The 69,308-nt window shown below is 44.8% G+C and overlaps 6 protein-coding genes across 12 annotated transcripts in view; 4 read left to right on the plus strand and 2 right to left on the minus strand.

The window, feature by feature from the left end:
* The first annotated feature begins 9,511 nt into the window (after window positions 1-9,511).
* Window positions 9,512-12,747, plus strand: mmadhca (metabolism of cobalamin associated Da). Its single transcript, XM_037460867.2, has 8 exons — window positions 9,512-9,625; window positions 10,095-10,142; window positions 10,324-10,465; window positions 10,615-10,835; window positions 10,972-11,077; window positions 11,157-11,275; window positions 11,370-11,456; window positions 11,540-12,747. Exons 2-8 carry the CDS (start codon window positions 10,131-10,133, stop codon window positions 11,756-11,758), a joined length of 906 nt encoding a protein of 301 aa, XP_037316764.1. The 5' UTR covers window positions 9,512-9,625; window positions 10,095-10,130; the 3' UTR covers window positions 11,759-12,747.
* A 1,736-nt stretch (window positions 12,748-14,483) lies between these two features.
* On the minus strand, window positions 14,484-20,616 carry lypd6 (LY6/PLAUR domain containing 6). 2 transcript variants are annotated; one of them, XM_037460896.2, is made up of 4 exons: window positions 20,559-20,616; window positions 16,309-16,467; window positions 15,118-15,216; window positions 14,484-14,996 (listed from the first exon to the last, which is right to left on the minus strand). In XM_037460896.2, exons 2-4 carry the CDS (start codon window positions 16,427-16,429, stop codon window positions 14,593-14,595), a joined length of 624 nt encoding a protein of 207 aa, XP_037316793.1. In that variant the 5' UTR covers window positions 16,430-16,467; window positions 20,559-20,616; the 3' UTR covers window positions 14,484-14,592. The 2 variants fall into 2 exon arrangements, with proteins under 2 accessions (XP_037316793.1, XP_037316785.2); XM_037460888.2 differs by lacking the exon at window positions 20,559-20,616 and having other exon boundaries at window positions 14,484-14,781; window positions 14,866-14,996; window positions 16,309-16,546.
* Window positions 20,617-21,544: 928 nt separating this feature from the next.
* pspc1 (paraspeckle component 1) lies at window positions 21,545-32,630 on the plus strand. Its single transcript, XM_037460853.2, has 12 exons — window positions 21,545-22,067; window positions 22,533-22,682; window positions 22,836-22,987; window positions 23,075-23,170; window positions 23,299-23,495; window positions 23,742-23,826; window positions 23,927-24,032; window positions 25,513-25,570; window positions 27,059-27,195; window positions 27,481-29,091; window positions 30,253-30,460; window positions 32,551-32,630. The coding sequence occupies exons 1-10, from the start codon at window positions 21,684-21,686 to the stop codon at window positions 27,760-27,762; spliced, it is 1,647 nt and encodes a 548-aa protein (XP_037316750.2). The 5' UTR covers window positions 21,545-21,683; the 3' UTR covers window positions 27,763-29,091; window positions 30,253-30,460; window positions 32,551-32,630.
* LOC119210627 (rho GTPase-activating protein 20-like) lies at window positions 32,396-40,494 on the plus strand. Its single transcript, XM_037460841.2, has 15 exons — window positions 32,396-32,636; window positions 33,767-33,940; window positions 34,046-34,195; window positions 34,285-34,326; window positions 34,420-34,504; window positions 34,588-34,665; window positions 34,950-35,016; window positions 35,197-35,373; window positions 35,466-35,638; window positions 35,712-35,876; window positions 36,272-36,384; window positions 36,551-36,743; window positions 36,905-37,019; window positions 37,108-37,898; window positions 38,955-40,494. Exons 1-15 carry the CDS (start codon window positions 32,554-32,556, stop codon window positions 39,600-39,602), a joined length of 3,054 nt encoding a protein of 1,017 aa, XP_037316738.2. The 5' UTR covers window positions 32,396-32,553; the 3' UTR covers window positions 39,603-40,494.
* A 1,745-nt stretch (window positions 40,495-42,239) lies between these two features.
* Window positions 42,240-57,694, minus strand: LOC119213516 (radixin). Of its 2 annotated transcripts, none has more exons than XM_037464743.2 (15): window positions 57,480-57,694; window positions 55,854-55,951; window positions 50,096-50,179; window positions 49,806-49,901; window positions 49,457-49,579; window positions 49,183-49,334; window positions 48,948-49,031; window positions 48,628-48,774; window positions 46,776-46,872; window positions 46,502-46,665; window positions 46,095-46,225; window positions 45,714-45,874; window positions 45,484-45,576; window positions 45,160-45,396; window positions 42,240-44,621 (listed from the first exon to the last, which is right to left on the minus strand). In XM_037464743.2, exons 2-15 carry the CDS (start codon window positions 55,863-55,865, stop codon window positions 44,457-44,459), a joined length of 1,746 nt encoding a protein of 581 aa, XP_037320640.1. In that variant the 5' UTR covers window positions 55,866-55,951; window positions 57,480-57,694; the 3' UTR covers window positions 42,240-44,456. The 2 variants fall into 2 exon arrangements, with proteins under 2 accessions (XP_037320640.1, XP_037320641.1); XM_037464744.2 differs by lacking the exon at window positions 57,480-57,694 and adding an exon at window positions 56,956-57,054.
* Window positions 57,695-59,956: 2,262 nt separating this feature from the next.
* mcf2la (mcf.2 cell line derived transforming sequence-like a) overlaps window positions 59,957-69,308 on the plus strand; it is a 31,153-nt gene continuing 21,801 nt past the window's right edge. For 3 of the 5 annotated variants that reach the window (XM_062561410.1, XM_062561413.1, XM_037464747.2), the window contains exon 1: window positions 67,117-67,346. In XM_062561410.1, the coding sequence (XP_062417394.1) occupies window positions 67,274-67,346 (73 nt within the window). In that variant the 5' untranslated portion in view covers window positions 67,117-67,273. Of the gene's footprint in view, window positions 60,215-67,116; window positions 67,347-69,308 lie in introns of those variants that run through there. The other 2 variants (XM_062561411.1, XM_062561412.1) reach the window with 2 other exon arrangements.

Genomic DNA, 69,308 nt, shown 5'->3' on the forward strand with positions numbered 1-69,308 from the left:
ACAGTAATGTGCTTTTCCCCCTAAAGTTAGGCGAGGGTATTTAACTGAAAACAGCTAATCTGGCTCTTAGGAAAGGTTACAATATTAAACAGACAAGAGATGGAGTTATGCTTTAGAGCTACTTGCAAACAGCCTTTTTTTAAAAACATCTGGACAGAGCTAGGCTAGCTGCTACCTCGGTACAGCAAGCTAAGCTAAGCTAATCGACTCCTGGCTCTAGCTTCATATGCATTGAGCTATCGATCTTTTTATCTGGGCAACAAAATGAGTGTAAAACAATTACTTTAAAGCATGCCTTTTTTACATTCCTCAAAACCATGCAACATGTAACGTTGGCATACATGTAACCCGCGAACACACGTTGTATCTGGATTACAAAGCGACCCCGAATAGCGTCTGCTCTCCTCTGTGTGCGGCGTGTCCTTCGCCGTGCTTACAAACACGCGACGCTGCCGCCCAGTCGAGCCGAGAGGCTTTGTAATGTCCTGTCAAAACCCATTTAGCTCCGCCGCGGCACCGTGAAGGCACCGTGGGGGGGGGCGCTCTCGGTCGGGCCTACTATCTGTCGCTCTGTGCACAAGATCCACAACACCATTTCTTGTTTTTGTTTTTTTCATTCTCCGGTGTTGTTGGTCAAGTGGTTGTGCCGGAGGTGATTCTGCCTCTCAGCGATCCCTCTAATCAAATTGATTTATTTGGAGTTTGACGCTGATTTCATTCCTAATGCTTCCCGGATCAGTCACGGCAGGTAGCAACACAGGCCTTATTACAGCTGTCTGGTCAATATTCTTATGTTAACGGTGGATAAAATGAACATGGTCAGTAATAGAGCATCACTGCCTTTTGCGGTTCAGATCTATTTTGTAACTTTGACCGAAATGTCACAGTTAGTCCACTCAACCCCCTCCTCACACCTTGCACACCTAGCAATGGAACCTTGATCATCTGGCTGGATACTGATCACCGTCACTTGAATCCATCACGGTTCCACTCTCCCAAAGTATTGATTTTTAACATCTTCCTCGGGCGACAGCAGGCAATTTGGACTCGGAAGCACCGCTGCCACGTGGAGGGTGGATGCTGGGTTGCATGTGGAGAGGCAGCAATGGGAAGATTAAAGAAGGTAGGACCTATTGATCAGCCGATAGTCGGCGGTAGGGGGGCCATTGATTGGGCAGACAGCCGATTTTTGACCTCAGGGTGCACTGGATGAATCGATGGTCTTAACCCAGAGGGAGACGTAAAGAATGAGAGGAATGGTACCAAAATATTCTGCAGTCCAACATTGTATGACATTATATGACACGGGGGAAAAGGATTTGGTTTAATTGATAACTTTGAGGTGGTGTCCACTGGGTAATAATTAGATTCAAGTCCTCGCCCGTCTGTCACTCAAATAACTTAAACGCATACATTTGTCTATTTAGTCAAATTCATTCATACGTGGTCCAGATGGATTATTTTGACCTTTGGAAAGTGACTGGTCAATCAATACTATAATAGATATAGTTCTTTTTTTCATAATCATGAAGGGCCGAAGAGGTGGAGCAACAGTGCCTGCATGATATTCATGTTCATTAGCCTAATGTAGTCTTCCCTTTTATTGCACATAAAACATCATTAAATGGATTTAGGGTCTAAAATAAGTATTCTGCGTTGGGTATATCAGTAGGGGGAAGGCTTGTGCACATTCTTTCACAACAAAGCATCTTTGTGTTGGTCTTCGTTAAAAGAAATTCCCATTTACCAGAGGCAACCTAAGCTATTTAGCTCCGACTGACTGAATGTTTGTCGAACCGACATGTTTACAGTGAAAATGAAAAAACAAAAACATTATCGTCCTTCTGTATGCAGCTGAATACAAAACGGCATTACAGAGAAGCCATTACACGGACCTGTGGGAGGCCTCAAACGCCGCCCTGGTTCCTCTCCACCCGTCACTGACCTAACGGCTGCAGGGAGCTCCCCCGGCGCACAGGTTTCTGAAGGTAACGCGAGCGGATCAGAGACAACCCCAATAAAATTAGGTCAGCGCCCGTCTGATCGAGTGAGGGTCGGCGCTCTCACCTTGTCTGGCGAGGCCCGCGCACGGTGCGGCTCTTGACCTGTGGCGGTGCTGCGGGTTTACGCCGTGTGAGCCAATAAAAGAGGAAAGGACGCGTTCTGACGGCCGCGAAGGCCTTTTATTTAACGATGCTGCGGAGCAAAGGTCACCGCCGCGTCCCGAAGGGCAGCAAACCGTGAAGACGCTTACGACCAAAGACACAACGTGGAGCTTTTATTATTGCCAATTGGGTGCTTGATGTTGCTCATGTAAATATTTTTATGTGAAGGGGTTACAGTGCTAATCGTACAGCGAAGCACCAATCAACCCTGGAGTTCTGGTCAGCTTTACAGAGATTGTTGAGCTGTGTTGCTCATTGTTGTGGTTCTCCAGCTGTTCTGGTTCCATCGCCACGAGCATGAATCTCGCAGAAGAACAGCCCGTTGTTAAATTACTGCTGTTTTGTGTTTTTCTTTGAGTGCTTTGTATCTGTTGAAGTCGCATAGTTGTTGCACAAACAGATGGTTGGTCCCAGTGAGGAGAGGTTCAAAATGTCACTGGTTATCAGGAGGAAGGCAGCTGGCAGTCTGCTTCGAGGCTGCAGAAATATCTAAAGGTTCTCTTTCCCCTTCAGATGGAGGTCGTTGTTTTTTGGTTCTCGGTTTCATTAACATTCTTAGCCATGTCAGCAAAGTGACTCTAGCAATGGGAGCGTTGATCTAACGGGCCACGGCTCGGATCCAGGATGAAATATCTCTAAAGCTCTTAAATGGATTGCAGAGAAATGTCATCCAGGCAATCATGGTGCCATGAGGGTGAATCCTTTTTACCACGTACTGTGAAATAATTCAACATCTGTCAGATGGATTTGCACTAAACTTGGTGCACACATTCGTCGTTCAAAGATGACTATTAGACCGTCGTGGTTATGTCCAGGTCCAGGAATGTCGGGGAGCCGTCTAACACCATGAGGTTGGCCTTTGTGTGTAATAAACCAAGACGATTGTAAACACTACACCCGGTAAAGTAAAATTAATAAATCTATGAAAACGTTTAAATCCTTTTGTAAAGAAGTTTTTCTTTCCCCTTGCATTCTCTTCGACTTACTGTGTGACATTGAATGCAAACGTGTTGAAGACTGTAAGGTCCCCTCAACTCTTGACCTTTTGAGAGATTTATACCAGCACATGTGGCCTCTCATTGCTTCTCAAAGGTGCTTTGCCCCTCGGCACGGCATCATGCTGCTCCCTGTAATCCAGGAGCTAAATCAGCCCTGAGGGGCCTGATGTGTGATGAACTCCTCTGGATCACCTCCAGCTGTCAGCTAGCATTATCCCCGACTCCTGTATAATAGCTTTGGCCATTTCTTCCGGAGGCGTATTAACACGTTTAATTGTTTTAGCGCTACCTGGTCGCTGGTGCACATGTGCTTCAACGGATGCATTGCATGCAGTCTTTCCATTCAGCTGAAGAACCTCCCTCAACAAAACAAGGAGATTTATTTCACCAGAAATAACACCAACGTCCTTCCGTCCCGCCGCAGTCCCCCCTAAACGTAGCACAGGCTCACTGTGGCCTCAAAGCCCCACGTGGACCACGCAGGCGGCTCTCGGTCGAGGAGGCGATCATCTGAGCGTGTGACGAAGCCAAAGAGACAGCGGACATGAACACATCAATACATATTAGGCTTCACACTGTGAACTTGTTTGGCTTCTCGCTCTGATGTATGTGCACCTTCTCATGGCATGATTGTCTTGGGGAAATTTTTTTCTTTTTTTTCTGGTCCCTAGAAGGAGCTCTTTCATCCTCCGACGGGTCGATAAACAGCAGCATTGTGCTCTGAGATTAGCTACATTACCTTTGGGCACCGAGTGTGAAAACCCGTCCCCTCTATCGAACCGCGTTAGAGTCAGGGGGGGGGGGGGGGCGTCGCCTCCCACATCTGACAGGGGCAATGAGCTTCTGTTGCCCTGGATGGAATCTGAAAGCACAGGTTAATGGGGCATCATGAGCCGGGGCATCGCCAACCCCCCCCCCCCCCCCCCCCCCGTCCGCACCCATCGTGCCCCACGCAGTCATCGCGATGCCGTCTCGTGTCATTCAGCCTGAAGGTGGTGGGCTAGGGCTTCTCGCATGGCGCTGGTGGGATTTTTTTTGCCATCACACTGAAACGATGCCGAATGCGCATTGCTGCACTCAGATACCTCAAAAACGTGAACCAGAACGTGCATGATCAGAAAAGAATGAAGCCATGATATGGACCAAATATGTTTTTTAATAAAATCCAAATATTTTTCTTTTTTTCAGATTTACAAAGTATCGTTTTGCAGAAGTAAGTTGCAATATTTTCGGAATAAAGTCCCAAAAATACTGAATAATTTCCATTAGGAATCCTAACGCAGCAATGAAAATGTGAGCAATGTTAAAGCGCTTCAGAGGCTCAAATTTCAGATTAGTATAAAGAAAATGTGAAACCCTGAGCATGCGGAAAATCTCTTCATTGGTATTCTAGCTGTATCATATATATACACAATTTAGAAGAAGCTGGTACTCACCCGTCCCCGAATTCATGTTGTCTATTTTCATTTTCTTTGTGTATTGGATGTGACAGAAGCTGGGTATTTTTACACACTTTTAGAGCACTTTCCCCGTCGACACCGCACACACTGCTGCTGTAATCCAAGCAGACAGTGCTGGGAGACAGTGGCAAGGTTTTACGTGCCTTCAGAAATGTCACCCTTCCTCTTGTCGCTGAGAAATGATGAGCGCAGACACACACACACACACACAGATGATGTCGAACTTTTAGTCGTACAAACATTTCCTGCGGCCTTAGCTGGTCCAGGGTCACTGGTAATCTCATTGGTTTGAGCTAAATGTCAATGAGTGGGACCGAAGCACCGCGTTCCTAACTATAAGGGAAGTTAGAGTGAGGCGTGGTTAAAAGGCAAGAGATAAAAACCAAGGAAATAAGACGCCCAGCACCGTGGCTTCAAACCGCTAACACATAATCCGTTATACATCATCCCGCTACTTCGCTTGGCTGACCTTCAGAGTTTCATCTTGCTGGAGCGGCTTCTGTGACCGAAGGCTCGGGCTGACCTTCAAAGTCCAGAGACGCGCTTCTCATTACTGAAGGAAAAATGATGTCGCTGCAATTATATGTTTTATCCACATACGTACTTTAATGAAAGTGGCTAAACTTAATGATTCAAGGTCAATGGCTAACTTTAACCTTTATAGGTCAATGTCTAAAATGAAGCATTCAAGGTCAATTTCAAACCTTAACCATTATAGATGGTTTGCCGTTGGCTCCATCTTCTCGGGCTCAAAAGTAAGGAAACCGGGCCGTGGCTATCGTTTCAACCAGAAGGCCATTGAAGCTCTTTGCTCCGTTGGCTTACATTCGTGATAAGTAAAGGTATGTAAAAATATCTTAAATGATCAGGGCGCGATCATAGAGTGTTCTTCAATGCAAACTGCACAGTAATTATCTCACTCGCAATTACTAGTCGCCTCCATTTCGACGAACCCCTCGCCGCATCAATACCCTGCTGCAGGTCTGACGTCGGCGCTTCTGAACAAAGTGAAAACTGAGCCGGAAGCGATCGGGGATCCCAGGGACTCGCCAGCGAATCAGGATCCGCCGTCAGGCTGCCAGCAGTTGCTAGGCGAGCATCAGATGGGGCCAGCGGTGCAGCTACACCCCGGGGCCCTCGAGACATCTACATAATCTTACACGCACAGTGCAACAGCAGACACACACCCGACGCTACCTCATTAGTGACTGTAGCCCTCGAGGCTCCCAACCGGGAAAAGGCCCTAATTGCACAGTTCAGCAGCACTGACAGCACTCGGAGCGTTTTTTTGGGGGGGGGGAACAGACCTTGACAAATGAGCATCAGGTGCAGGCACATACAGTAATATTCAGTGAATCCCGGTTGGTGCGGCCGCGTTGAGCTCACGGATAAGTCACTGGAACTTTTCGGGCAGCCCCGAGGGAACAAGTTGCCATGTCGGACGGATGAGGCGTCAGTCACTTGGCGGAGTGCAGGACCACTTAAATAGTTTACATTTACAAGGTTTACATTTATAAACCCATTTTGGAAGACGATGCTTGAAGAGCGCGGATGCATTATCACACTGACACAGTTTCACTTATCTAAAAATACCTTTTTCAGCTTGTATGTGTTGTGATCCTATCCAAACCATAATGTATTTTCATAACCAAGCGGACGTTTGCATCGCCCTGGCTCTACAAAAACCCAATGGGATTTCTTTTAGTGGACCTGGAATTTTAATCTTCTCGGGACATTATCATGCCTGCACCTGGTGTTTATTTGTTAAAATTCCCAAACGCTCTGAGCGTTGTCAGCAGTGCTGCGCTCTTTAACTATTTTTTTTAATATATTTAGCCTGGGGTTTACAGCCACTAACGAGGTGGTAGCCCCGCGTTTGAGCCGTTACTCTGAGTTCACATAATCACGCACGTTTCAGCAGGAGATGGTCATGCATTTTACAGCAGGGGCCACTTGGAACGTGTTCACCAAGTTTCTTCAATCAGGGAAGGAAAGAGGATGTGGGGATTAATATTTCAAAGATTAACCCCATCGATGAAGTGAGTTTAAAGGGTGAGGACCTGTGAATTGCTGTCATTTTAAATATCCCACTGTGGGGAGCAGTAGACGTGCTCTTGATGGCAGTGATGCCATGGCAGCAAAGATTTAATGAATAAGACAAATTTGCCCTTGACAGGAAAAACACACAAAACATAACCTGGTGAGGTGATTGGATAAAAATTAAGTGCCGGAAACCTAGAGAGAGAGAGAGAGAGGAAAGGTATATGGTAATTGTCTTCTGGAATTTTAGCACTTTCATTTTCTAAAGTTTCCATTCATTATATCCTTACACTATATCCTCTTATGCTACATTGAAACATGTGCATAAATACATTAATGGAGGAGTTTCACAGGTACTGTCTCTGTCTTTTTAATTTGTAAGTCTGCGTTACCACTTTGTCCAAGCTATGCTTATAATGCCATATCATAAAATATAAGTAATAAAATGCTGACAAATCTCCCTGAATGTGCTATTTTTGATGAAGCTGAAAGTGTTGCTCTTTATTCAGCGGAAGCAGCCTCCACTGGGGTGTGAGCAGGCAGTTGGTGGCCAGATGGTGATGCTCTGCAGCATCTGAGGCCCCGTGGACATGTGTCTGGCTCTTTAAATGATTAAAGATGTGACTCCTCCATAGACAAGACCCTTATTGGAACAATCCAGGCGCTAAATAAAATTGTTGTTGCAGATTCAAGAAATAATTCTACGTTTTGGGCAACGTGTTTATTTACTTTGTTCAGAATTTGAAAGATTGATACCACTCCCATGCCGGTACGCTAAATATGACGCTGCAGCCAGTGGGCGGTTAACGTAGCTTAGCACAGAGACTGGAAACAGCTTTCCTCTGTCCAAAGGTAACAAAATCCACCAAAGTCACGCTTGGTTCCGATCCCAAAGTCTTGTGATTACAGGAGGTTGCTAGGCAACCGGCGACGACCATAGAAAATTGAGAAAGCTTAAAAAATGTATATATATATATTTGACTTGAGGATTTTGTTACCTTCAGAAAGAGCTAAACTATGGATAGGAAGTCCGGTGGGGGTGGTAACAGGTGGAAAACGTGGCCAAAAACCGTCACTCCGCGATAGTGATGGATTTGTCATCCTCAACTGCTGAGAGCAGATGGGATAGAGACCATTTTTTTGTCTCTCACCATATCATTAGTTGAAGGCCGGAGCACATTAAATAAAGTGCAGACACGAGCAGGTTTTGCTCAGAAAGTAAGATGGAAATGGGGGGGGGGGGGGGAGTTTTTATTTTTTTGACAGCAGATGAAATGTTAATAGAAAAGTGCTGATTCTGGAGATGATCCGATGTGGCATGACACGGCGGCATTATGAGACCTTGAGTGACTCATGGCTCTGTCTACAGGTCTCAAGGATCCGCACTAAGGAATTCCTCTCCAGAAACCAGTCACATGCTGTCCAGGAAAAGAAAAGTTCACAGAAACAGTTGGACACTGGCTCTGCACCGTTACTCCACACTTAATACTCAGTAATGGTCAGTTCATTTTGGTAAATAGGTTGAAAAATATTTATCTATTTTTCCATTTTCCATTCATTGATATTGTACTGACTTCATTTGATTATTTTCACCTTGAACAGCAATGTAAAGAGAGACAGTGGTGGTGATTCTCTTTTGGTAGCTGCTTTGAGATCTGTTCATTTCTGAATGTGTGTGTGTGTGTGTGTGTGTGAGACTCCTTCGAGGGTGGATGCTGCATTGCTGCTAAAAATGATCCTCTGGGAGACACGCTGGCAGCCGAGCTGCGTGCCTCCTCCTCATCACACACACAAACACACACACGTTACACGGGGTAAACTCCCACTGCACATCCGGTCAGTTCAGAGAAAGCGTCAATCAACTTTTCCGAGTCAGCTATAAAGAGACGTGTCCACGCCAGCAAAATGCACTTTTGCTGTCCTCGTCCTTCACGACTTCTTAAAGCAAAAACAATTTGTTTTACTTTTTTAAAACTTCATTGATCAAGGGAGAGCATGTGTGTTTGCCCTGTGCAGTTCGCACAGGGCAAACACACATGCTCTTTGATTTCATTCAAAGTTATCAGCGTTTTAGGGACTAAAGTAAAAGAGTGAGATGAAAGCACTTTCCCAGCCCAGGATGTCATAATTTAGACATGGGCCTAAATTGTTTGCATGCTGAGCACATGGTGCTGATATACTGTATATTTATATTCTATTAAACAGGTCAGACCTGCAATATAATCAGCTGTCAACAATCTCAACCCTATCAGACCTCGATAACTCTGTGAGGGTTTGGTTCTGTCCCACTGTCACACCGCACCGCCAATTGCCAAGAGGCTCTCCAGCTGAAATTTTGAGGCCTTTAGAAACAAAGTCAGCAGTGGATGCTGACTTTTCCCAAGGGAATAACCCAAAAGTCATTGCAATGACATGACATGTACATGTGACATGTGACAGGATAGCCAGTGAAAGCTTGGAGATGTTTTCAGATTGTATAACGATTTTAAAATATATACTTATTTTTTTCATTCAAACCACTTAATTACACATTATTTAGAATGACCTCTCATCTTATGAGGACCGCATGATGCAAATTCTCACTAGTAAGCTACTTTATGAGGCCTATACGCGACGTTAAGCAGGTCTTCTGTTATCGAATCGCTGGTGGTGTTAACCGTTAACTTGCTGCCATCTTGTGGTGATACACGAGAAGACACGACCCTTTAATATCTGGTATATAGCTCTGGTTCGAAGGACGGTGTTGATTAAAAAATATCGTATCAATGTAGAAAAAGTCACGTGGGGAATAGCGCGCATCGAAAAATCTTTTTATATCCCAATTGTGACTTACGTCACAGATAAAATGGACGTTGATATTATGCAAACTGCGCACTTGTTTGTCCCTCATCGCTTGCCGTCGTTGTTTTTTTAGCGATAGCGAGAAACTCTGCTCTAGAGCTGCGGTCGTACAATTTGAAAGGTAAGAACAACATGTCATATTCACATATGTTTGTCATTTATTTATTTTCGTGGTCGTATGTTCGTGCACCGGTCATGTCAAGGTTAGGAAATGTAAAATTCTGCTTACCAGGGGAAAGTGTCAAAGTAAGCTATCAGCTGACCTATGTGTTAGCAACATTAGCTTACGTTAGCTTCTAACTAACGTTAACTGTTAGCTGTTTGGCTTGCGTTGAACCAGACTGATTTTGAGACTATTATATCCGTTGCAAGTTGAGGTTAAACGTGTTGTTACCTGTGAAGCGAGTGTTTGACGGCGTGTCATTGCTTTTAATCCTCCGTGAAAGATTGCGTCATGTCAGCTAGCATACGTGTGTTATAACTAACGTTAACTCCTGCTAGCCAACTAAAAGTTGGCTATTTTTAAATGAAAAAATACACGTGTTGACTTGTCCTTTTGCACTATAATAACCTAACTTTTTAAAATCCAGCAGGTTAAAGTTGGAGGGGGAAGTAGGCGAACCACCATGTCCAGTAGTGTAAGTGACATAACATGCCCGTTATATGTGTTATTATTATTAAGCTATTCCTAATAGTAATGAGCATATTTCCCTATAAAAACTGTGTTTTACATAATAGGCTGCTCTCCATAACCTGTTTATTAAGTGGGCATTCTTAAAATGCTTCCAGATGTTAATTAAAGTCCTTTTTCCCATACAGGTGCTGTGTAGTCGCAGCAGGTTGGTCCTGTCTAAGACTCCTGGCAATAAAGCATTGGCTGCCCTCCGTGCCGGCAGAACCAGAACCTTCTCCGCTGCTAGCTCAGATGAACCTTACATAGCCGTATCACACACAGACTCCGGTGAGTACAACGGTAAAGGTTCACCGGTTACTGGTGAATGTGAACATACTCTTAACTATTCTGATCTAGATCTGTAGGGAGCATATGACAATCAAACAGACGGCTTGTTGGAACAAAGGTAAATGTAAAGTCCTCTTTGACCCCTGCAGGGCAGAGGACCGTGTGGCCTGACGAGAACATGGGGCCGTTCGGACCGCAGGACCAGCGCTTCCAGTTACCGGGTAACGTCGGGTTCGACTGCCACCTGGAGGGCACGGAGAACCAGAAGAAGACGGCCCCGGTCCACAGGACGGTGCCGGATGTACTCACAGCCACGAGCTGCACTGAGAGGCACCAGTTCATACTGGCCCAGTTTGTTAACGAGTTCCAAGTAAGTTGTTGAATATATATATATATTCTACATGTATACCATAGACCGTATTGTAGAGCACACTGAGGTTATGTTGTTGTTTTTTAATGTATTTTTCCTCTCATTTATTTTGTGTGGTTTTTTTTTTATTCATCAGGGTAACCTGGGTGCAATAAACACAAGAGTCCATAAAGCTGAGCAGTACTTTAATCAGACAGAGACAGACTGCTCCATAAATTCTTGCCCTGAGCTGCTCAGGAAAGGTATGTTATCGTTACTTTGGATCAAATCATTTTGTGCGGTGGCACCTAGTAACGTGAAGTAACAAAATCTGTGTTTCAGATCTCGAGCTCATGTTCCCCACTGCGCCCTCCTCCTCCATCACAGTTGTGACAGTCACACAGAGTAACGGTCCGTGTGAGGAGGCAGCCGAGCCGGACAAAGACCAGCTGCTGCACAAAGTGAGACTGTTTATACATGTGTGTATATACACAGTTGAGAGACGTGATTTGATGTTGAAGCCGCTTACCGACGAGCATATTCTCCTCACTGCAGTTTGTGAGCGGCGCCAAGGAAATGTGCTTCGCTCTGTGGACCGCCGGCTACTGGGCCGACTTCATCGACCCAACAACAGGGGCAGCTGTGAGTTACTGTTGGCAGCGGGGATTTCTTGCATTAACGGTGAAGCGGCTCCATATTTACACCCCCTCTTGTTCCCCTGACAGTTCTTTGCGTCTCCATCAAGTCAAACCAAACTGCGAACGGAGGAGGAACTAAGAGACTTGGGATTCCACATCGAAGTGTCGGGCTCTTGCACAGTTATACGCCACATCCTGAGAGGAACGCCTCAGTTTGTGGGGACTGTTTTCACCAACGCACCCGCTCACAGTTCTGCCATCGCGAGACTGCAAGGACTTTCAAATGTGCTTGCGGATGAGGAATAGGCTTTTTGAGACATATATATATATATTTCCCAGAAAGGTATTCAAACAAGGCGTCTTATTTATGGTTTGAAGAAGCTTAGATGTTGTTAGCGTTGGTCAACCCGACTTACCTTGCACTACGTCGGGAAAGAAACACAAACTCCGAGGCCTTTCGACATGTAACATCTGTTGTTTGAAGAGTAGAATTTTGTAGAATAATTCAAGTGTTGAGACGGTTTTATTTGATTCACTATAGTTGTGACCGTCAGAACTACTCAGCCAATAAAGTGACTTCTCATCAGGCCGCAGTCACATTGTTTCCTGTAGCGGTGAGTGTGCTCCTTCACTGAAGTGTTTTCCAAATTGATCAACACATTCTAGTACTCAGGGAAATTAATTATCCTACTTGATATTTTACTTTTCATTAGGAAAAGTTTCCTCTACATAAAAAATATGCAACAACATAACAGTTTCTATAATGAAAAATGGACAATAAAAAGCGTTTGTGAAACGCTTAAAATATCAAAGTAAGCTTTGAACTACAAAAAGTACCAGTAGTTATGCAGGATTGCCCATGTTAGATGTGTGTACATCTCTAATGCTGTTAAAAGGTGAGGATACATTTAACTACCTTACATACGACTGCAATTCAACCTGTAATAATACATCATTTGGTTTTTGCTTTATATTTTTGTATAAATCAGAATGATTGAAGTAACTAAAAAACTAATATATATTTTGTTTTCTAATTTGTTTTTGGTTTTAAACATAACTTTCAAATATAAAAGTGAAGTTTCAGTCTGAGCATTGGAAAAAGAGAATTTAGAATTAATATTGTTCATGGCCAATTATTGTTGATGAATTCACCACTCGATCCTCTGGGTTAGAATTGTACTTCTGCTTGATGTGATTGCTGAAAGCAGCAAAGAACATCTGGTATTTCTACGTTTGGAGTCTGAAACAAATGTAGTGCTGGCCAACACATTTTCACAAGACATTTTTATTTTTCATTTTTGACAAATTATCCGAGAGCGAAATGAAAGCTGCAACAGCGCAAATTTCCTTTCTATCCAAATATCCAGTAGGGCATTTTTTTTGGTTCAGCTTGTGTGCGTGTACAGAAACCGTTGTGGTTATTTGTCTCTGCCTAGTGGTGGTTTGAAGTTACTGCAGAGAAGCTGAATCTTTTACCTTTGACTTGACAATGGTAATGATGCAGAGAAAGTTCAAGGTTACAGCACAATTAGTCTGGTGTCTCCCTGTGGTTGTGTGATCAGCGTTTGGTGTCATTGGGCCCCGCGTTTAGGCTCTTCTGGACCCCTTCTTCGACCCGTCGGTTATAACCGCCACCTCCGTATGAAAGCAACCCTGCCTCTCATGTAACAACATTCTCTATATTGTACTTGTATAATATGCAAAAATGTGTGTTGGGATGTGTATGTATGAAGGGTTTGAACTATTTTAAGTTGTTGGTCCATTTGTTTTTCAGTGATCCGGTGCATTGCTTGAAAATCAATAAAATGTGTCACAAAAAAAATGTTAACTGCACTGACTACAAATTTAAAAAACTTTAGAGTGCACATTACATGGCAACATTAAATCCTGTTACAATAAATAAACCCACAAAAACGCCTCAGCAAGGTGTAAAATAGGAGGAAGGGAAGGAAAACAAACTTGAAGGAAAGATTTTGCATCAGTGATGTTTACTTTATATCTTATTTGGTCAAGCCTAAAACCTGTTATTTGTGTTGGCCTTTTGTGATGGTTTATGAAATATCTATGTATTTATAGTAGGGCTGTCAAAAATAGCGCGTTAACGGCGTTAATTAGCTGTTTGTTGTTAATTACGTCAATTTTTTTGACGCATTTCACGCATGCGCAGTGTGACAAATTATTCAGGTCCGGAAAGAACCTCTTCTTCTAGGGAATGCACTTCATCCTATACAACACATTACTGCCACCTGCAGGCATATGTCAGGCCGTCAGGTTCAGCAAGTTGTTTGCGCCAGAGACCCGCTCCCCCCGCCCCCCCCCCCCCCCCGTTCTCGCGCAGCAGAACAGAGAAGAAGAAAAGCTCCGCCCAGCAGAGCAAGAGCAGCGCTGTTCTGAAACATGCGGAGGAAGAGAAACCAATGCGATCTAAATCCTCCCAGGTATGGGAATATTTCACACTGAAATGGGGGTGGTAGCGGATTTCTTTGCAGCGCCAGTCGTTCTAATCGCCGCGCTCGACTTCAAGGTGTAACCTTTATTATTGTTCGGTCTGAAACGGCGCGCCCAGTGACGGGTGGTGCAGCAATATTGTTGTTCGGGTGGAAATCGGGAGAAAGGTCGGTCCGGGAGATTTTCGGGGGGGGCTTTGAAACATCGGGAGGGTTGACATGTCTGGTCATGTCTGGTCATCGCAGGAGCACAAACTCGCAGCAGAGTGGGATAAACTGCAGAGGCTCGAGACCCTTCTAGAGCCATGCAGGGAAATCAGTCTGTAACTTATCAAATAACATTGATTTGATTATTTTCTGGAATGAATTAAAAAATCAAATATCAATAACATATATTTATGTAAAAAATAATAATTATGATAATAATAATGATAATTATGTATCTGTGTCCTGTTATTTATCTTTAGTATGCATTTCAGAAAGAAAAAATGGTTAGGATTCAGGTGTGATTAATCATGATTAATCCACTGAAAATTCTGATTAATTTGATTAAAATTTTTAATCATTTGACACCCCTAATTTATAGCAACTAGAATCAACTAGAATAATAAAACGATTAAATACATTTTTGCTGTTCTTCACCACCTTTTCCCAGAAAAGTGTCCTTAAGTTGGATCTGACACTGTTTCCCTCTCAAAAGTGTCCAGCTGTAAAGAATCCCATGACGACGATGATGATGATGATGATGAAGAAGTTCTGCGTTGCAGGAAGGAACCCTCTGCTGGAGCTCGACAGAGGAGACGACGAGGAGAAGACCGAGTTGCTGGCATTCCTCGGCACCAGCACGTTACAGATGTTCCCCTCGCAGCAGGACGAGCACATCTGCCGGACGAGACCGAAACCTTCGGGAGACGTACAACATTCGTACCCCTCCTCCCACGACTTGTAGAGTCGACCTCCACGTACCTGAGAGCCATCATCGGAGACGTCAGCACAGCCGGTGGACAGACAGTCCTTCAGGGCCACGCAGCGCTTGGTCACAGACACACTGTCGCCATGGTTGTCCATCACGTGACTCACGCTGCAGTACCTGGCATCTGGGCACATCGCACACCTTCACTTCAGGGGCTTTTTTTTGGCTACTTTTTTTTCCAGTGTGGAAGTAGTTTTGCACCGAGCTCGGTGTGGCTGCAAGCGAACAAGATGGTGTCGACGTACCTTTCGGACAGTAGACATCCGGCGCCCAGCGGTTGCACTCGTAGTTGTCCGCCGCGTCTTCGCACGTGAAGCACTTGAAACCTCCAGGATGAGGTGTCGCTGTGACAAACAGAGACGCACCCACTTCACTACTGTGCCGTTCGTGAGGTCTGATCCCGAACATTTAGGATTTGATCATTCAGTTAACACAAGGTTTCACCGTTTGAATAATACTAATTGGACCAAGCACTTCCCTCACATCCACCCGGGACAGAAAGTCGAGCACCGGCCCTAAAGCAAAGAGTCCGAAGGCTTTGCTGTGGGAAGTCTCGGTTAATACTGATGATTAGACTAAGAGGGCAAAGAACCACTCACGGCCTTTCCCTCAAACAGTAGCACTCGACCTGCACCACAGAAGATTTGGCGGTCGGGGGGAGAATTTTGTGATGGAGAGAACGGCTGTTGGCAGGACAGTGCTGATCCCACTCGATGACCTCTTCTCCTGCTGTCGCTGCTGTCTATTGTTTGCCTTTGTGCGTGGAATGTGCTGAAACTGTGCCGTGCTATGAGCAACCGCCGGGTCAAAAGGTCAAAGCCAAAGGGGAAGTGCCTCAAACCTGCATTCTTACTAATGGCCTTTAGGGGGCGATACCTTTTTAAAACAATATTGTGTAAATTGGAATAAGACTTGACTTATTCCCTCTGTAAACGTTGTCTTAATTGATAGTTCGAAGGCTTCTTCAATAGTAAAAAAGACTGGAGAAGAAAATATAATCACAGATAATGTAAATCATGGATGAAGCCTTGCTGGGAAAGCTAGCCAGGTAGCACTAGCGTTAGCTGCTAACTTAGCGAACCTCGTGCTTACTTGTCCAAATATGGTCAGTTTGGCTTCCAAAAAAACAGATGGCAACATTCAAAATGGCAGAATTGAGGCGTCAAAACTGTAGTCCACAAACCAATGGTTGACGTCACAGTGACTCCATTCACTTATTGTACCATTCACACATAGCGGATGTTCACTTCAAGATTGATCTTCAAGACAATATGTCTGAATAATCAACTGTTGACTAAACTGCTCCGACACAAAGATCCAACAAACACTTTTATTGGCGAGAATCACATCTGCACAGATTCTAGAATCCTAGAAAACATTTGGGTTGCCACAGATGTTTTCACATTTACAATCACATTGCAGTAAAACGCTCCTACTTGAGGGATGCAGCAGGATGATGTCCGTCAGGGAAAAGTCCCGGGACTGGACCGTCTTCAGCCAATCAGCAACGTTGGTCATGAGCAGCACCCAGGCCACTGTCGGCCAGGCCTCCATCATTGGGCCCAAAGTTCCCTCATGCACTTTGATTTGAAACCCTGTGGGAGAGACGCGGGGCTGTGAGTGGCTGAAATAGGTGAACTCTGATGTCAGAATCCCCAAAATCCCAAAAACGAGCATGTGGATGCATTTTAAATGAAAGAGAACAAGAAAAGTCTGGATGCTAATGTCTAATAATAGAAGGAATTAGTCTATGAAAGGGATCAGCTGTTTCCACTCTTGCTGTGAGCTCACTTCATTATTTAGACGTCAAGAGGAACCCCGCCGGTCAGCAGACAAACTGCAGGAGGACGACTGTCATAACCACAAACTCAACATGTGCATTGTTTTTTTACTCACACTGTTCGGGGTTTAAGTAGAAGAGCACACCTGGCGGTGGGAAGTATAGTACAGGTAGTAATGTTTAGTGTAAAATTGTGGTTTGTGTGAAGTTAGATAGTAGATCCGAGTGAGGCAAATATCTTGAGTATTGCACCACATGAAGTTTGTTAAACCCATGAAGAACTGTGACCTTATATGTTGTGTTGTAATTGAAGTGTAGTTATATGTTTCTACATAGAATGCATTGGAATCCGAGGGAGAGATACGACAGAGAGGTTTCAGGTTACTGCAGCAGAGAAGCCAAACACATTCAAATACACCCAAAAGACGGCCCCCCGGGAGTTTTTAAAGGACCAGACCGGGGGAAGAACTGTTAGAATATTCCTGCAGCCGCTTTGATAAGTCACCATTGACTTGGTCTGAGAATTCTCTACTATGCAAAATATATCACTATTCACATTGTATTTCACTTTCAAAAATTGTATTCTTAATCACTTTGTTTAGTTATTAAATACTTTCTGATTTTTAAAATTCGAGCCAGGTGACTCTTTTGATTCATCAGGGTGTGATCTCCCTCGAGGGGCCTTCAGAACCTTTCAACAAGACTCTTTTTTTTTCTTTTCTTTTTTTCTGATCCATTCAAAGCATCCGACAGCTTGTTACTTCACGGAGAACACGAGGACGCCATACCCCTCATCCTTTTTCCTTCGGCTCTCGTCAACTTTAAAGAGGCCGTGTGTGGGATTTAGTGCCGCCTAGTGGTGAGGTTCCAGATTGCATCTGAACGCCCCTCCGCTCACACTTGCCTTTCAAAGTGCTTCTGAGAACTACGGTGGCCTAAGGTAAGGCTAAAAAACAGGAAGAGTCCTTTTTGAGCCTGTGTTTGGTTTGACCTTTCTGGGTCGCCGTGGCGATATGGCCCTCGTCATGTAGATGTAAACGGTTCATTGTAAGCTAATAAAAAATTGATTCTTAGCTTCAATGATGGAAAAAAAAAGACAACATAGTTATAAATATTCCATTTCTGCCAATAAACCGCCTCAATTTCGGCACACTGTTCCTTTAGGAGGGGGAATTACTGCTTAAAAAATACGAAAACCAATATCTCAGGGACTTTTGTTTATAAAGATTTGTTTCCATGAAATAAAAGAGTCTGTTTACTGGAATATAAGAAACTATTGTACGAGCTTTGGTACATTACAATGAGATGCTGTATTTGTACATCGTGATTCCTTTTAAGGACTTCCAATAGTGTTGAATGACATTCCAAGAGGGACACTCTCTTCCAAATGCTCTTCTTAAGATTCACTGAGACGTCAGTCAGTGAATTACACACCAGATGACCTGGTTTCGCCCCTGATCTGACATCAGTAGTGAAAGATCAGCATTGAGTTCAGATGCCTCTGACTTCCTTTTGTGTGTTTTATCCTGAGGCGTATTGCTATGTGACTGTGTGGTTGTAAATGCTTGTTTTCTTAGCATTATGCATGCCCCAATAACATTGATCCCTGCCTTTGCTGCAGGCTGAACGACCATACTGTACAATGCTTTCTGGTTACTTGGTTTAAAGAAAATAATAATCAGTTCAGGCACAATGTACTATAACGACATTTCCAAAATTTTAGTAAAATCGATCTATAGTTACTGTAATGCATTATTTTACATACATTATTTTTATAGAGAAAATATACCTTACAAGCATTACATTTGAGATCCAATACATGTGTAGAGAATTCCATTGCTCATTAGCTTAACTTGTTTGAATTGATTTGAAACGCATCCTAATTAAAATTACACCATTGAGGGAAGTCTCACAATCCAAGGGTTTACGTTCATTAAGTTTGTCCTCAGCACCCCGGTGCTCTACTGTAGAGCTCATAATGGTATTCTGTAAGGTGAAAGGACAACTTGAGCTCAGCTCCCCGGCTTTGAGCTGCCTGGCCTCCTGTAAAACTTGAAGTGCAGGGATTAGGTCTCCCTATTACAACTGGAGGGGGTTTATATCTCTCTGCGTTCAATCAGCACCGGCCTGCTCCTCCGGGTCGCGGCGCTGAAAGAATCTGAAGGAGGTACAGGTTTTAAATCTTTCTGTCACCCCTGACAACGGCGGATAAAGTCAGCGGAAAGTTGATGTGTGAAGCTGAGACATTAACATCCGATACATTGTTCTGGGCTGTAATTTCGGCCCGGTGGTGATGCAGCCATCTGAACGTTTGTATCATGTTTTGTTCTTTTACCCACAAAATAAGAAGAATTAGGGCTGGAATACTGTCTCACTGGTGACCCTGCCAGTGAACTCTTCATACCAGAGATAAGTCGAGTCTATCTGCAACGCTATAAACCAGTCATCAGAGGTCATGGGGTTAAACTGTGTTTTCTGTAAATACACTACAGAAAATATTCATCAATATAGACCTGAATTAATAGCATGGCAATTCAATGAAAAAAACACGTTATTTCCCAAGAAAACACTGTTCAGGTAACAGAAGCTATGAAAACTTCGCACCTTGTGTCCCCAGGCAGTGCTGCGTTCAAGGGCTGCCAGAGAAAACAGATTTATGGCTGAAAAAAAACACGACTGACCCAAAATATCGTAGATATAATCAAAAAAGCCATCTCCATCGTAAATCACACAACGACCGATGGTTTTTGACCCTTTTGTCCATGTTTGTATGGGGTTTGAAAAACACATGGATGCATGTTAAAAGAATGCATGTATTAGACGTTTGTGTCTCGCTCGGAAACATGTTTTATGCGTTTCTGTTTAAACTTGGAAAGATTGGCAGGTACTGAAGCAGACAAATTAGTTAAATCTCCGGTTATGCAAACCCATACTATCGAAATGCAATGCATCGCATTTTTAGGAAAAACTATTTGTTCAGACCCAACAAATCCACGTTTATTGTCATAAGAGAAAAAAGTGTCCCTGGCTTCCATAAATCTTAAAAAACTAACGACAGATGTGAACCAGATGAGGGATAATTACTTTGGGTCGGTCATGCGTGTCAAAAGAACACAACACGTCAGGCCACCAGAGTCGCCTTTGAGGTTCAGCCGATATCCAGCAGCTCAGTTCTATCGACCAGACACATGCGGCAGGGGCTTAAATTCTGTCAGAGTGCTGCTCATGTGCTTCACTTCCACATCGAGGCCCGCACATACATGACTGCACCGGAGACATTCCAGCGGTCGTGGCCGAATTATGCTCTTTGACTGGAGCACCTTAGTGTTATTGTGGTTACAGTTCAGCCTCCCGATGCGGGCACAAAGTCTGTGCTATTTAGTTAAGGACAATTATATGAGAAAAAGATGCTTCTAAACTTCTCATATTGACTATGAGTTATCAATCATTTTGTCAGTCAGCTATATTTGATTTATATCACTGACGGGTTGAGGTGTAAGCAGTATTTCCATGTTGAATTTGGTTGAGGGATTATTTGTAGTAGTACCGTGAATGTTTTTATGCTAAAACAATTGTTGTGAAGTAAAATTAAGCCGCAATGTGCAGCGTCGGTGGGTTTAAGCATTTCAAAATCAAATTCCAGCTTACTCTAATTTATAAAGTAGAATAAATGAATTAACCCTGCAACCTGATTTACTCATCATATATAAACCTGTGCCACAGTCCTATTGGACAGCCAGCATAACCATAAACAAGTCAGTATAAAACAGCTACAATCACTCATTAGGAGAATAACAATAACATGCATAATCCTTGATCAATATGTAATTAGTGCAGGTTACACCGAAGCGTGACATCTTACACACGCACTAACACTGACTTGATTTACTTCATAATTCCACTTACCCACTGGATTTCCCCGATAAATCCGCAGGAGACTTGCAGCGCAGATGAAAATCAGAGAAACTACTGCGCTGCTCAGTGTAGCCGAGGGAGGAGGGTGCTGTAACGTCACTGTTACGTCACTATTACTCTACTCCCGTAAACAACACTACATCTGGACCGGTATAAAATTCTCTGATTAGTATGATTAGATCAGTAATGGTCCTTATAAACCCGGTGGTGTCACCATGGAGAAAGTATACTGATTGAGGCAAATACAGAGAATAACTTTTCTCTCCACTACATCTATCTGATGTTCAACACAAATTACTGCTGTTTCAAATGTTATGCATTTTAAGATTGAACCATGGAACATTGATTTTTAATTAACATAAAGTTGTAAGATGAACGCTTCAGGGTCGTGCTCAGGATCAAAAGAGATCAAACAACAAATATTCTCTGTAGTATAATGAGGGTGCAGTACTGCTGTGGGCTAATTACAACCTCCTCCTCATTCACATTCCATATGAGTGTAACGCACATATGGATAGACTCACATATCCTCCTCAGACTTCTCTGGATACTGGATCCCCGACGGGAGAGCGATGACTATCCCAGACACAGGAATATGCACGCAGATGCGCCGTGGTATCAGGTGGTGAGGGCACAACGGGAGAAGCTTTAGAAGAGACAAGCCTCTCACAAATGTGCACTTTGCTCAGATCGAAATGAAACAGACAGAAAAAGACCGGAAATGTGGCAGAAGAGTTAGAAATGAAATATATCGTGCTTAGTTTAACGTGCTAGTTACAGTCAATTAAGTGCTAAACATATATGAATGTATGTTAAGTTGATAAATCAATAGGTGTATCCTCAGCAACACATCGAGTGATTCTGACACTTTTTTGCATTATATTTTATTACTACTATGCATCTTAAACGTGACCTCGGTGCATCCCATCTGTAGTTACAATTCCAGTTATTCTCCAAATGTCCGACCCTCCCTGAATGGATCCAAATATCAAGTTGCGTGCGCAGTCACCGCCATCTTTGAAACTCAGGAGGTGTGCACCATCAACAGTGCAACGACGTGCCTCCTCTTACTTATTTTAACGTTAGATACCGTCCCACAAACTGCTTTGGCCAAATATGGCTAACCGAAATATGCACCAAGCGACTATGCAAAGCGGCAATTCCCCTCAACCGGTGAAAAGCGGGAGCGAATCCCCGGCTGCTCCGTCACCGGCGAACAAAGACAGCCCGCATCCGCAGCAGCAGTCCCCCGCAGCCGGGGGAGCCGAAGGAGCCGGCGGAGAAGCAGAAAGTGTCGAAGAGGCACGGGAGGAAATGACCTTTGACATCAAGAGTTTTCGGAAGCCCGGCGAGAAGACGTTCACGCAGCGCTCGCGCCTTTTCATCGGGAATCTCCCGGCGGACCTCCCGGAGGAGGAGTTGAGGAACATGTTCGCCAAGTACGGGAACATCGGCGAGGTCTTCATCAACAGAGACCGGGGCTTCGGCTTTATCCGCTTGGTGAGCGTGACATGACTGTGCTGTTTCAAACCTCTGACTTCATGTGTTTTTTGATATGCACCAAGCGACTATATATATATATATATATATATATATAAGGAGAGAAGTCCGTTCGCTCTAGGAGCTAGCTAGGTTAGCATTAGCACTGGGTGCTTGTTGCCTTGACACCCATTCAAATCGAACAGTGTCTAACATTCAACGACTCTTATGTCTTTTGTATGAACACGCGTACGTTTCAAAGTAACATTTCTTCACGTTTAGTTATTTCTCAGTTGCCTTCATGTTGAACTGTGAGGCAGTCACGTCGCCTTGTGTGGACAAATTGTAGTTATAGTGGTGAACAGTGCAGATTTTGGGCTGTTGACTAGCTAAAAGAGAAGATGATCATAGTAATTAAATGTAAAGGCCCATATGAATTCCACCATCTGCCCCGCTGTGGTGGTGTCATCCTCTTGTGTCTTCCAGGAGACTCGCACGCTGGCAGAGATCGCTAAAGCCGAGCTGGACGGGAGTGTTGTGAAGAATCGACAGATCAGGGTCAGCTTTGCCACGCACACGGCCGCCCTCACCGTGCGCAACCTGTTGCCTTCGGTAACAAACGAGCTGCTGGAGCAGGTAAGCTGGATACCTGAGGTTCAAAACCTCAGAAATTCAAGGTCGGGATGTTGTTGTTGTTGTCGTCCTCCTCTCTGTTTCTGCTGCTCTGTGGAATCTGCGTATTGCTGTGCAGCAAAATGTGGTCTCAGAAAGTCAACCCTCTATCGTCAGGCGTTTTCCGAGTTCGGGCCGGTGGAACGGGCCGTCGTCGTGACGGACGACCGCGGACGCCCCACCGGGAAGGGCATCGTGGAGCTGGCGAACAAAGCGGCCGCGCGCAAAGCCCTCGAGCGCTGCACGGAGGGGGCGCTGCTACTGACCACGTAGGGAGCTTAAGACGTAGATCCGCCGGCCATCGTTTTCATATAATATCCATGGTTTAATTCTTTGCTGTCCCCCCTTTTCTTCAGCACGCCGTGTCCCGCCATCGTGGAGCCTTCGGAGCACTTCGATAACGAGGACGGACAGCCAGAAAAGTCGCTGCAGAAGTCTGCGGCGTACTATAAGTAAGTAAAGGGAGGATTTGTTGTAATCTTATAGTTAGGATTGGTTTGAGTTTGACATCTTGAACTCTCATGCAACCAGAGTTGTAATTCCTTCTTGTTTATTTACATCTGCCCTTCTGTCTCCCCAGGGAACGAGAGCAGAAGCCCCATTTTGCTCAGCCGGGGACGTTTGAGTTTGAGTATTCGTCTCGCTGGAGGGCTCTTCACGAGATGGAGAAACAGCAAAAAGAGCAGGTGGACAAGAACATCAAGGAGGCACAGGGGAAACTGGAGGCTGAGCTGGAGTCGGCCAAACATGAACATCAGCTCATGTTAATGAGACACGGTAGGGGACGCTTTAGTGTACTACTGACACCCGTCCCATTTAGCAGCACAATCGCAGTCCCACAGTCTCTACACTGACGGGTGGACTATGGTTGAGAGGATGAATAGAGGGGATGGATTAGTGCCGCCTAAGTCATAGCCCTTTTTTTACTTTGATCCTCAAAATGCGATCAAGTGCATTATTCTCTACATTTCCATTCCTCGGGCCAATCCGTCTCACTAATGTCGTCTCCCTCTTTTCTTTCAGATCTCATGAGACGTCAGGAGGAGCTGAGGAGACTGGAGGAACTCCGCAACCAGGAGCTGCAGAGAAGAAAGCAGATAGAGATGAGGTTCTTATCCTTTACCGAGCCACCTATCAGGACAGCGGAAAACTTTGATCCGGTTGTGTGTTTTATTTGACTTTTTCCTGCCTTCTCTCTCTGGCTGTAGGCACGAAGATGAGCGGAGGAGGAGAGAGGAGGAGATGATGAGACACAGAGAACAGGAGGATCTGAGACACAACCCAGATGGCTTCAAACCAAACTACGTGGATAATGTGAGTTCAACTGGAATACATCAAATCAGTGAGACACACTAAAGCTTGGGCAGTTAAACTCCTGCTTTCACAAAGGTCATTTAATATTCTGTAAATGCATACGTAGCATTTCTCTCATTTTGTACATCACCTCAAACATATCAGTCATAAGATAGTATAAATACACATGTAGTGTTTTAGGCATCTCTATCTTGAAATACTAAATATCATAGAATGTGTTCACAGCTTGTAGATACTCAACTCCTAAGCAGTATTGTAGTCTGTAGTTTACTGCGGAATCCTCAGCTGTTTGTCTTTGAGTTTCATATTTTTTCCCAGCAGTTTTCAAACTGATTCTATAAATCTCATTAAGGCAAAGTGTAATGGAACCAAAATAACCCCCCCGTAAACACTACTGTGTTCTAACTTGAGCCCGGGTTTCGGTCAGCACCGAGCCTGTTTCTTCATTTTGGATGTTTTTGCTTTTCCTACATTGGAGCTATGTTGCTTTGCAGGGATTTCTTAGTCCCTCGTAGTTTTGTTTGCAGATGTCGGTGATGTTCAAAGTGAAGAGGTTTCATAATGACTCTCCTGTATAGTCATAACACATCACTGTAATACTGTGGTCCATAGTGTCACATGCAATCGGACAAATACTCACTTCTGTTAAGTTTTACTGCTAATTTTCTAATAATATATTAATAATAATAATAATAACAATAATTAAAAGATAAATCAAACACAAGAACAAACCTCACATTTCATTTCTACTAGTCTTTTTCAGGCCTCTTCTCCTGATCTTTCTTTCTGAACTGCATACTTTATATACATATATATATATTATATCTCCATAAGGAAACCATGGACACAGCTTTAAAACAATGGAAAATATAGTTTAGCTCATGAGTGGATTTAATAGTAACGTAATCTTTCCAATTAGTTTTATATTTAATCAAAAACAAAGGTAATGTGAATTCTCGCCGCCATTATGTTCAGTATGAGTGTGTGTTTGTGTCATGTTGTGGATTTCTATGTTATAACGTTTCTCTTCAAATCCTTTGCTCTGTTTAGAGGACCCTGACGTTTTATTTTAGTTGAGATGCTTACATGAATAATACTATAGACTCCACAATGTGGCGTGTGTGGCTACAATAGCCTGAAGCCAGTTTTAAGTGGCTTATTTCGTTTAAAAAAATACTTGCACACCTCCAGATCATTGGGTGTGAATATAAGCCTCTTCCTGCCAATGCCGTTTGCACTGTTTGCATTACGCTGGTGAACAATAAATGATGGGAAATGTTGAACCATAAGTTAGAACTTTTCCATCGCGCATAAATAATAATTCCATTGCCTAAGCGCCACGGGCAATTTCTATTGGCGTTTTTTTTTTTGGGACGATGGACAACTTTGCCAGTGTGAGTGTTGGATGACAGACCAATTGCTAAAGATTTATCCTTCTTAGTGGAGTTTTGTTTTGAAGGCTTTTTTTCACTTCTTCCAGAAGGAACAGGAAATGAGAGTGGGTGAGCTGGGCCCTCGTGGAGCCATTAATTTGGGAGGTACGGGTATGATTGTGTAACGACTGGTTGATTCAAAGACCAGATCAAGTGACAATGTCATTACTCTCTTTTATTGGCCTTGCATCCCAAGTGACTCTTTTTCAACAAGATGTATTTACATTTTTTTTAACCACCAGCCCGAACTGTTTCTTTGTTTTGAGACCCTTTTGGGGTGTAAATTGAGTCACATGCAATGCAAAGGAGGAAAACCCATAATACACACATGACAACACAATGTGTATACTAACTAATAATAATGGGGTTGTTTTTGTTGGGGTGCGGCCTCATCGTTTGTTTGACCTTTAGTCCCTGAGCTCTCGTCCTCTGTTTCGTGCAGATTATAAATTAAATGATTTCAAGCTTGACATTTATGAGCTTCAGTGGCCTTTTTAAAGCTTATTTTTACAAACCTGTTCAAAAACGGCCACAGCACTGAAAAAAAACAAATGGCTGTTAAGTTAATCAAGGCTGGAAATAAATGGAGATGATGACATGAATGAAAAGGACGTAAGAGGAGGACGAGGGGCCGCGGTCTGAGGTTTACAAGGACTGTTGGGTTAATTGTAGCTCTTCACCGTACAAAGATTATAACCAACGATTGCACATCTTCTTTATAAACAACTACTGTGTTCTGTTTGTGTTTGATTGTTTTACAGTAGCATCTCGTTTTACGGGTCCGGGACGGAGTCCGTTATCGTCTTTTTAGGCCTCGGTTGTTCTTTCTCCTGTAGAAGAAGAAGTCACCAAGTTTTACCATTTAGATATACGGCATTGCTATTAGTGTAATTTTGTAATGTGACTATGGTCACAGTCTTGTTAATGCCTTGTGCTTAGTTTACATTATGGTTCACTTTTCTAACTCCCCAAGCACGTAAATGTTTTTACAATATTGCAACTTTAAATTTCCATTAAACAAACCCTCTGGTTCTGAGAAGTGAAAACACAAATACACAAGTGTGTTTAACCCGCATCCTCTCTCAAAACATTGTAAACGTGGGTAAAGGGTCTCGATCCGTTAAAACAGCAGGTGTGTCTGTATAGACTGTATCCTCCACGACGAAGATGATGTGCAATCTGAGGTGTAATCAAAAACGATGTGGACGTTGGCCTCGGAGTTAAGTCGTCCAAGATGGGAGCCTCATTATCAATACCATGTCTTAGCTGTAAAATGTGAATCATTTTATGCCACTTAAATTCAACGTTGGTCTTTGGTTCTATTGTTGACATATTTGTACATCCTTTTTTTTTGGTCAAAGGTTTTCCTGTTAAAAAGCTAAATGTTTACAGATCACTTCTACTGTTTATGTGTTTCCGAAATGAGTTGCAAAGAAAAAATACCAAATACCAACGATCCCATCAGCTGTCGACCAGAAGCCAACGTTGACTTTGAAGTCGTTAACTGTTAGTCGTAGCGTTCAGGGGCCGCGGTTCTTTGCGGTGCGTTCGATGCTTTACTCTGACCCACTGAATCCGTTGCTTTGCGTGTAGATGGCTTTAACCAGGGCTCCCCGGGGCCCGCTGGCAACCAGGGTCAAATGATGGGCTTGAGCGGAAGGGGAGGAGCCGTCGGCACGGAGGGGGCTGGAAATATGGGGACAGCAGTCATGTCAGAGAATAGAGCCATGGTAATGTATCATGAACAAATAAAGCTTCCTTAGTATATCTTTTATATATATATATATATATAATAATAATATTGTTTTGATATCTGATTGAGAAAAAATCAACTTTGTATAAAACTGTAGACTTGACTAATAGTCCCTCTCCTCTCTTTCTCTTCGTCGGCTTGGTTCACCTCTTACTGTCGGACGGCCACAAACCGGACTGATCAACATTTTATTATCAAACTGAAATTGTTTTTCTGGATACGTCGTGTTTGTCCTCACAACGCCGTCTCCGTGCTACCTCAGCGGAAAGACCGATACCCGCAGGCTGGATCGATGGGGGGGCGGCCAGAAGTTGAGTCTCCAAAGCCGCAACAACAACAACAACAGCAACAACTGCAGCAACAACAACAGCAGCAACAACTGCAGCAACAACAACAACAGCAGCAACAACTGCAGCAACAGCAACAACAACAGCAGCAACAACTGCAGCAGCAGCAGGCCGCACTGGGCCCTCAAGCCCAAGGGAGGGGGAGTCCGGTCGGGGGGGCCTTCGATGGGCCGAACAATAAGCGCCGCAGATGTTGAATCCCATGTGACACGCTGCCCGTGGATCCTTGAACTACAGGACAACGCTTCTGAACAATCATTCCCAAAGTTTATCCACAAAGTTTTCCCCCTTTTACGTTTTCGGAACAACGTTTTTTTGGGGGGGGGTTTTCTGGACGAGCACTGTTGTCTTGGAGACACTTTTCTAACGCTGCTTAGTGGGATTGTTCAATAAAGACAAATTGGACCAAACCACAAGGTTCAACTCTCAGACAGAAGGGTTCTTTTTCCTTTGAGCTCCCTCGCCCTGCTGATGAGTCATGAAGCCAGTGGCTGCAGCGGGGCCTCGTGTATGTGATGGTTAACACAAATAAAACATTTGTAGGAAGTCCTGTCTCTGTGATTTCAAAGAATTCAGTTCTTCATGGTGTTAGTTGTGTGTAACTTATGACGGTAATCCTGATGAAACGACTTAACATCATGCAGTTATCAAAAACTGTGACTGTTCAATTGGGGTGTGTGTTATATTTGTGTGTACTTCCATCTGATCACTGACAATCATTTTAAAAAGAGGCTTTTCCTCCTTCAGGTTTTTAGTCGGATGCTGGAAGTTGGTCAGGAAAAGGAAAACGTTTTCATATATTTATTAACTAAAGTGCCGACAAAACATGACATGATATCTCATGAGCTAAGAAATCAGCCAGTTTTGCTTCTGCATATAAAGATCACACCTTTTAAAATCGGCATTCAGTTTTTTATACATTTTCTCCATATTTTGAAGATTCCAAACTTTGTTTAAGTACTTGCTGAAAGACATTTTTCTGTATTTTGCACACTTTTGCACGAGAGCATCTTTTGGTGTCATGCTCAGTGTTACAGAATGTATATATATATATTTTTTCTCTTACAGGTCCGGTTTGTTTCCTCCCTCCAGTAAAGCAATAAAAGCAATAGGTAAGTACCTACACACACACACACACACACAAACATAAATAAAAAACATCAGTGGTTCAGCTGAGTTACATTCTCCTAAAGTTGGCCCTGCTGTCAATTTGACAAATGTGTCACTCCACAGGTCTGTTTTTCCACATCGTATCACATCCATATTAAATAAAAAATGATTTCTAAACCCACTCTCTAATTTTGTGTTGACGTGACTGTAGCCGATGGTCCTGATTCTCATTCAAGTGGCCGTGAACTTGGTCTCAATCTCTTTGTCCGCTGGGTTCTGGTTGTTGGTTCCATCCTGTTTTAGGAGTATCTGCAGTGGGGAGGGGGTTGCAGCAAAGAGGTCGTGAGGCAGCGAGGAGGGGCGCGCTGCTTTTCTGTGCCGTGCCCAAGGCTGTTCATTACCAACACCATGGGAAGGTAATCATTGACGTGATCCACTTCTAAACGGGGCTGATTGCGGCCAATTTGGGGAACGAAACTCTGCGTCTCTGTTCTTCACTCCCTGGCCTTGTTCTGCTTTAGCCCAGTTTGTGGCCCACTTCTCTTTCCAGAAGGGCAATCGATTTTGGGGCAAGAAAATATGTCCTTATTTCCTTCCTTTTGTGGTTGGAAGGTTTTTTTTTGTGTGTGCCCTGTACGCATGTAGACCTGTATGAATCCAATTATGAATCAGAAATGTTTCCATACAGCTTTGGAACATTAACATCAGCTTTACAGATTAAAGATGATGTCCTTTTTATAGAGTTAATCAAAGAAGAATCACTTCAAATAAGGTTTAAATGTGTCCTACATTAGAACCGTTTGGCCCAGATTGCAGTCAGAACTGAGTTTCCCAGAGACGCTGGAATCTAACTGATCCCTGAGTAATCTGATTACTCATCTAAATAACTTAATTCAGCGCTAAAAAAGTCCCACATTATTCCTTTTTTATTCTTTCTCATTGTTTGGACCCTCAATGTGCTCTTGTACATAATAAATACAATAACTTACTTAGATTGTAAAAATCATTCTTTTCTTTTTTAAATAACGTTTGTTTTGTACCTTGACTGCAAATGCAGCTTGTTTCAGAGAAAGTAACATAAGCAAAAATGTTACGTTTTTGTTTTCAGTAGAACAAAACTCAACCATAAAAGAGTCAAGACACTTTCATTCAACTTCAACTTTCACATATTTATATCTGTTATCGTCATCGGAGCATCACATATTCTGAGAGTTTGGTAATAAAACCTCTTCCATGATCCGATCCCCAAATACAGACATCTATTCTTACCCTACAATCATTGTCTTTAACTCCATTGTCTGCTGAACGTGTGGCGCAATTTAGCTAAAAGCATATGGACCTATTTTTAGTTTTCTTTCTTTCTCTTTTTTCTTCTTCTGCGTATTGGCGCCGCCTCCTCTCTGTGCGTAAAGACGCATTACGAGGTGCCGAAGTAACTGATAATCCACACTGGAGGTGGCTTTTGGTCACACCAGAGCCTCTCATTGATGAGTGAGGAGAGACGAATAGCTCTGTATTAACTCCTTTTTGTTCTTCTTAATTGCCCCCCCCCCCCTCCCTCCCTCCCCGCCCCGCAGCTCGCGTTCCGACCGCGACAAACGAGGCGCGTCTCGGCGATGGTCTCTTCCTCCGGGACACTGGGCTCGTTAATGGGATTTCTCATTGACCCGCATCCCCAGCGGGCGGCGGGACAGTGAGCCCGGCGGCTGGATGGACAACATGTCTCCGCAGCAGCAACAGGACGTGCACCGCCGAGGCGGGGGCGCACCGCAGGACAACAGACCGGTAGGACGCCAGGTGCCCTCTTTGTCATGAAGAGCAAGTCTTGGCTCGTGGCGCCTTCTGTGGGTCCTCGGCCTGCGTTGCAGGGATGTATGAATGGGTGAATTGTTCCTGCGGAGGAGTTCAGGGTTCACCACCAAACAACTGGGGACTTTTATAACATTTATAACGAATTTTAACGTTTTAGTTGAATCCCATCCCTAAATGATAAAAGCAGGGTAATAAGTTCACAAATGTTTAATGTTCTAATGTTGCTGTCAGTAGAAATAATGAGATTCTAAGTAGACGGAAATGCAATTATTAACAGAAATTCCTCAGGTGTCTGTTACTAATGAATGCTGGGTGACAATATTGAATGACTCCTTATTGTATAAATGTCATCATCAACTGTTTAAAAAGTTGGATCCAGTCAGCAGTTTCCGTCCTGGGGAGGAGTTGATACAATTTTATCCTTTCGAAAAGGGATTAAAAGTTGAAGCTATTTTTCCTGGCAAAAATTTAAAAAATGAGCTTGTTCCAGCTTCTCAAATGGGACGTTTTGCTACTTTGTTAAATTACTGTAAATGAGGTCAAAACGGTTCTCGGATTACGTCTCAAACTCAAGTTGTGCAGTTCTATGAAGTTATGAGTTATATTAAAAAATAATGATGGCCAATTTTGGCTTTTTTTTTTGGTTTGTTATATATTCATACTTTGTTGTATGTATGTATTTAGCCTTAAAATAAGTAACTTCACCCCTGTTTCAGTTGGCAGGATCCTGTTTTGACTCAGTCACATGTTAACAGTAACTTCTAGAAGTCCCGGTGAGTGTTTTCCTGCTGCACATTAATACAACGAGCTTTAAAGCTCAGGGAAAGGCCTCTTTTTTTAATTATTTTTTTTACATTAGAATTATTTTCATCATGTCTTTTATTTAATATATTGTCAAATTCAGAATGGACAGCTGGTAGAATCAGTTTCCATTAGTTCAATCCCTTGAAGTTTGGTTTGTTTCCCAACATAAATTCCATAACTACACGTGAGCTTATGTTTATTTTTAGTATTGAAAGGTTACATTGTCGCGTTGTGGCTGCAGTAAAAGGAATGTTTCACCGCTGTGCGACCCCGCTAAACCACTGATATTACACTGTGAAAGGTCAGAACTACGTGGACGTCGGATTGATCTTTTCTCACAGCGGAGCTTCTGATTTTTTTTCTTTTTGGACTGACACTTTTTTGCAGACAACGTGGAGACTGTGCCGTCATTCAGCTCGAGAATATCCCGACACCTGAGAAGTAGATCAACATATTCCCCTCAAGATGAGGATGCGATGGGATTTGTCTCTATGTTTATTGTGTAAAAAAATGCAGCCGACTTTTATATATATATATAGTTTGCTGGCAGCTCCAAACAATGCTTAATCGAGCAAGAAGGTTTGGCATACTGATCCCTCCAAAGCTACTCTCCCAAAATAATCCAGAAGTACGTAAACTACCAACATGCCCATAGTTTGTGTCCTTGTTCTGTTAGAGCGTTGGATCTGACAAATGTAACAGAAGCAGCTGTGAGCCTTAAAGGCTACTTCACCTCGTCACCCGTCTCAGTATTAGTGGGTTAATCTGACACACAATGAAATATCTGAGCTTACGTAACCCCCCGGTTTATCACCTTGCTTCACACTCGCAAATCCGTCTTCAATTAGAATTGAGTGAACCCTTATTGATTGTAGCTATGAATATTTGTTTGCTGTGGCGCTGTCACTAACATGCAGACATGAAGACACACACTAAGCCGGCGGAGCAGTGAGCGCTGTGAGAGGTCAGGGGTGTCATGTCAGAGACGGACACAGGCCGGATACGGCTGCCCTTCAACTCTTTCCTCCGGGTTTAGAATCTCCAACCTGCTGCTGCCGGGGGGGGGGGGGGGGGGCTTTTGTGCCGAATGAGGGGAGTGAAAACATGACGTACATGAAAATGCTGTCTTAGTATTAATATGGGCCACAAGAAATCCCAAACATTCTAATAGTCTGCCACCACAAAAGGCCACTCGGCGTCATTCTGTTCCAAATTCAACATGTCATGGAACTCAATGCTTCTTCTTTTATCTCTTGCAGAGGATGAAGTCTCAGAGTTACCGGCGCCAGTCGGCCCCGTCGCTGGTCATCACCAAAGCTCTGACCAGGTCCAAGACTCTCTCCAGGTACGCCGACATCCTTTCAAAGACTAACCGACACGGATAAATACAACAGCGCCTACAGGGCGGTGTGTTTTGGCGCGGCGGGTTTCACACCCTCAGGACACGCCGGCTCAGAGGTTCCTCTGGACAACAAACAATCGCATCGGGCTCGACCCGGAGGGAGGTGTTCCATCGCCTTGCGTCGATAATCCTCCAGTTAGCAGCCTCATTAGAGGATCAGGCATCTATTAATAGGACTGCCTTTGAGAGTACAGACTGGGAAAGGGAAGAAGAAGTAACCTCGTTAAAAGGCACCTAAAGAGGTTGCCGAACGGATCACCGCCCCCACCTGCTGGTTTCTGTTTAGTGTGGCCTTACACAATATATGCTGATACCTTAAATTGTGTCTCCACATCATTCGCATCCAACTTTTTTATATTTCTTGGAAGATTAAAATATAAATATTGTAGTTTCTACCACTTTTTTAACCCAAACCCTGTAGTCACCTGAATCCATTGGATCAGGTGACTGTTGAACTAAAATTCCTCCTCCTTTAAAGGTACAGTTTTAGTTCTTAGTTTAGCTGTCTTCTCGCTAAAGTAAATAGAAAATGGTCATTGATCTTATCATCTGACTCTTGGAGAGGAATGTCACAGAACCTTGTTACCATGGCAAAGCAATCAATCACTTTGAACAATTCTGAACAACTTGAATCTCTGAAAGCTGCAGATTCCCTGACCCCGTACTGCACTCGTGACTCACAATTCCGTAACACAATTTACATAACGAATAGTGCAAGAGTCCTTTGTTCTCTATTAACCTCTTAGTGAATCCCAAACACAAGTCAAAGTTGATCCTGCTAACTCGATGTAGAACCACATCAGTATTTGGAAGCTACTTCATAGTCGCTGGTCTGAAGGGAATAATCTAATAAAAGAGGCACTCGTCCCTTGTAAGAGTCGGGGGCTGACTAAGTCGTTGTCCCGTCGACGTCACCAACAAACATGCCTTCAGATAAACTAAACCTCGAAACATCTCCTTATAAAGAGAGATGTCCGAGTTAGCAGCCATGAACAGAAAGCATCAAGTGTTAAGAGTATTTCCAATCAGCTAAATATTTCAAAATAAAACATGCCTGTGCGTTTGTGTCCCAGAGAGAGCTTCCTGGTTCCCGTGTGCCCAGAGACCTGCTCATTGGTCCAGTCCTTCCTCAGTGGCTCCGACAGGTCGTTCCTCCTCCACGGACACGCCCAGTTGAAGACCGGGATGCAGACCCAGGACCGACACCTCTTCCTGTTCACCGACATGCTGGTGATCGCCAAAGCCAAGTAAGAGCGCACGCACGTGTGTCTTCATCCTTTTGTTAGGAGCATCCCGGCTGCTCCCCGTCTCCTGTGGCAGTGAAAGTGACAAACACGCTCCGCGTTACACAGATCCGCCAACCACTTCAAGCTGAAGGCCCAGGTGTGTGCGTGCGAGATGTGGACGGCGGACTGCATGGACGAGGTGTGTGAGGGAAGCACGAACCCAGAGAGGAGCTTCGTGATGGGCTGGCCCACCTCTAACTGTGCGGCTGTCTTTAGGTAACTCCCCCCCCCCAAATGAACAGAGTCGTGCTTGATCCTGAAAGTCAAATCGGTGTACGTGACGTCTCCTCTGTGTTCCCGCTCAGCTCGGCGGACCTGAAGGACAGATGGCTCGCCCTCCTGAAAAGGTAACGCTCGGGGCCGTGCACCAGCGCGGAGCAGGTCCACTCGAGGTGTAGGGAGAAGGGCGGTGTGACGCGCCGTGTTTCCTCTCTCCGCAGCCGCATGAGAGAAGAGAAGGAGAGGGAGGAGCCCAAAACCATTCCTCTCAGAGTGTACGGGAAGGGGATCAACACCTTTGCTGTTGTACGTTCACTTTGATGTTTGATCAATTGTCTCTGTTGATTTTACACCACATATGCCAGCATGCCCTTCTCTCCCCCCATCAGACCAAGACGCTGCCGGTCAGCAACTCGGATTCAACCAATGAGGTGATCCGACTGGCCCTGCAGCAGTTTGGCATCATTGTGAGTGAATCTGCTCCTCTTGCATTTATTAGATACTTTTAATTATTCAAGCAGAGGATTTTTCATTTCCTTGCTATGATAGAGGATTTGAGAGATGCATCATGAATATTCCACCATCATTTAAATATCTTTAAGAAGAATCAAGTCATTTTAAAGTGTTTAAGTGTTATGATTCCTAAAAAGACACCTGCCAACCTCTGGGTCATAGAGGCCTCTCCTAAAAGTTAATTTCCCCTGAGAAGGAGTGTTTTTTTTCTGACCGTCCTTGTCTCTGTTTCGCTCAGGGAAATGTGAAAGACTTCCAGCTGTGGGTCATCTCCAAGAGGGACAACACCCCCTATCCTCTGATTGGTCAGTTTGACAAAATATCACAACGCGCTGTCAAAAACACACTGGTACCATTCATTCAGTCCGCCTCCTTCAGGGTGTGTGTGTGTGTGTGTGCGTGTGTGCCGACCGATCACACAAAACTACGGCTATTGGCGCCTCCGGGGAGTGACGCCGCCGCCTTGTCCCCCCCCCCTGCCTCAGGTCACGAGTTTCCCTTCAGCATCCAGATGAGCCACGTGAGACACACCATGTCTCAGGGAGGCGGCGGGAGGGACGCAGAAGGGCCGAGGTCCATGCACGTGGAGCAGATGCAGGTGTACAAGCAGTGCCAGTTCGTCATGAAGCCGCGACGCGTGGAGTTGCCGCACGCGTCGGCAGGTGAATTAATTAATAAACTAAATCGTGCACATTTCAGATTGAGGGGTTCTTGGAGGCCGTAATGGTGACAAACAATTTAATATATATTTCAGAGTGGTCTCAGAAGCCGTTTAAAAGGAGGCGTTCCCTCATCACCTGGGCCTTCTGGCGAGGCTCCTCCTCCCACCTGAACGAGCTGTCCCTCGCCAGCGCGCCGCGCGGCTGCCTGTTCGGCCGGCCGCTCGGCGCCGTTTGCGTCGAGGACGCTCTGCCGAAGCCGGTGATGGTGAGTCTCGCTTCCTCCGCACTCCAGCGTTGTAAAGGATAAACAAATAAGAAACACAATTTGCCCTGGCCAGGACATGATGGCGTTTCTGTACCACGAGGGCTCGTGGACGCGGGGGATCTTCCGGCGGTCGGCGGGGGCTCGCGCTGTCAGGGAGCTCCGGGACACTCTGGACGGGGGAGGGTTTCAGCTCCCTCTTTCAAGAGACCACGTCTTCCTCATCGCCGGAGTCTTCAAGGTTGGGACGCTAGGTTTTTATGTTTCAGATGAACCTCGACTGGGAGCACCTATCCCCCCCGATCATCAACGTAAACGAAGCCAAGCGGGTTTGAATGCTCGTAGCAACGCGGTGACGTGTTTTTGAGGTCATGCGTGTGCTCGAAACAAATCCGCTTCCAGAGGTGCATTATCAGGACAAGCTGTTCACACGGCCTAATATAATCTCTTATTATCTGGAGGGATAACACAGAGCCTCTGAGGACGCGGGTTGAGACTTGTGGTATGGTGTTATATTGATGACTGAAGTGATAACGTCACAATCACATATCTCACTTTCACTGTGTGGGAAGAACAGGTTTTACACTAATTCACCAGGAAGCAAAAAAAGACACAAATTGTGATGTTTCCTTTCAGGATTTCCTGCGCAGCATCCCAAGCAGCCTGTTCTGCTGTGAGCTGCATGAAGAGTGGATGGACGTGCTGGAGGAGGAGGATGATGAGGAGGAACAGGTGCAGGACGTCAAGAGGTAACACTCACCCACTCCGCTTGGTTCCTCTTCTCGGCCCTTTTGTGAAGGAATGGTGTGAAGGGTGTGGATTTTGGAAAACAGCATGGGGTTTTCCAGACGCCTGAACATGTGGCGTGATCTTCAAAGCTGCATCACTTCATGTCCCACTTGTGGATTCCTGCAGGATGATATGCCGCCTGCCCAAAGAAAACGCCCTGTTGCTACGCTACCTGTTGGCGTTGCTGCACGGTATCCAGAGCAACGCCCACGAGAACCAGATGACCACTTTCAATTTGTCAGTGTGCATCGCTCCCAGCATGCTTTGGCCTCCTGGCGCCCCCTGTAGCCCTGAGGTTGAGGGAGAAGAAACTAAGAAGGTGAGAAGGAAACATCACTTGTTGGATCTGTTATAAGTTTTGTTATGTTCACAAGAAGTCCCGGACAGAAGCATTGTGAAAGTGATTGACAGTTCTCCCACGAACACCGCAGTAACTTAAGCTTTGATGAATCCTTACCAAGTGGTCCTTGTCTTTCTCAGGTTTGTGAGCTGGTGAAGTTTATGATTGAGCATTGTCAGCAGATTCTGGGGGAGAATCCCTCCTCCCTGTTTGGAGGACCGCCGCAAAGACTCTACACCGACGAGATGGGATCAGGTATCTGTCGCATGGTCGGCCCCTGCCATTCAATGTAAAAACATGTTGGAGGATGTTAAAAACAAAGATGTTCTGGTCTTTGTTGTAGACTCCTGGCCGTACCCTCTGACGGACTCGTCCTACGACAGCCTGGACAACGAGCTGGACTCCCCGGCCTGCGGCAGAAGAGCCGCGAGGCCCAAAGCGCTGCGAGGCAGCCTGGACTCCGTCCTCACGTTCAGCGACTGCGAGCCGGACGCCGACCTCCCGCCCACCCGAACCGACAGCCCCCCGTGGCACCAGAAGTCCCCCCCGCTGGACCCCTCCTCTGAACCCAGCCGGGGTGAGCCGGACACGTCCTGCGCCCTGGAACTGTTGTCCCTGGACGGGCGTCATGAGCAGCACCGGCGGAGGCGGCGGCGCTCGGCGCCGGCTGTGGCGTACGAGGCCGAGTTTCGTCCGTGCGTCCCGGAGTGGGGCGGCGACGGTCTCTCTGACGACGGCCTGGCGATCCGACACGAGTCGGAGGTGAGCTCCCCGAGCTTGTCCCCTACCCCCGTCTCCCCGGAACGAACCCGATCCTCCACGGACTCTCACGGCTCCCCCAGCGGTGACGGCGCCCGGGAGCACAGACGCGGGCTTCCCCCAACCAAGAGTCCTCTGCCCCCCGGTTCCCCCCCCTCCTCTCTCGCCTCTAAACCCTTGACGATAAGTTCAGTTGGTGGACATCTAGACCTGGGGACTTTTCAAAAAGCCCCCCCGCAACCCAAAGAAGCACTCACCTGGGGGACCTTGAAGGGCTGCAGGGGCCTCCACCCAAACTCGTGGCTGAAGAAAAGCCGCCGATTGTCACTAACTCAACAAGACAACATGGAGGCGGGGGCCGAGGAGAAGCCCGGGGTGAGTGAAATGGTTCCATATATTTATCATGGCTACACTTGGTTTACTGTTTAATGAACTGCAACTATTTACACTGTATCCTGTGTCCTTATAACCTCAGGGCCGAATTATTTGTCTTATTTCTGCTTGACTTAATGATAATAGTTTTTAAGGGAAGGGACAGAAACCCGGGAGATTCAGGTGAAGATCATGCTAATAAATAAAGATGCTTTGAAAATGATCATATACATCAGCACCTATCCACAAAGGCAATTTTTCAACACACTTAAAAGGTCACTCATGTTGACCTCCATAACCCCCAGGCTACACCTCTCTGAAACACCCAGTGGGGAAGCCGCCCCCATCTCCACCTCACCCTCCACCAACCAGGATTTGAACCCATGACACACAACTCTTACAGATGGATTACTTATGTTCACCCACTGAAGCCACTGCACCACTGCTCAATCCTTCTATTACATTATTTTTTTTCTCATATTTGACCTTGAGGTTGACTGCCAAAACCCATGAACAAAGCTGAGGTCAAATCAACTCACAAAGACCAACTGAGTGAGCAAGTCTCGCACCCACAACCTGTGAGCCCATATCCCTGTGCTACACCCCTACACCATCACCCCGCACACCTCTGGAACACTTGGTTTGTCGTATTTGAGCTTGCGGTCATAAAGCACAACTACAAACCCTGAGTTTCAAACCCACAAACGTTGTTGTATTTGACCTTGAGATAACTGGTCGCACCCAGAGGTGACCACTTATACGCTCTCTATTCACCGTTGATTGGCAACACTATTTGCCGTGTGGTTTTCTAAAGAAATAACCCAATGATCAGCATGCGTCTTCATTCAACCCACAATCACAGCTGACAATTTCCCAGCCGGAGTTGAAATTTTAATGACTTTGTCCCCTGAAAAGTGGAGCAGGACAGTATAAAAATGCTGTGCAGTGACATCCAACAGTTAAACTTGTGTGTGTGTGACGCCTTATTAGTCCACCTAATGGCTTTTCAACCACATGCTAAAGTGTGCAGACTAATTGACATCGCTGTGCCCCCACCAGCAGGGAGGATCCTCCGATAAGCCGCTGACATTCGGGAACAAAGTCCCAGAGAAAGAAAAAGGAGGCGCAAAGGGACGAGCACCGCCGACGTCCACCGGCCCGCCGAGGCCCAAGACGCCCCGCGGAGCCTCTGGGGACAGGCGGCGCGCGATGGGGAGGCCGGTCCACTCATCCAGCCCCCCCTCCCACCATCGCTCCACCGGCAGCCTCCAGCTCCCCAAGTCCCCCTGGTTCGCCTCGCCGGACTCCCCGGTGACCTTTGAGCGGGGGCAACCGTCTCCGTCGCCGGTCCCCAGGCCGAGCGGGCCGTCCCTCTCCCTGTTCAAGCAACACAAGTCCCCCCCCGCCGAGGAGGGGTGCGAGGGCGGCCTCGGCGGGCGGCGGCGGTCGGAACCCGGGTGGCAGGCGGCGGCCGGCGGCTGGAGGCGGAGGCCCAGCGACCCGGGGCTGAAGGTCTCCGAGGCGTTCCGTTCCTCCCTGTCCCCCGACGCCGCCAAAGCGGTGAGGGACTACTTCTCGTCGGACCAGCAGAGCGGCGAGCGGGTGACGGCCGCGCTGGTGGAGAGTCGCGGCGAATGGCTGAAGAGGTGCACGGGGGCGGAACCGGACTTTGAGCAGCTTCTGTTTGCTGAGGAATCCTTCGTCTGATGACGTAACGTAGAGTCACTTAAGTTCTGTTTACATTTATTGGTTCTTACACTCTGCTTCTTGTCAATGGACCTCTGCCGTCCAGTACACTTAAATCTGTCCTTTGGTAGAACAGTAGTTTTTAAAAAAGACCTGGTACATTTTGAGCTTATTGCCATTAAGGGAATATGTGTAATTTATGCTGAAACACTACTTTGTTTGTCTCGGTATCAAATGCATCAACTAAGTTGGATCAGACCCTCATTCTCGTGTTTTGTTTTCAAACTACGCCAATTTAAACCACCTAGAGTTGCCTTCTTTTTATCACGAACAAGTACAGTCTCTCATTAAAAATGAATCAATGGAATTTCCTATAGAAACTTTTTTTTATGGCTTAATGGGATGATTTCTGGCCTCAGATTCAAATGTCAAAACATAACGCAGCTTTAAAGTTGTTAAAAACAGACACAACTCGGCCACTCTTTACTTGTATTGTTTCCATACAAAAAAATGTCCGATAGTTACATTTGACCAAATGAATGGGATGCAATTAGAAAGTTTTTTGCTGCTGCTTATATAAGACCTGTAATGTAAATCCTGTGTGGGACAGTGCTGAGCTCTTCACTATGCGCTTTACCAGTCAGTTTGAATAAGGTTTTAATGGAGCTTCTTACAAACTGTAACATCTGTTCTTTAAGCCTTTTTTTCTACACCATTTAGTTTTCACACACGTCTGTATTGATTTGCATTATATATACAGTTCTGTTTAAATCATGTAAATACAATCACTCAAGCTTTATATTTTAGATCAGTTGATTTATAATCTCAAAGCCTCCTTATCTGTATTCAAACGCTGTGTTAACAAGCCTAAGAAACCTGCATTTGCAAATAAAATGACCTGACTATAACATGGCTTAAGTGTTAGTTTGCATTTGGACTCTATGCACAATCACATGATTGAAGCTGCAACTATGCAGAGGTGTCAAGTAATGAAGTACAAATACTTTGTTACGGTGTTTAAGTAGAAATGTTGGGAATCTAATGGGGCTGATGGCTGACCTCGTCTTACATTACGTCATTACATCATTCATTCATTTAAGCTGACGCTTTTATCCAAAGCGACTTACAATAAGTGCATTTCAATCGTAGAGATACAAGCTCAGAAGACCAAGTAACAAGAAAGTAGCCTCACTCGAACAATAACGTGGGGACAAAGCAGTCGTTTTGTCACATATATTCTTTTCTATAACATGTTTTGAAACTGCTTATTTGACGTCAGACGCGTAGTCTCAGTTGCCGCCCCCCCCATGAAGTAGTAAACCATGGGGAGACACTGCAGTCTGATCAATGGGAACAACGTGTGTGTCCTCTGACTCGTGTCATTTAGCCGTCACTGGAACATGTTTTCTTTGTTTAAGTCATACAGCATGCGGGTCGATACGTGTGTCCCTCTGTTGTTGGCAGCAGGTCACGTGACCTGAAGGCACCTTCCCATCGTGTTGTAACGGACTGACGGACATTTTTTTCCCTTTCAATACTTTTACTTTGTTTTAAAACCAGTACTTTTACCTAAGTAAAAAGCTTGAGTTGATACTTCCACTTCCACAAAGATGTGGAATCCTGATATTCATGTTTTGATTTACCTGCAGTACCACTCCACACCACAAGAGGGTTAGTTGACCTTCACGGTCATTAGGCATATTAGTTTATTGTTAGATACGGCGTAGAAGAGTTTTAACCCGCTGTGAAGACGTCCTGTCACGTTTCACTAAATAAATGATAACTAGGATTATCAAGAGTGGTTACGTCTTTTAAATACTGGAATTACCACAAAAAGTATTTTCAAAACAGAGTATCTATACTTCTACTTGAGTAATGAATGTGAATAATTTTGACACCTCTGCAACTATGACTTTTTTGTTTTTATCACTTGATTTGTATCGCTTTTACTGCATATACTTGACTTTGACATTTTAATTAATATGCTCACACATCTTGGTTGCTACTCCAAAAAGTACCAAACACGTGGGAGTATAACTTTAAAAATAAAGCGGCTATCAAATGGACCAGAGGATCCGGATGTAGTTCAGGAGCATGAACTCCAACTTAGACGCGCATCCACAGGTGACGTGATCTTTTTATTTCTAAAGGAGTTATAGCATATTAAATAGATATAAAACCCCATGTTAATGCTCAGAATAAACTTTTTATGTTTAATAATTCAGGGGAATTTGCCCACCGCAATACTTACAAACGTTTTGCGTTTGGCCGTTGAGCCTCTGACTAAACCGCAAAACTTACAAGGAACTCCAGGCCTTCGTTCAGTTCCTCTACATTTTCCTGCTATGCTCCATACGCCTCTGTAGCAGGTTCAGGAAGAGTCCATCACTCCTCCCATGTGCGTTTCGCCTCAGGTTGCTGTCAGTCGTTGCGCATGCGCCGTGACGTCAGCGAGGTGACGCACAGGCAGAGCGAGGGGCCCAATCCCAATGTTCCCCCTGAACCTTCGGGGATTTACCTGCGATAACCCGGTAAGTGAATATAGAGATCACGGTGATACAACTCCTCTGTATGGAAGACAAGAAAAAGAATGGATACGATGAGTCTTATCAAGATATATAAATCAGTGATGTTAAAGAAAACAAATGGGTCACAAAAGACAAATTTAAAACTTTTATTTCAGAACCAATGAAATGGACTGCATTCCATCTGTGCCTTCTATCTTAAAGAATATCATACAAACATGAACATAAGGGGGGGGGGGGGGGGCAGGGCAAACAAGCAAAACGTGACGGCTGGTGCCAGAGCAGGCATCACCACCACAGACAGGCTTCATTGAAGGGGACGGGCAGGCTGACAGCGGTCTAACTCCTAACTCAAGCCTTTCGGACTGGATGGGAAGCCGTCCGGTACAGCAATGGGCGCTGCTGGTTTGGGCTTTTTGAACACAATACAAAAATAGAAGCTGGAAGCACAGGATCCTTTGCTTCCCTCGCTATGGCAAACACTAACAGAGGACACTGGGAAGTTAACGCCAGAGGCAAGCTTCAGTGTCAGTGCTTTAACTTTAAAACGGACTATTAAAAAAAACAACCTACACCAGCTGTCAAGTATAGCTTACAAATAATACCAGAACATTTCATTACTTTGTGAATAATAAAAAAAAAAAAAGGAACTTTATTTTTACTCATTTCAAAAACATTCAACCTGAAATAAATGCTCTACCCCACAAAAGATGGAGTCAGTTTGTTCAGTGAGAAAAAACGGAGAATTCCTAATACAATTTAGGGAAAGAAATTGGCCAACCCTCCATTTGACTGCAGAGATTTAGTAAAATCCCAATAGCTAGGTCCCTTTACGTTAGAGCGACCCATAATGCATCACAAGTCTCTCACTCCCGTGAATCCACTGCAGATGTGCAAACTGTCTGACTGTAATTAATTAATACACAGGAGAGCCTCATCTTAAACGGGCCCTGGGTGCATGCGGCTTGCCACCAACAACCCAGAATGCATCACAGGAACCAGTCAGAACAAGCACAAAATGACCCGTGTGGAGCTAACCTTTTCCCTTAATGCAGACTTCCCAGGAGCAACACTCGAGGATGTAACAGCAACCACGTAAAATTGTGACCTTTCTTCTTGTCGTGTTCTTTTTGGAAAGGAGGATTATAGGGGGGCTGGAAGGGGGGGGGACTGTCAGTCTTACTTCTAACATTACTGAGGTAGAGATACGTCCCGGGTCGAGGGCCGATGGTTTCATAAGCTCCCCAGCCAGGGAGGTGTCAGGTCTCAGCGTACACACACACACACACACACACTCTTGAACAGAGACAGACAGATGGGACACTTCCCGCTGTCCACATCTTACGCAGGCTCCCTTTTTGAAATTGTGGGCAGAGAAAATCATCCGTGGGGACTGGGAGTGAAACACTACGAAGTCAGACACACACACACACAAACAAGGCTACACAACTACCATTTAGCTTATCTTTATAACACTTTTAAGCTCGGTGGCACGCGCTGTCCTGTCACCTGTGAATGTAAAAAACGTTCCCTTTGTTACCGTTGCTACATTCGTTCGAGACCTTCCACGTGACAGGTCGAGTTGCCGTTTTCCCAACGAGGGCCGGTTCACTTACTGCTCTCCTTCATATACAGTCTGAAATTAAAACTTAAAAATACTGCAGTGTCATTTTTACCATGAGGCCGAGAATGTAACATTTAGACTCACCAATGCTAAGAGAATAAGCCCAACCAGCTTGTGATATGTTTTGAAATGATACAAGCAGCGGTTGAATGCTGAATGAAAGCAGTAGGGACATTTATCCCAAAACTCCAGGGATCAGACGTTGCCTGTGGCTTAATGTGTTCGACGGACACCAGAGAAAAAGGGCGTAATCTGTAAAAACGAGTCAAACTAAAGCAGAGGGAAGTAGCTTAAAAGCATCTTTAACTGAAACAATCCAAACCTTTGCATACAAGTTGTCAAGAAGCAGTTGCGCTCTATAGCCCTGTTTGCTCGAAATAATAATAAAAAATAAATCAAATTGCTTCCATTTTGGTTGAACAGTTTCTCTTCTACTGTGCACACAGCGCAGAGGATCTCTGCACAACATTATTTGTTCAGAGCTCCCCATTGAGGGACGTATCCGGACCGTTCAGGTTGGAGATTTGGGGGTGGGACTTTGGCAAAGTTTGACAAGAGGATTTCTCAAGATTGCCTCAGGGTGTTGCGAGGGTGGGGGGGCACTACGAGGACGGCTGCAACTGTTGTCCATGAAAATTGAGCAGCTGCTGAGGGAACAGTTTTGGGGAGCGGGGGGGGGGAGGGGAGGGGAGCAGGGCGGGGGTCGAGGGGTTCGAGGTCATGCTCTCACATGGACTCAAACTCGTCGATGCGCTGCTTCGTGTTGCCCGATCGGATCTGCCGCAGCGTCTTGTACTTGTCTCGGCCGGCTTTCACGTTCTCCGCGTGGAGCACGTCGTTCTGAGTCTTCTTGGTTTCGTCTCTGGCCTCGGCCAACTCCGAGCTCAACGTCTGGGAGAGAGAGAAAAGGGACGGAAGGTTGAGAGGGGGAGGAAGTAAAGAGAGGTAATGAAATATTGCAAAGAAGAGCCATGGAGGTTGCAGAGGGGAAAGTAGAACACTGAACAGCCTTTGGCTAAACAGGTTTTATATCAAATCAGGGTTCCCACTCTCTCCTAGAGACATTTTGATGAGGCTCCTGCTGGGTCGCAGAGTTTGTGGACCTAGCTAGCTTAGTTACAGTTATAATGTGTCTTGGCTGGTGTTTATTCTTTGAGACAAAACGCATATGGTTGTCAAAGAATTTTCACCAAAACGCCTCAGACTTCACTGGGACGCGGTCTCACCAGCCCTAGACCCACTTGGGCAACACGGGTACTTCAGCTCAGTGAATTTCTGCTGAGAGGCTGTCGCACAGGGTTCAGTGAGGTGGAGGACTGAGGAGGCCGACAGTGACAGCAGGAGCCTCGATGGGCCCGTGTGCAGGCTGGCAGGTTTGGGGCAGCCAAATTTGACGCCCCAAGCGGGTTTCCACCGCCCTCGCTCTCACCTGGAGCTGCTTCTTCACCCGCTCGTTTTTCTGGGCTTCGGTGACGCGCGCCTCCTCGCTGCGGAGATCCAGCTGGCTGACGCCCTCGTTGGAGAGCTCCGCGCTGGCCTCAGCGTGGTTCTCGTCCTGCTCGTCGTGTTCGCTCTCGGCGTTGCCGCCCGGAGACGCCGGCACCACTGTCATGGCAGTCTTCAGCTCCTCCTTGGTCTTCTCCAGGTCCTCCTGGGCCGACAGGGCCTGCGGGCGAGGGAGAGACGCCGTCGCCGTTAGAAGGTCACGGCCGAATGTCTGACGAGGCCAGTGTTCTGCGTAGGATTGCTGTACCTTATACTGCCACTCTGTGGCCTCGTCGTCTTTCTTCCTCTTGGCCTCTTCCAGGAGAGCGATCTTGGCTGTGAATTCAGCCAGTTCAGCAGCCTGGGAGAAAAAAGAAATAGGGGGCCTGGTGTTACAGACTTACATTAGACAACATGAGCGCATTCTACATTAAAAAAAAACATACGAAAACATGAATATCCACATAAGTCAGCCTATGGTTGCTCCCACACACACACCAGTTGTTCCTGGGTCTTCTGCTGGTCTGCAGCCTGTCTGGCCAGTTCTGCCTTGGCCTCTTCGGCGGCCTCCCTCTCCTTCTCCAGCCTCTCGGCCTCCTCCCTCGCTCTCCTTCTCTCTTGCTCCAGCTCCATGGCTCGACGAGTCTGTTCCTCCAGCTCTGCAGACACAAACCGACATGACGCACAAAGTTTCATCTTTGAATTCAAGTAAGATCTGTGCTGGAAGCTACCTGGATAAGTAGGATACAGTTTATTTAGGTAAAAATAAACCAAGGGAGCATTAGCAAATACATAAAGTTTGGTTTGTTTGATTCTCCTGAGAGAGACAAGAAAGGGAGAGGAGGGCATCAGTAAAGAGGAAAAGCAAAAAGAAGGAACCTTTCTGGGCCGTCATCGTCTGCTCTTCAATCTGTCTCAGCCTCTCCATGAGCTCGTCCTTCTCACGCTCTATCCTCTCCTTCTCTTTCTCTGCATACTCTCGCTTCTTCTTCTCATTCTCCAGCTGAGCCCTGTGAAGTTTTGGAATGACGCATTTCAGACTCAAGTACAATTAAAATGACAAACATTTTACTCTAATAAAAGAACTGTTAACCGCTGGAGAGCCTTTAACTGAAAAAAAAGCCTCTGCCTCAGATCATTTACAGAAAAGGGAAAATAAAGCCCTTTAGTGGAAAAGCTCTTCTACAGCAGATCATTTTTTATTTCTGTTTGATTTAAATACTCAAGTGGAAACCCATGTAATATTTGATACTTTCTAATGACCTCAAGGGTCCAAAATGAAATACCTCTCCATCTGTTTGTGGTGCTTCTCCTCCCGGGCCTGAGCCTTCATCTGCTGCACCTCGATGGTGTCGGGCTTCCTCCTTCTCATGTACAACTCGTGGTTTCCCATACACAACGCCAGGATACGCTTGTTGATGCGCAGTCGCGGAGCATAGAACACAAAGTCCTACATTTTTGTGTAAAAGAGGAGAGAAATATATCCATTAAAGTTTCCTATATACAGAAAGTAAAATTCTTGGTGATTTATTTTATACTTTTAATAAATCGGACACTCACAGGCGCTTTCTTGTCAATGGGTTTGATGACAAACTTTTTGTCATTGAAAGAGATGTTTCGAATCTCACTCCAGGGAAAGCCGATCTTTGGTGTCAACCTGAGAAAATAAGAGGTCAACAGTTTACACTTTTAACATATCAACCTATGACATGTGACCTACAGAAAAAGGACTTTGACGCAGTTGGTTGCAGAACGTTTTCTAACATTCAGCCGGCAGATGGTGCCGAGTATGAACAGACCACCTGACAGGAAGTCAAGAGATTTCAGTTTAAAGTTCTTTTTTTCTGTTCAGCGGTTGATAAGAGTAACAGAAAAGAGAAGTAGGTGGATGCCACTAAACGCTTCCTGACAACAACTGAAACAGATGGTGGGTGTTCTTTACTCAAAATGAAAATGTGAAAAAAGGAAATAATTGATATTGAGGTTTGAAAGGGTGCAAGAAACTATCCCTCTTTACTTGATTCATCAACAGGACAAAAAAACAAAAAAAAAAATCGATGACAGTCGCTATGACCTCAAATAACGGACAGGAAAGGAAACGCAGAGAGGAAAGACTGCTATCTATCCTGTCTTCCATGAAGAGGTAAAAAACCACCCCCAAAGAACAAGGAGGACCGCACAGACTAAAGCGGATGGACCCCTCCCGCCCATTCAGTTTTCCCCTCTAAAAATAGCTTTGCTTCCTCTAAACCTGTTGAACATTGTGCATGTCATCTTGGCAAAATACAGAACTGTGATTATTAATTGTCATTAAGAATATTTAATATCGGCAAGCAGTAAATTTCCAAATTACAATGTCAGAGCTGAACAGTCAGTTGAATACAAGCTGTACAGTTGAATTGTTTAGAGTGCTCACAATATGAGCTGTGAAGCCATAACAGAACATAATCCATGTCCTTCGGACATAAGGCAAGTCCTTGAAAAGTCTATAAAACATAAAAACTACACTTAAATCATTTGAGTGTAGTCCAGGCAAAGACAAACAAGGCATAGAATTATGTTGTATTTCATTTTTGTCATCTATTTTGCCAAAGATGACAAAAGATAAGGTTTGGTAATTGAGAATGAACACACTGTTATTAAGCCTGTCCGATAATCAATATATTAACTTATTGTACAATATATTAAAATGAGGGTGATCATTTTTGGTGCTGCAATATATAAAATTCATTTGACATATAAATGAATGTCGTCAACCACAATTTAGGTCGATCCCGCTGCCTCTGTCCTCCACACACTGACGGGGGAAGGGAAAGCCTGCAGCAGCGGGACCGAGACCCGTCTGCCCGATGTGTCGTCCTGCCCCATGTTCATTAAATTTATCATCCGTTTTTATACAGGATATATATTTTTTTTAAATTCTGATTCCAATGTCTAAATATTGTAAAGAGTAAAAGCGTACTTGTAGTCCTATGCGATTATATTTTCACTATATAATAGTTCAAAATAACAATAATATCGTCTATAGCAATTCATTTTGGTGCAATAATTGCACAACAAAAAGTAGTTATCGTGACAGCCCTAACTGTTATGGTGACCCGAGTTCAGGCACATCCGTTGCGTCATAAGCCTTCACCTACTCACTCACCCTCATGTCTGCTGCAGTTAAGTAATCACCTGCTAACCACGGAGCTGATTCCCTTGCAATCACGAGATAGTGTTCATCAGTATATGATTCATCCGGGTTACTACGCCACCAGACACAATAATAATAATAATAATAATAATAATAATAATAATAGGTTCTGGTGGTAACCACAGTCTTAACTGTCAGGCCATTTCAAAGGGTGCGACGGAACGTTCCCCCAAAAAGTAATCTGCAGGTCCGTCGGTGTGCGTGTGTGTGCTTTACTTGTCTTCGTGTTCGTAGATGTTGAGGCCAAGGGCATCCACACCGAGCCACAGCTGGGTGCCCTTCTTGTTCTTGATCTCAAAGTAGTTGACGCCGTACATCTCCAAGTCCTGAGCGATTTTAAGATATTCCATCATAGAGTCCTCCCTGGAGAGGAAAAAAAGCAAACGGAGTTAGAATATAAATGACACGCGTTTTATCATTAGAAATGGTCAAACTTAATGTCATTTTATAAAGCACAAATCGCACACATTTATAAGCCCACATCGTAGAACAGGTACACTTTACAGAATACAGAATAAGAAACGTCTTTGACACACCTGAGCATTCCTCTGTGTTCTTCGTGCCACGTCTGTATCCTGTCCTCCCACTGCTCCTTGGTTAGCTTGTGCTGCTCCAGGACTCTGTGTGCAAAAACACAATGACCTCACCTCAAGCAATGCTTTCCTGGAGAGAAAGTCATGGGACGTTCCAACGGGGAACAAAACAACATTATAGAATTCAACAGGTCAGTGTGTAACAACTTGCATGGCATTATATAGCGTGTGTGTGTACCTCTGAGGCAGCAGCCTGTCATGGGTAAGGTAGCCAACTTTGTGGACATCTTTGATGTAGTCTCCATACTTGGCCTGGACAGAATAGGACGCCAGCAGCACTGCTGTCTCCGGGGGGCAGTAGTTCTCATCGTTCAAGATGGCCTCTTTCACCTGGTGGAACAGGAGGGAGCGAGTTAACAAATGGGCCTAATTAAATGTATGTAAACTCTGCCGTCAACATTGAATAATTTGAACTACACTGATGGAAACTTGATTGGCGAGTGGCTTGCTACCTGCAGGAAGAAGAGTCTCTGGGTGATCTCCTGGATTAGTTCCTCAGAGACGTCCTCCGGGAAGAACTTTGCCCTGAACTTAAACTGCAGAGGGTTCTCTTTCTTTACATCCTGCTGAGTCACCTGCGAGACAGACACAACGTCACCATCCGAGCAATGATTAAATCAGCAGGAGTTAAACCTACTGTCACAAATGTGCTGAAATTAAATCATCCTAATCCTGAATCATCATAATATAATAATAAGTTAAGGAGAAAGAATAGAAAGAAAAGGAGTATGAGACAGTGGAAGGAGCAAGACAGTAAAGGTGTGTACACCTTTTTGGTAGGAAAAAATAAAAGTGACGGACCTTCTTATTGAGTTTGAGCCAAGTACTGTAACCTTTACTGTCCACATACTGGAGGCCAAAGAACCAGACCTCCCGCAGGCCCACCGTCTTCACCACCTGACAATGAAACAAATAGTTATCACACATGCCCCCAAAAAAAAATATATATTTTTTTTAACTGTTGAGTGAATGGTAGAGAAAGATGGGTAATGGGTCACAGGGTAGTGATATGCCTGTCCTGAAGCGGCGCCATTGTGGCTTAGCTCTGAGGAAAGCACTAGCCAGTCGACATCTGTGGTTACATCACTCACCTGATCAAAGAGCTGCTTTCCTGTGGTATTGGGTTGGATGGCAAACTCCAGCTCGGCGTCCATGGTGGTCACACGGACATTGATCTTGAAAAAACAGACAAACAAAACAGGTTTATTTTGTCTGCCAGATGACAAAGAAGAGAAAGATTTTTACATGGCCGGATCAGATACAGCACTGCGGCCTGACTACTATTACTAAAGTTCATAATACCGTTGAGGGTTTTCTTCAACTACACATTGTTTGGTTTAAAGAGACAAATGGAAGCTTGACACATTTGCTTTAAAATAAGTGGAATGGCCAAATACGCCAGGACAACTACTGTGGAGCCAAATCCAGGTCAAAAATTGTTCATTTGAAAAGAAATGAACAAAAATTTTGGTCTTGAACATTGAAAAATACAACTCATATTTTCATATTCCCTGCATTATATTTTTTTGGTTGCAGATTTTATATTTTCAGATTCAAATCTTATATTTTCCTAAGCGGAAATAATATGTTGCCTTGCTCAGCGTTGAGCTCATTACTATTAGTGCCCTTTTTCTCTAATCTCGACTTAACATCCACTAATCCTCATCATCAATCGGGAGACATTAATGGTATTAGTGTGTTTAATCCCTGCTTAGGGGTGCAGTAAAGTTTTTGAAACATAATATATAGTGGGCAAAATGCAAAGCATATAGCATCTACCGCATATTGCGTATCTCTGCTCTCCAGTTATAAAACAAAAAATATTACGGCTATTAACAGTTTAAGATCCGAGGTGGAAATTAATTGTGTTTGTGCTTAACTTCGACATTCACCATGTTGTTTATAATGGAATGAAGGGAAATCAACCTTGATAGACAGCGTGGGATGTGGCACACAGCATGTATACTTTAAACTGAAATCTCACAGCCAACAATCTTTCAAAATAGAGCGCATACAAGCATCCGTTTCCCTTAACCAGGTTTTATAAAAAGGGACGGTGCAAACTTGCTTCCCTCTCTCTCTTTTTCCATTGCACACAGCCAGGGTAAAGAAAAGTTTCACTTTTCAGGGCGGCCAATACTATTGGACCTCTGTTGGGGTGGAGCGGAGGATAAAAGTCAGCTGTTAGCTGCCAGTAAACAGCACTGGGAGAAGGCCAGCAGCAGCTGATGTCGCAGAGCTGACCTCGCCTTAGTAGTGGTTAACGTCACAAGAGGGGGAGAAAAGTGCACGGTACAGGGGAAGGCGAGACAACAAGCAGAGTGCAACAGCTAAAAGGTTAAGCAAGAGTGCAAAAAAGAAGAAGAAAAAAAGCAGATGAGAAGAGAGTGCAACAGGAAGCGAGAGAGTTGATCTAGGGTGTACCTCTTTTGAGATTGAGTTACTACGAGGTTACCGTAGATGAGCCATCTATGCAGAAAAAGAGCGAAAAGCACAGAGAAAGTAAAAAAAAAAAAAAAAAAAGGATCCACTTGGCAATTATAAACAAAACCCTAACCCCAGGAAAGCTTAGTCTACATTTCTCAAAGTATTTATTTCTCTTGATATCCCTGCAATGAATAACCCATGAAATTTGAGTCTATACAGCACATAGCTGGACTCCCCTGCGCCACATGGAGCTCAGACCACAATGTATCTGCCTCGGCTTATTAATTACTCATGAAAAGTTGCAGCACATTCTCCACTATAGCCATCACTGCCCTCCGCCTTAAACTACTGCTGTAAATTATGACGGCCCATTTAGATTACATTATTTTAAAGGACTAACCTACATTTCACATGTTTAGAATTTAACCTGCTTAAGGCCAAAGTGGGAAGCTTTACCAGGGAAAGAAAGGTCATAATTGATTAAATGCTTATATTCTGCATTCAGTCCAGGGTCGTTTTAAGTTGAGTAGTTATTGAATTTCACGCTTTTTGAGATCAGATATATTTGCTAATCCTGTTTCCAATGTGTCTTTAAAGAGAGACGTAGTCTATTTTAGTGCCCATTTAAGACCCAGGCTAAATCCATGTCTGGGAAACCAAACCACATTGTTATATATGCCAGTTATCTGCAGGAAAGGAAACGAAAACAGATGGATTCACAAAAGGATGCGCATTCCGGCAATTCGTGTGTCATTTTAGTTCAGTGGGTTGGACAAGAGTCGAGCAGGTTTTTAAAGGTACTGGCTAAAAAAACAATTGTGCCAAAATATTCTATTTAAGACTTTGAAAGTCTCTGGGCAATCTGCAGCAATGACACAGACATCCAATAACATTAGCAGCTTATTACAACACAGCGCTGTCAGCATAATTTCAATGAGGATGAGGAGGATATTGTTACATGATAGAACACGAGCTACTGCTAACCAGAAAACCACAGACATACTCTGGTTTCCTCTGCCAATAGGTTTGACAATTTTAGTATTTGAGAAGTATTATTGCATACAATAATATTACTAGAACTACTAAAACCTGAAGTTTGCATCAAAAGAGACAAGACACATTCAATACCATTAATTGATGTCAATCAGGATCGTTACCTTAAAGATTTCTACTTTAGAAACAGATGGATTCATATGAATACAACTATAAAACATGAACCTGAAACCAACCAAACTACTCCCCAAACATACCACTGCTGCAGGCTGCAGCTGGCCTTTGTCCAGCAGAGGATACAACTTTTAACCCAGAGCAACGACTACTACGCAAGCAGAAATAGTAAGTGATGACTCTTCCTCCCCTATTCTCCCCCCCATGCATGTCGTGCACACATAATATGACTAGTTGTCAACTTTTACCTTACATGACGAAGAAAAATGTGTCATTGTTAGAGATCTGGACGACATCGAAATGAACATGTGAACAGATTTAATAATTTATTATTATTTAATAATTTGTGGAAAAAGTAAAGAGCAATAAACTCAATCACTAAATGATCCAACTATGGCAAAGCCTTTAAATACTGGGGTTAAACTTTTTATTCAACTCTTTTAAAGGGCTCAAAACAGGCCCCTGAAAGGTAATTGAAGACTGTTGGTTGACGAGCTACCTTGTTGACCTTCAGAGATATGAGAAGTTATGGGGAACGTTGTGCTCAGCCAGGGTTTCCAAGTGACAGGGCCTTTCCCTGCCTGCCATCAGCAATCAGCTGTTAACAGTCAACCTTTGTGTTGCATGTGTGTGCGTCTGTGTGTGAGTGCCTGTGCCAAAACATGGCCGATCCACCAAGACGAGAGGTGGAATCCTGTACAGTCCAGACGGCCAGTTAATCCCATCTCTGCTGCAGAGAGGGGGAGGAGAAGGGGGAGGCACCGACACAGCTAATAAAACACTCCAACGAAGGAACGACTTTTGTAAGCTCGTCCTCACATACCGCGCTCCGTCTGGGGATACCAAAACACACTGATGGAGCACAGAGACACATTTCCTCTGAAATTGGCAAAATCTTCCAGTTTGTACCTGTGTATTTTCTGAAAGGTGTACATCAAGTTTTTTTCTCCTCAGTCTCACCAGTTTGTAGCATTTTAGGGGTTTTATTATTTGAGGTCATCACAACTGGAAAGCCAGGGGTATTGAGCCTCAAAATCAGTGGCTGTATCATTTCCATTTGGTTTTGTCTTTCTAGATGCCCATTTTTAAATGTATTTAAATTCCCCCCTCTCCATTTCAATTGGGAGGACGTGGTCTGACTCAGACAGGCCCCTTGTTAAATGTGCATCTGTTAAGTAACTGTAAGCAGTTTAGAGGAGCTTTGTAGAGGAGGACTTAAGAGAGACGGGGGCGCGCGCTCACACACACACACACACAGACACTACAATCAGTAAAGTTGCTAATCTGGCCTGCTGGGCTCTGAGCAGCTGTCTGTCTCTCTGATAACCCCCCTGCTGGGTGAGGCAGGCTTCTGAGGAAAGGAGGGGAGAGAATGAGCGTAGAAGGATCACTGCTACCTACAAACACTCCTCTTTTGAGGGAAGGTGTGTGTGAAGCATCACGTACACAAAAAAAGCATGTAAAAAGTTCCCGGGATTTTACAAGACACTGGAGGGATAATAACTAGAGAAAAAAAGTGATTACAGACCAAACATTTGTTATTGTAAATGAGGTGGATGGTCAAACAGAACAGGCAAACAGAGCTCTGATGTTGCCCAGCGCCTCCCCCTGCCAATAAACCTCACTGTTTCCGACCCCTTCAAATTCCTGAGAGTCTCCTGAGCACTTCAACAGATTCCCAGACACTTTGCTTCTCTCTCATCATTTCCTATTATTCTCAAATGTGATGTTCACCCAACTGAGTCGTTCCAATCCTGACAGTGACTCAATTGTATGGGGACAATCCTCGCTCTTCCCCTTGCTTGCTACTTCCACGGAGACAGGATGTTGACACAGAATGGGCCCCCGATGTACACAACGGGCCCCTTTCTCCAGCAAACGGGAAAACAGCCACAAGCTAGGAAGCCAGCGAGGGCCGTCTTCCTGTGAGGTGCCAACACCCGTAATGAAAAACAGCACATTAGCCTGTATTTACAAAGCTGAACATGCTGAAAGCAGAGGTATAAATCACTCATTACCATGAGCAGGAACCACGCGTTTCTGGGTTTAAGAGAAAAAAATAAAAATCTGTACCCTTCCTACCAACTCAACAACCTTGCAATTGTTGTCATTCGTTGGTGACAGATGAATGCAGACAACGAGGCATGACCTGGCACCAATCCCATAGAGGGTCACGTCAAGTGGATGCTGCTCTTACTTCCTCCGTTTACTGAGTCAGTGACTCCCTTCAACAAACTGCACTTTCTCTGTCAGTTGCTTATCGTCTGTGGCAGAGACGTTCCTCTGAGCTAAGATGACAGCCCTCCACCGTCCTTGAGGCTGTTTTGAGGATGGTGCCCTGGTGACTCAGGGACAACATGGAGAATTGGGAGATGACATCATTGCCTGACCTCTTACTCTTCCCTAACTTGCCAAACCATCTCCTAACCCTGAAACACCCTCCAAAGAAGTACATAGGAGATAGACTTTATTTGTGATGCAAGTTTTAGTTACCTACCTTGAAATCTTTCCACTAAACAAATGATTAGTCTTACATGATATCCATTTTTGTTTTAAAAACAAATCAAAGACACAAGAGTTTGTCCACTAAAAGGCCAAATACTCAGTATTGCTTTGTCATAACTCATACGCTTAGAATAACAAGTGCCCTTATAAAAATCCCATTTGAAAATCTCTTGTTAATGGAAAACTAATGTTGCCAATGGAAAACGTCAGACGTGTATATGACCTCTACCCAAACCTCTTTATGAGATGTAAAATCAGAAGCAGCATGACAGCAGCGGGACTGCATCAAATTGGTAGAGTTTTGTTGTTCACATCCCAGGACTCTGGCATTCACGCCACCCTTTAAAGTAACAATGGTAGCAGTGTTGCAGTTGCAAGGCCTGTGGGTCTGGCAGCTTATTTCACATTCTGGCTGTTGTCGACTTGGAAGAGGAGAATGAGGAGTGGGAGCAGCCGCTGGGACGAAAGGGCCACTTCCCAGAATGCCCAGCTGAGCTTTCGATCAGCAGTGCAGACCAGACAGAAACCATCAGTCTATTTTATGTCTCGATACGTCATCTGACTCCAATTCAGCTACTGCTGAATAGGTTCAAACACAGATTTGACTTTATTTTGTAAATCAAATAACACCAATAGTGCGGTGTTTTTTTCCCTGGCTACTTACCATTATCACTGCATTTTCCTATACTTCTGTAGAACACAGCACAATTAAAAACTGCCAACGCCAACTAATTTCATCCAGCCTCTTACCGGTTTCGGCATCTTTGCTTCTTCTCCTCCTCCTTTCACCCCAACAGCTGAGACAATAATTCCGTCACAAGACGGCAGCAACACCCGTATCACAGGACCTGAAAGCAAAAGAGACACATTTGCTTTTATGGGTTTGATTTAGAAGACCGTATGCCTTCACAGTTGAATATTTTAATCCCAACTATTAGATCTATGAATGACTACAAGGCAAAGAAACCCCCAAACCGCCAGGTGCACTGCCATCTTAACATGCACCATCGCGTTGCTGTACTTGGGACATGAACAGAAACTATCGCGAAGAGTGTATGATAGAAAACGAAACGCTTACCATGGAAGTGAAAAACAAAAAGTTGAGTGATTATGATGGACATTGTAAAACAATAATTTATTAAACATACATGATCTGGCAGGCACAAAAGGAGTAGATATTTGGACTGAAATTTATTTCACCCTGCAACTCATCATTACAGGGAATGCATGAGACAGCCTGGGTTGCGAGCTGAAACAAAAGCCTCCAAGTTAGGTAACGACCCGGGCTGAAGTGCCATCTGATACTGAATGATCCAGGGAAAACAGAGTTTTTGTAAGGTGAGGGTGTCACACCAATCACACCTGGAAGCTACAGAATGTGGGTTTATCTACAACATGGTTTTGTACCATGTTTTAGATAACCATCACAATCTCAAAGTGGTCCAATGGCCAAATAAAAGATCAATGACACACCACAAACTGCTTGAGCACATCCATTAAATGGAAAGTTAGAAATCCCTTGATTCGTTAATTGAATGACCAGGGAATGGTACAAACTAAAACATTGTTTTTTTAAAAGGGACCCTGCACCATATCGGTAAGTAAGCTAAGGGACAACCACCACACACACGTAGGATTAAAACCTGCAACATTAGTGGCCTTGCGGAATATGAATTGAAAATGGAGCGAAATACGTGAGGAAGCCCGTCGCCGACGTGCCCACTTGTAGCTCGAGAGCGATTAGCTCGCGCGTAGACCCGCCGAGAGTTGGCTTCCGTTACTCTGTCATTTAAGCACAATTCAAACAAACGGGTCGACGGAAACCGTTACACTCCCGGCGAAACAACGTTACCGGCTGAAATTGTTTAGAGGCGTACGTCCTGACGTGTTGTAAAGTGGCCCTTTCGGAGTTTAGCTCGGGTAAAAAAAGAAGAAGAAAGAAACACCCAAATGGTAGCCGGTGTGCGAGTCCTCGCCGAGTGAGAAGGTGGCCGTTCGAAGCCTGACATTTTCATGCTAGCGTTAGTTACCGTTAGTGGGTGTAGTCCACATAACGGGAAGAGCATTACAGCGGGGTTGCCTCATAACGCAACTTAACGTTACATGTGGAGCTACACAGCATGATAAAAAAAAGAAAGAAAACGTCTGGTCATCATTAATTTACGATATTTAAAAAGGGAAAAAAGAAACAAGATATATTGAGGCTACGTACGGCATGACATGGTGCTTTTACAGGCATTCTATGGGCCACAACTTGGTACATAAGTCGTCATTTCTAGCGTGTCGTATACGATGTTACGTTAAGTTGGTTGAACACGAGGATTTCCGCTATTGCACCAAACTTGGAAGCTCATCTTTTAGGGAGAGGCAACTCACCGTCGGGACGAAGTATGCCTTTGAATCGATAAGGGAAAAGCCGGGGTATCTTCTCACGTAGCAGAATATCCACGACGAGAAATCCGTCCGGCTTGTTGTACCGTATCTCTTGAGTGGATTTGACGAAACAAATTCCCGCAGAAAAACCGTTGAAGTCTTAACAGCGATTAAGGCGATTTGGGGTGCTCGTGTCGCGCTAGCTGGAATACTGAGACTTCCGGTCTAAGCCTTAGAAATAAAAGCCCAATTGAAGATTGAGAAAAATATGTCTTTTTTATTAACCTTTAACGTCATATTAACCTCCACAAGAAGCTAATAGTTCAAACATGTAAACAATGATAAAAACGAAAGAATGTATCTTGGTGGTTTATGCCATAATGGTGCATTATAAAAAATAAACATAAATACAAAGTCAACAACATTTGGCAAATAATTTCACTTTGTATGCTAGAAATCAAAGATCAAGCTGCAAATGAAGTTGCACGACTTTTTTTCTGCGCACACAGTGTGTTCGTTTAAAGTTGGAGGAAATATACCCGATTTCCGGTTATTTCTAGTTTCTCTAATGCACACTTGCTGGAGCTAACTGTAAATGTTCAATATGGCTGTCAGAAGGCGAGGATTGGATGCTTAGCATTTATGGGGCATTCATCCTATTTTTGAGCTGTGTTTCTATAGGCTTCCCTTAAGAGTAGTTATTATTGAAAGTATTATCCTATTCTTTCAAGGCATTCCAAACTGCTCTAAACAAATTTAAATATGTTTAATTAATAATATACCCAATGAGAAGCTGCTGTTGCCTACAACCACCGAAATCTAGATATAATTTTACAATTTAGGCCGTTGATGATAATAAACAATTATCTCCCCATCTAAAGGTGAAAAGTATAATACTTTAGATCATTTGATCTGCTTTAAAAAGCACCACCTTTAGGCCTGCACGCAACACCGGGCAGTCCTTCTGTACACGCTTCCACAGCTGATCGGGATTAATTTACGCCTACGCCCTGGTAATATAAACATCTCAACTTTCTGGCGTAGCGTCATTTTGTCATTGTATGTAAAGGTCTGCTCTGTGCATTTCCTTCCTCCTACCACCAGGTGTCACGGTGTCCCTTCTCTCGCCGTCCCAGATGACTTATTGAAAGTTCCCCCAAGAGTCAGTGCACGTTACATTTTTCATATTTTATGTGACATCACTCCGACACGTATATCACGGTGCATTTTGTACGTTGGCGAGAACACCGCGTGAAACGGCTGTGACAAACCGATTTATTTTTGTCATAGTTTCTTAATCCAGGACGAGAGTGAAAGGCAAGGAGGAGGTGACCACGCTGATCCGGGTCCAGCTAATTGAATGGGCGGAGCTTCTTCGGCTGGAGCACGACGTACAGGTGAGGACACGACGATTAATCCAGCTCGTGATGTATCGGTTCACACAGCACTCACAATAACAACACAACAGAGGAAGGTGCGTTGATACAACGGTCGCGGTAGGACGCAGGGACAGCGCCGCCGTGTCGGTAGGCATACTAATTATTCAATTACGGCTCCTTATGAAGACGTCAGCGCGCCATGTTCCGTTAAATGACTTGTTTGCGCTTAAGCTGTTCGCGGTACTACAGTAGACGCTTTAATAGATGCAGCCATGGTGACTAGTCAGTTTTTAATGGATGTTTTGCATCATTCTCAATGTCCAACCCATTGCGTGCACTGCAGTAACTCACTTAACGTGTGGAAGTGCACGTGTCGGATGGACTAAACAAATTGAGTGGACTTTTCCTCCTGTGTTTTAAGTCAAAATGTAAATTGGAACAAATGTTGTGTTTTATCACTAATGCTTTACATGCATATATGCATTTTGTAAGGGGAGAGAAACGTTTGTATTGGATAATACGAGCATGGGCTTGTGTCCGCGGACTGTTTAATTTCCATGTGATCTTCACGACATCCTCCTGGCCACCTCTGTGAAATTGGCCGGTAGAAGTGTCACATTGTGATCGCATGTGAGACTAGCCTCGGTCTTTATTTAGCCTGGTATATCACCACGTCACAAGATCTCTGTCCACATAAATAAGGGCATGCTGATCTATTGTGAAGGAAATGAAAGGAGCCACTGTTTGGGGAAACCGGCAATTGAATTGGTAATTGGATGCATTTGCTTTGATCGATTTACCAGAAGTCATCAGATAATTGTGTAACTGAAAATATGCAACACTAAACTTTAAGATTAATTTAAAAATGAATGTATTTTCAACAATGTGAACATATCAGCAAAATGTCATAACTATACAGTAAGTTCACATTTTCACAATTTAGAGGAAAGGAAAAATGATCGGCAGTAATGTTTGTAACACCCTTAAGGTGCTTTATAGGCACGGAGTTTGTTTAGTATTGTGCAAACAGGGAAAGTACCCTGCGCGTGTGCGTGTGTGTTTCCCTTTTTCCCTCTCTCTCTTTCCACTGCTGACCAAATTTAATGGACAGCGCATCGCACTCTTTTCTGCTCCCACTAGTCCTTCACTGTTCTTTTCACTCGAGTCACCGCAATTCAGTATTTCTTTTCTGGGATATCGTGGCTGTTTGAGTGACGTTTGGTGTCTTCTAGGAACCGCAAAGTGACCTTGAAGAGCAGAGTCCGCTGAGCCTCGGTGTCCCGGGGGCCACGATGGGAGGGAGGCCGTCGGTGCCGGACAACTTGGAGGAGACGCTGGAGGTGCCGTCGACCATCAGTGGTAGGGATCCCTGCGGGTATCTTTCAGTTTGTCACCCTAAATGCGCACAGACGGGTTGTCTCATTCGTGCTAGAAGACGGGTCACACATTCACCGATCTTAGACAGTTAAATAATTTAGTGTAGCTTAAGTTGGGCCAATAGTCCCATTTCATTAATGATTGAGTTGTGTTGCATGTTCGTGTGTTGGTCCATATGTGTGAGTGTGATGAGTTCAATATGTGGAAATTAATGGAAGAGGACAATAATCCTGTGGGGGCCTGCTTGTGTGCTGCAAGTTTGGTTTTGAAAGTGGCATTTGACCAGAGGTGTCAGGCAGGTTCCGCCATTACAAGGTGTAATTCAACCCAGTGAGAAAATATCATGGAGTGACTAAAGGGTGGGCCGTTATCATGGTGGCCTCACGTGCAGAGACCACGTCTCGGATCAGGACGACATATGCTACGTGTGGCAGAAATCCACGACTCTGTTAGGATTCCAAGTAAAAGGAGAAGTCAAGAGGATGGCAGATTCAAGTTGAGCTTTTAACACATGGGCAATATTCCTCAGCCATTTGCACCCAAATACCACATAAAAATATGATTGACACATTGGTTTCATGAGTCTGTTGGTTCCTTTTTTTGGTCAAGTTAAAGCTGCCAAACCTTCCAGATATTACGGTGATCTACGATGGTCACACCTCAAGCCCAGTCGTAGCTTGTGCATCAACGTTCTTCAGGCAGAGAGCGACAGGTTGCATACATACATGTATTGGGACAGTATTAGGTAATATGACCTGTGTAAATCGTCCCAGATTCTCCAAGAGCGCATTTGGGGAATCTGCTTTACCAAGAACAAGTCAGAATAATTGAGTTTTGGCGTCAGTTTTCCGGCCAATCCAGATAAGGAGGGCGCAGGTTTTTTTAACTTTTTGCCCTTTATTGATTGATAAATTGAATAATGCCACTCAACATAAAAAGGCCTAATCATCACCACTTATTACCTTTTTGAAGTTTAATTGGGGAATGCGATTGTGTGATGATGAACTCGGTGGAATAAAGATAATGTGATTTGCCTTCCCGGATGGCACAGAAGCTCCTTCTGTCTGCTACAGAAGCAATTAAAAGCAACACGAAAGCTGTTGTCAAACTGTTTTGTTTCCCAGATGACGGTTCCCTGCTTTCAGACCTTTTTTAATAGCGGCCCCCGTGTTTGAAGTCACACTAAATAGTGTGTAACCGCATCATTCATGCTGTTGAAATTTAGCCTTGTACGACATCTGGGATCATGTGTCGATTAAGAAAAGTCACTTTCTTCAAAAAGGACAAAGTGAGTTGGTAGCAGTTTTGGTTGAGATAATATTTTATAGTTTGGCAAAAGAAATCTAAACCACATTAACTCTTGACACCAAACACTGAGTTCAGGCGCTTTTAAGTGGGAATAAATCCCACATTCATACTTGCTAATTGCGTATAATTAGCTGCGGCGGGGATGATGTCATCCCTCCGCCCCTCTCTTCCTGCGATAAACACAGAGCAGACATGAAACGACACAAACAATTAGAATTCACAAGAGCAAACGCAGTCGTCGGTATGGGAGGAAGGAGGCCGGCGGCTCGAGGAACCCGCTCTCTCTGGCCCAGTGCGCAGCCTGCAGGGATGTGACCATGTCTCTTCTGGAGTTGGTTCAGGAGGGTCAAGAGGTGTTGAGTGGACTGCTTCACAATCTGTCCGTGTCCATCGGCCTGTTGACCCGACACGCAAAAGGTTAGTGTGACAGAGCGTCCTGGTCCGCGGCGTCCGTTATTAAAACCGGAGGCGGGGGGGCGGTGGGGGACGGAACAGGATGTCCCATCGCCTCAGACACAAGTGGGGGACGGAACAGGATGTCCCATCGCCTCAAACGCAAGTGAGGAACTTGTTCACTGCTGATTCCCTCAGTATAACGTTGGTAGTTTGGGTGACATTATCTGTGTTAAATGGATGCATCATTGGATGTCTTTTTTTCCGTGGCGTCCTGGCCCTTGAACGGAGCCCTCTGAGGCGTTTGACCTTTGTAACTGATTGCCCGCCTGGCGATTGGCTCATTTATAACCCTCCTTTGTGTCTCGGCACGCCGGTTCACCGGCGGACAGACGGAAACTGATTTTATAAAAAAACGAGCAGTTCGGTACTTCATCATGCCGGCCAACCTCTGTTGTCGACCTGCAGAAAGGAAACGGCAGCACAAGCGCACGCAGACGAGCAGCCGGGGTGAGCGTCACCATGTGACATTCTGTTGTTCTACCTTCCGGGGAACCTTTGAGCCATACGGTAAATGAGTCATTTCGGGGTCGCCGGGCATGTTTTATTGTTTAAAAAGAATTGTTTTTGTAAAAATTCCTGCTATCAATACTTGTCCACATGAGCAACTGGCCAGTAACCAGACGGGTCAAGGGTCAATCTGTTTGTAGACATTATGGGAGGATGATTTAGTGCTGCAGCTTTTCTGTGAAAACTTATTGGCCCTCTATGTGTTGTAAAGGCATCTGACCTGCAGCATGCGCTTCACTTTACGCGTGCTGCCGCCTATGATTCCGAGAGTTACAGCTGCGAAATGCGTAGTTTTAAAATAACAGTAGTTGTGCCATTGCTATAAACCCGTATGAACCCTTTTATATCAATACGACTCTTTATCTTCAGCGTCAACTATCTTGTTTTTAAAAACTGTATAATAGCGTTTTATTTTGGATAACGGTTGCATGAGTGTGTCTTTGGTGGTTTCTATGGCAACGGACGGAACAAAATGCAGTGCGAGTGAATATTTATCAGCATGTGTTCTTGGTGTGTCTCGGTACGTAGACGCTAAGTATAAAGGTACGTTGATTTTGCACAGTGCCAGGGGAGGGGCGGAGGAACGGGGGGCGGTGTCATCGCTCCATAATTTTAACAGGTGTGTGTGTGTGTGTTTGCACGGGAGACACGCAGGGAGGGTTTGAAAAACACAAGTGAGTAGAGCAGGACGAGGCGGGCCGATCCTCCGCTTTCCACATCGGGCGAGGCAGGAGCGCCATGAAGGGGGGGCAGGAACATGCCGGAGAGCAGTTCGTACGCATCTCTCTGGAGGAGATGGAGAGCTACTACAGATGCACACAGTGCTGTCAACGGCTGCAGCGTCAGTTTGGGGTCGGTGAGTTTTAACCGTGGGGTGTGTTTGCGAAGGAGAGCGTGTTGGCATGGAAACGTGGACTGGTACAAGACAGATCTATTAATTTTTTTAAAGTAATGTGCATAATCTCTCATTTGTTTGCCCCAAATATAATTTCAGATCTTTGGATGTGTCTGTTACTTCAACACCTTTCAGATAAGTCCAACACAATCCATGTTTGTTTCCTTTTTATAAAAAGGCTGCAAAAGCATTCATTGCGTCACAAAGAGCAACAAACTGCTGTTAGATTTGACCTTGGAACCCGCCTGCTTGCAAAGTCAGCGACGGCGCAGACGATTCATCCTGTTTGGAAGACGTTTCCACAAGATTTGATTATTATATCCTCAAGTGTCAACAGCAACCAGCGATGGACAGCTGCTCACTCAACCTTATGTTCATACTCTGCCCAGTGGGGGTAGTGTACAACATCCTTATTTACTCAAGGAGGTTCAATAAAAGGTGGAGTGAATAGCTACCTGCCTGCCTGAGATGGTGTAGTCCCACAGATGTTTGAAGACTGACAGCCTGTTTCCTGTTGGCTTTGGTCTGTATTTAGAGAGGACGTGTGTATTTTTAGCGAGAGCCGTTGTGGAAGCGTCTCTGTCACAGAGACGGGAGCAGCGTTCTCCTCCTCGCTGTTCAACTCGTATTATCATTTTTCCCAAAATGCCAACGATAAGTTTCGTTTAGAGTCAGCTGCTGTGACTTCCACTGGTGTTTCCCCCGAATGATCCATCGTGACTTCGTCTTCCCCATCGTGGCCTGAAGCTTCCTCTTTCACTATCTTCTCATGATTGTCTTTCCCGTGACATCCCTGTCTGATTTTATTATTTTTCAAATGAAATCCCAGCTCATCACCTGAGCAGTGAACGGTATGACGTGCACCTCGTTGTGGCCATTGTTCGACTTTCCCTTCTCCGACCCAGTCAGACAGTTTATTACGATTACTGTAACTGAGGAAGAGTCAGATTGCGTTGAATCCCTTTGAAGCGTTCTGATTTCACACTTCTCCTCACCTCCGTGCTTGCTGTCTCTCGGAGGTCACAGCTGGTCTGTGCCCAGTTGATTGCTGACTGACATGTTGTCAAGACCTTGATTTGAGTCGTCCACCCGTTCACACCTTTTCCTTCTGCTGCTGGTTTCGGGCCTTGTGTGTCACTCAATTGGTCTCTTCCTGTGTCTACGTTCCGGCCGTGCGGCAGCGTTTGATCCTGCAGCCCAGGGGCTCAAAAGTGTTTGTTTGTCTTTTTTTCTTTGCCGACCCAGACTACGATGTGGGGGGGGGGGGGGGGGGGGTCTCAAATAAATAATTAAGCTGCTAGTTATTTTAGCTGTAGTCTGAACCACATCCCTCAAATACACACACACCGGTCTGGTTTACATCCCGTAAACGCATGCTGAAGTCTGCTCCGCATCCCACGTGAACACACACACACACACACACACACACACACACACGTGCATGTCACGTTGAAGTTGGAGGCTTTGCGTGTGTTAAATGGTGTGTTGTCGAACAAAACAAAGCCCTGCCAACGAGGGGCGGCTCCGTCATCGTCTGGCTGATTTTTTCAGATGTCGTGGTAAATCCTTGAGGCTGGTGGTTATTGACACTCGCAGTGTACCAGAAATTGAGCGCAGTGTTCAGGGTGTGACTGTAAATCAGCCACCCGTGTGTGTGGTGCGGGGGGGGAAACTGGCTGCTGTCAGAGCCGCTGGACCATAGGTCAGCAGAGACAGGAAATGAACCATTATGGAGCCTTTGCCATTTCCTGTCGCCCAGCCAACGTGCTTTATCATCTTAATCAGACAGTGTTTAAACACACACACACAGTCAGCGCTGCTTTGTCAAATAACCCTGCGACAACTCGCTGACGACCCCCGTTGTCATAAACAGAGCTTTTTGAATCCCGTCGGTTGAATCCCTTCATTTATTGATAATCTTATCTCGGGCTAGACGGAGCGATTCATCTTTAATCTTTAAACACTTAATCCGACAAGAATTGTTTTTCACCTCCCCCTGCATAATCTCACTCCTCCTTCAATTGCAGCCACTGTGCCCCCATATTTGGTCCATGTTTACAAAGCATCTATATATGTTACACATTTCTATTGCACCATTCTAGAGCAATGATGATTCAATGATGTTTGTAAAGTCAAAAGAAGAGCAGGTTGATAATGAGAGCTGAACGTAATAAAGTTACAGTATAAAGTTGCACATTCATGTAGTGAAGGGAACATGCTGCTTCTACCGATCCCACAATGCAACTCACTTCTTCGCCTGCATGTGTCTCAAACTCCAACCGCGGTTTTACAGTCACATTTTACAATCACAAGACACACTGTGACTGCACAAGACACACTGACTGCTTTTTATCTGTAAAACGCCCCCCCACCCCCGCGGGTTCACGAGTATTTGTTTAGTTTTTTTTCATCGTAGTTTTACTGCTGATGTTCCTTTTATAGTCCCTGAATTAATGTTGTACCCGTACGTTAAAAACAATATGATTTTGCATGCATTGACTGACAGGAGGCAGGGTTTTCACTGATATCTTGCTGTAGGCAGGAACTAGATGGTTAAAGAGGGAATCATACAATTGTTCATCAATTATTCAGTACGGAGTAGCAGAAGTGTTGTGAACTTATTAACTTAACTTTAACAACTTAAAGTTATATTTGACTCCTCCCCCTGTCTTTGCTGATCCAAAAAATGTTCCGAACCATGACTCCTGATCTGTGAGCCGTGAGGTTTGTGATCCGTTATGCAAACTGCAATCTATTTATTTTGAGTGAAGCACTAATTCCAGAGCACACCAACCAGGCTATCCCGCCACAGTGAAAAGACTAACAGAAACAGCCACACCTTGTGTGTGTTTTTAAATGTCAAAGTTTCGCAAACTTTGCAGGTTAAACAGTTGGATGAGACGACGGTTTGGGGCCTGAGGGGCGTCCTGAGAAAGTAAAATGTGAGGAGTTACTGTCTCGGTTGTTTGTGTCGAGGAGCTCGGGCTGCAGCGTTTTGTGAAGTGACTTCCTGAAGGGTCTATTCACCTGGTCCAGCTCCTCGCTGCATCGCTGTGTGTGGCACACTGGGTCCCCCTGCTGTCTTCACCAGCCTTATGTGTGTGCGTGCGTGTGTGTGTGTTGTGTCCGTGAGAAAGAGGCCTTCGTTCCCTCCAGCATCAACTTCATGTTGATTCTACATTAGCCTGAGTTGGAGCTTTTATTTCACCTCTCTGCCAGCTCGGCGCGTTCAGAAGTAGGTTTGATTCTGGACACTTGGACACTTCTAAGTTGGGCTCGTTCACCAAAACGAGCACAGCAAAGATGATTTTTGTTTGTCATTCACTAAAACAGTTGTTAACATTTTTCTGGATTTCTCTTTTTTGTCCCTGAAAGAAGATTATGTAAAGAAAGAGACGGACACACAACAGATTTCTAACCGGTTCACTTTGGCCCGAAAGATCGTTTTTGGTCTCAGCTTTTAGACCAGTTTCTTACAGCACCTTGTTCAAAACAAATGTATCGTTGCACTCATCTAATTCATTAACAATGGAGGGAGATTAAGCGTAAGAAGGATGCTAATGAGTATTAATAGCCGCTACTGTCCCTGCAAAGGGCTCAATGCCTCGCAGTGAAAACACAGACATGCGAAACTGGAGGCGGGTCATGTGAAACTCCTCCTTGCTGGCTGGTACAGATGGGGAGGGGGAGGTGTGTGTGTGTGTGTGTGTGTGTGGGCTGCGCTGTGCTCTGACAGCTCAGTAAGCAGCTGAAGTCCTCTGCCGCGGCAGAATGGACCGCCTGAACTTCCGCCGCGACGTCCTCTGACGGAATATGCAAGTGTGTGTGAGTGTGTTCCACTGCGTGTGCGGGGGCACGCGTGTACCTGCAAGACAATGGCTCTAACCCGGGTGTCTCAACTCTGCCACGATATCACCAGGCTGTGGCTGCAACTGAAGATGATGACAGGTAAATAGTGTCTTGAGGAAGAACTGCGCTGTGGATGTGGTTGGAGCGGGTTTCTTTTGTGTGAAATAAGTGAGAGACAGACAATGTGAGCATTCTGCAGGTGCTTTCATATATATATAATAATATATATTTATGTACGTGTTGTGCGCCGACTTGAATGTTTTAGTGTGAGGTTAGTTTAGTTCCTGGACAGCTAAACTGAACCTCGGCCGTGTGACGCGGGAGCTTGTCGGCCTCCCCTTTGGGTTTTGAGTCACATTTTACAATCACAAGACACACTGTGACTGCTTTTTTCCAATCTGTAAAACGTCCCCCCCACCCTCCCCCTCCCAATCTATACAGGGGACAAAGTGTTGGACCCACTCGAGTCATCAACACCACTGGTGGCGTCCCCAATGGGCAGCAGAAAGCTGTATGAATGAATGAATGAACGTGACCCGACTTTGTTTCACAGGTTGAGTCAGTCTCGTTGTGCAGAGACTCTTCCCCCGGCCGAAGGCATTAGTGTCCGTCAGACGGTTACGTAACCTGAAGTGACGAGCTCCTCAGGCCCCCCCCCATACTCTAATGATCCATGAGGGGGAGGGTGGGGGGACAGGATGATAGTAGGACGCAACAAGTCAAAGATGTTGATTTTAAAGAGAGCAACATGTTTATCAGGCTAATATACAGCTCCTGTGACTTCTCACTGTGGAAACGTGACCTGATGTCCACCTCAAATGTGGGACGGGTTTGGGGGGGATGATTGAAAAGTCCTCGTCTCACTCCCTCAACATCCTTTGCTTCCCATGACCATTTTATGTTTATTAGTCTTTTAGGTAAACGCAATACACACTTCTCACTTGAAATGAGCCAAAGCGGCGTGCGACACTGTCGCGGCACCAAATCAGATCCCCCCCCCCCCCCCCCCCCCCGGGCCGCACATGTGAGCTTTGAAGAGAGGGATCGCTTTCTGTTGATGACTCCTGACCTTTTCATCATGACTTGCTCAACTTCAGCCCAGATACAATTTGGTATCAACTTATTGGGATCAAATTACCGTACAAGCCCAGATCGGTTTACTTAAAATTTCCACTTTTTGAGCGTTTTAAAGAGGCTAAAGTCTTACTTCTAGTGCATGACGTCATTGTGTAAAAGAGTAGTGTCGGTGTGTTTTCCTGGAGCCGCAAGTTTCTTTTAGGGCAAGTAGAAACAGAGACCTCCTGGATTCCCTACTCATTCGCTGCCTCCCTCTCAGTCTTCCTCGGTTTTCGTGTCCTTCTTTGTTCTGTGCGGTGTAATGACCGCCGTAGCCCCAGGCTGCTAAAAAAAAAAGGCCTGCTTCTTTGCTTTTTTCTTCTTCTTCTTCTTTTTTTTCATACACTACTGGTCGTGCGAGAGGAAGGGAGGAGGACCTGCTTTTATGTATGTGCTTTGTAGTTTCCCCCGACAGCTCCCACGTGTTCAGCTGAATCCCACGAGAATATCAACATAGAGTCCACTGAGCAGGCAGAGGTCGCGGTGCTCGCTGCACGGAAGGTGGAGGCACATTTCTGATGCAGGAGTTAGACATTTCCACAACCAGTGGAAGCTAATTTGTTCTACAACAGTACTTCTTACCATACTAAACATTATTGATTGAGAGGATTTAGAATAAACAGCCATATAAATGCCCGCACCAAGTGGGTTGCACTTTCCTTTACTTTTGCATTGTATGACAGGCTATTTTTACGGCTTACATGTGCTCTGAGGAAGCCCATTTTTTTATCTCCTTATTGTTGATGTTGCTGTGTGTTGTGATGGCATCACAGACTGCAGACATGGGGACAGTAGTGGGTTGTTTCCCTGAGGTGATGATGCCACCGTCTATTCAGTAACTCGGGGCTCGCTGCCAGTGACGGGGTCAGGACCGACGCCATTGTTAAGGGTTCCTAACCGTCGCGCCGAGTGGAGGAAGAGCTTTACTGTCACTTTAAGCTTCTC

This window comes from Pungitius pungitius, chromosome 3, assembly GCF_949316345.1.
Source record: "Pungitius pungitius chromosome 3, fPunPun2.1, whole genome shotgun sequence".
Taxonomy (NCBI): Eukaryota; Metazoa; Chordata; class Actinopteri; order Perciformes; family Gasterosteidae; genus Pungitius; species Pungitius pungitius.

Excerpts from the sequence above, each read along its gene's own strand:
- pspc1 (XM_037460853.2), top strand. The coding sequence starts at position 21,684 with ATGGCTAACCGAAATATGCACCAAGCGACTATGCAAAGCGGCAATTCC. Across the intron at positions 22,068-22,532 it reads GCTTCGGCTTTATCCGCTTG|GAGACTCGCACGCTGGCAGA; the intron begins GTGAGCGTGACA and ends TGTGTCTTCCAG. Across the intron at positions 25,571-27,058 it reads TGGAGCCATTAATTTGGGAG|ATGGCTTTAACCAGGGCTCC; the intron begins GTACGGGTATGA and ends CTTTGCGTGTAG.
- LOC119210627 (XM_037460841.2), top strand. The coding sequence starts at position 32,554 with ATGAAGTCTCAGAGTTACCGGCGCCAGTCGGCCCCGTCGCTGGTCATC. Across the intron at positions 36,385-36,550 it reads CAGGTGCAGGACGTCAAGAG|GATGATATGCCGCCTGCCCA; the intron begins GTAACACTCACC and ends GGATTCCTGCAG. Across the intron at positions 36,744-36,904 it reads AGGGAGAAGAAACTAAGAAG|GTTTGTGAGCTGGTGAAGTT; the intron begins GTGAGAAGGAAA and ends TGTCTTTCTCAG.
- mmadhca (XM_037460867.2), top strand. Across the intron at positions 10,466-10,614 it reads CGTATCACACACAGACTCCG|GGCAGAGGACCGTGTGGCCT; the intron begins GTGAGTACAACG and ends TGACCCCTGCAG. Across the intron at positions 11,457-11,539 it reads ACCCAACAACAGGGGCAGCT|TTCTTTGCGTCTCCATCAAG; the intron begins GTGAGTTACTGT and ends TTCCCCTGACAG.
- LOC119213516 (XM_037464743.2), bottom strand. Across the intron at positions 49,032-49,182 it reads GACAGGCTGCTGCCTCAGAG|AGTCCTGGAGCAGCACAAGC; the intron begins GTACACACACAC and ends TTTTGCACACAG. Across the intron at positions 44,622-45,159 it reads GGGTGAAGAAGCAGCTCCAG|ACGTTGAGCTCGGAGTTGGC; the intron begins GTGAGAGCGAGG and ends TCTCTCTCCCAG.
- lypd6 (XM_037460896.2), bottom strand. The coding sequence starts at position 16,429 with ATGATGGAGGCCTGGCCGACAGTGGCCTGGGTGCTGCTCATGACCAAC. Across the intron at positions 15,217-16,308 it reads CATCCTGCTGCATCCCTCAA|CGACACCTCATCCTGGAGGT; the intron begins GTAGGAGCGTTT and ends TGTTTGTCACAG. Across the intron at positions 14,997-15,117 it reads GGATGTCTACTGTCCGAAAG|ATGCCAGGTACTGCAGCGTG; the intron begins GTACGTCGACAC and ends CGATGTGCCCAG.